We start from the raw sequence: 71,305 nt of genomic DNA, 5'->3' as shown, positions 1-71,305 counted from the left end.
AAGTGAAATACATGTCAGCCAGTCAAGTGTCCTGAGCAGTAGTGCTGGGCTAGCAGGACTCCGGTGAACCGGGCTATAGCGGACTACTATGGCTCATGGAAGCACTAGACTACATTTCCCCATAAGAGAGGCTGCCAAGGATAAACAACTAGATTGTCGGACCCCACACATACCAAGCATTTCAATCATACACACAATATGCTCGATATGTGTAAATACAACATGGCATCACAACATAACTCTACGACTCAAGTATTTATTCATTAGGCTCCGAGGAGCGAGATATTACAAACATGGGTCTCATGACCCAACAATCATAGCATACAAATCAAAGCACATGCGGAAGCTTAACATGTCTGAGTACAGACATCTACAAATGAAAAAGGCTAAGAAGCCTGACTATCTACCAGATCCTGCTGAGGGCACAAGATCGTAGCTGAGGTATCAAGCTAAACGTCGAAGTCCACATGGAACTACTAGCGAGACTGAATTCTCTCTGCAAAACATAAATTAAGCAAACGTGAGTACAAAAGTACTCAGCAAGACTTACATCAGAACTAGCTACATATGCATCGGCATCATCAAAGGGATGGTGGGGTTTAACTGCAGCAAGCCAGCTTTGACTCAGTGGCTAACCTGAACTACGACTGCAAGCAACTCTTTTGAGGTGGCGCACACGAGTCCACATATTCACCATATCAATACACCACTATGGATCCGCTCCCGTCTACCTACGAGAACGCCATCCATAGCACTCACGCTTATCTTGTGCATTTTAGAGTATCCACTCCCACTTGTCTATGAACTGTTATAGGCAACCCAGAAGTCCTTTACCGTGGACGCGGCTATTCGAATAGTTTTATACCCTGCAGGGGTGTACTTCGTCACACATGTTTCCACCACTTAGCGTCTGCACACGACATGTGCTCGGCAGACTTCAAGCGAAAGCCGACGTGGGTGTAGACCATGACCTGACTAACCGCACAAGTCTCTAGTCCAGGTTTATCGCCTATTCGGGTTCCATCCGCAAGGAAATCCGGCCGGGGTGTCCTCAACGGCCCCAAACGATGTGTACAGGTTCCCGAGACGCCAAACGGGCGCCCGGCATACCCGGCCACGGTGTATCTACCGCATCATAGCCCACCCCTAGGGTCAGCGCTACGCACGGCTGCCAACACATAACCTATAAACACCAGAAACTAGTTGCAACTCCTGGACAGAGGACGAGAGGGGTCAGTAAGTCGAGCGGGGTCATATTTCAGGGCCCAATGTGTGGTAGTAGCTATTTCATGGATCATAAACACAGAACTCAGTTCCTAAGGACGGCTTCAATGAAACAACCCACCATGTACTCCTACATGGCCTCTCATCAATACCTTTACCAAATCATGTTCACACACTTAGCTCTCAACAGTAGGACATGTTCAAACACCTCCGATTCATCCCCAATGAATCAGACCTGACACAACTCTATGCAATAGCAGGCATGACAAACAAGCATGAATGAGTAGGCACATCAGGGCTCAAACAACTCCTACTCATGCTAGTGGGTTTCATCTATTTATTGTGGCAATGACAGGTCATGCAGAGGATAAGGGGTTCGACTACCGCAGCAAGTAACAGATGAATCGTTGTTGTCCTAATGCAGTAAAAGAGAGCAGGAGCGAGAGAGTGGGATTGTATCGGAATGAGCAAGGGGGTTTTGCTTGCCTGGCACTTCTGAAGATGATATAGCTCTTCATCGGTGTCATCGATCACATCGTCGAAACCATGTCTACTGAGAGGGGACAAACACCGACAAACGAGAGGGGACACAATAAATGCAATGCACATTATGATGCATGATCATGACATGTCAATATGCTGTGATTTGAGCTAATGTAACTAAAACCAGATTAAATGAAGTTGGTTTGAACCAAAGATTCAAATTCAACTCCATATGTGATTATTTAAATGCCACTTATTTGATTTGACCTGATCAGTAGGCATAAGTTGTTCAAACATGCATGATAATGCCATAATCAGATTCTTTGGATTTTTCTGATCATTTTTCATATATAAATTATTTGATTTGGAGCTACGGTTGTTTTTCTACGATTTTTAGAAGTTTAGGATATTTTCTGAAATAAATAAATCATTTCTGATTTATTTAAAATCCAGAAAACAGATTACTGTGTCAACATGACATCAGGGTGACATCAGCAGGTCAACACACCAGGTCCAGGTCAAACCTGACCCGTGGGACCCGCACGTCAGTGTAATAGGGCAGGGACAGAGGCTGACTGGTGGGTCTGGGTCAACGATGACGTGGCATGGTCAAACTGACATGTGGGGCCGACTATATTAATCTAAACTTAACAGGGAATAAAACCCGGGGTTAATTAAGACATGGGGCCCATAGTCAGTGAGAGAGGGGGTTCGTTAGTGGCGTCATTAGCCACTAATGACGGTGCCACGTCGGCATGGCCGGAGTTAAACTGCCGGCGACCTTCCCGCGCGGTGGAGTCCACACGGGACGGCGCTACAGGAGGCGGCTGAGCGAGAGAAGAGCACAGGGAGGAGTCCCTCGCTCGCGCGCATCCAGCGGAGTAGGTGGGAGGTCGCGGGGTGGTCGGAGCTCGCCGGAAGTGGGCTCGCGGCGGCGTCGGAGTTCGGGTGAGTGCGGGGTTGGCGCTGTGGTGCACGGGAGGGCGAGTTAGCGTGTGAGTTAGGCTCCTGGTGGCTTCCTGAGCGCGGTGACGCGCTCCGAATCGAGCTCAAGCGGCTGCGGTGACGGTGGCGACATGGCCGGCGGCAGGAGTTATCGGCTCCGATGGTCGTGGTGATTAGAGGACGCGGACGGGTGCGGGGAGAGAGGGGAAAGGGGCAGGTGCTCACTGGGAGTCGCAGGAGCTGGTCGTCGGGCTCGGGGGCGACTTGGCGGCGATGGATCGACAATGAAGAACGGCGTCAACCGGGGTTGAAGATGGAGGCGAAGACGGCGTTCGGTGGTGTTTGGAGTCGCGTGAGTCAACAGAGAGGCATCGGCGACGGTGGCGGAGCTCCTGGGCATGTCGGAGAGGCGAGGGGGTGGCTCTGGGCACGGTGGCAGAGAAGGGCGGAGGCGGTCGCTCTCGGGTGAGCTCGGGGAAGAGGCTAGAGGGCGAAGGTGAGAGCAGAGAGTGAGGGGAGAGGCAGAGGGGGCTGCGGGGCATCTCCACACGCGGGATTAGGGAGAAGGACGGGCCTCCAGCGCGAAGCAGGAGGTGGTCGTAGTTGTGCGTGCGTCAACACGCACCTGCTCCTACTGGCAGGAGGAAGACGACGCGGTGAGGGTAGGTGGGCTGGACCAGGTAGGTGGGCCGCCAGGATGGTGCGGGTAAGAGGCACGGTGGCAGAGAACGGCGGCGGCAGTCGCTCTCGGGTGAGCTCGGGGAAGAGGCTAGAGGGCGAAGGAGAGAGCAGAGAGTGAGGGGAGAGGCAGAGGGGGCTGCGGGGCGTCTCCAGACGCGGGGTCAGGGAGAAGGACGGGCCTCCAGCGCGTAGCAGGAGGTGGCTGTAGCTGCGCATGCGTCAACACGCACCTGCTCCTACTGGCAGGAGGAAGACGACGCGGTGAGGGTAGGTGGGCTGGACCAGGTAGGTGGGCCGCCAGGTGGGTGCGGGTAAGAGGCCCGGTGGCCTTTCATTTTTCTTTTGTTTCTGTTTTTCTATTCTGTTTTTCTGTTTTGTTTTGTTTTGCCACTGTTTAAACTCAAAACAAATTCAAATCAGTGCCAAAACTTTCTGTAAATACCTATGTGGCTTATATGGACTTTTCCAAGTGCACACAAATATTTCTGATACATTTGAAAATATATTCTATATATTAGGAATATAAATTCAAATTCAAATACAATATGATTTAATTTCAGTGCCCAAAATGTTCCTTAAAAATGTTCAATATTTTTGGTTTGGATCCAAAGCCTTGCCAAAATTACCAAACATTGATGAAGGGTACTTTGGTTCATTGAAAGCATTTTTTACTAGACCTAATTGAATTTCAAAGTGCTAGGGTTTGATCAATCCCCATTTCAAATTCAAATATAATTTAAACATGATGCAACAAGATGCAAAACACCAGGCAGTACCAGAAGCTAGGGATGTGACAGTACGTTACTTGCCCAAGATTCGATCATCGGTATCCCAATACCTCGTTCAATCTCGTTACCGGCAAGTCACTTTACTCGTACCGTAATGCATGATCCCGTGACCAAACACTTGGTCACATTGAGCTCATTGTGATGATGCATTATCGAGTGGACCCAGAGATACCTCTCCGTCATACGGAGTGACAAATCCCAGTCTCGATCCGTGTCAACCGAACAGATACTTTCGGGGATACCTGTAGTATACCTTTATAGTCACCTAGTTACGTTGTGACGTTTGGTACACCCAAAGCACTCCTACGGCATCCGGGAGTTACACGATCTCATGGTCTAAGGAAATGATAGTTGACATTGGAAAAGCTCTAGCAAACGAACTACACGATCTTGTGCTATGCTTAGGATTGGGTCTTGTCCCTCACATCATTCTCATAATGATGTGATCCCGTTATCAATGACATCCAATGTCCATAGTCAGGAAACCATGACTATCTGTTGATCAACGAGCTAGTTAACTAGAGGCTCACTAGGGACATGTTATGGTCTATGTATTCACACATGTATTATGATTTCCGGATAACACAATTATAGCATGAATAATAGACAATTATCATGAACAAGGAAATATAATAATAATCATTTTATTATTGCCTCTAGGGCATATTTCCAACAGTCTCCCACTTGCACTAGAGTCAATAATCTAGTTACATTGTGATGAATCGAACACCCATAGAGTTCTGGTGTTGATCATGTTTTGCTCGCGGAAGAGGTTTAGTCAACAGATCTGCGACATTCAGATCCGTATGTACTTTGCAAATATCTATGTCTCCATCTTGAACATTTTCACGAATGGAGTTGAAGCGACGCTTGATGTGCCTGGTCTTCTTGTGAAACCTGGGCTCCTTGGCAAGGGCAATAGCTCCAGTGTTGTCACAGAAGAGAGTGATCGGCCCCGGCGCATTGGGTATGACTCCTAGGTCGGTGATGAACTCCTTCATCCAGATTGCTTCATGCGCTGCCTCCGAGGCTGCCATGTACTCCGCTTCACATGTAGATCCCGCCACGATGCTTTGCTTGCAACTGCATCAGCTTACTGCCCCACCATTCAAAATATACACGTATCCGGTTTGTGACTTAGAGTCATTCAAATCTGTGTCGAAGCTAGCATTGACGTAACCCTTTACGACGAGCTCCTCGTCACCTCCATATACGAGAAACATATCCTTAGTCCTTTTCAGGTACTTCAGGATGTTCTTGACCGTTGTCCAGTGTTCCATGCCGGGATTACTTTGGTACCTTCCTACCAAACTTACGGCAAGGTTTACATCTGGTCTGGTACACAGCATGGCATACATGATAGACCCTATGGCTGAGGCATAGGGGACGACACTCATCTTTTCTCTATCTTTGTCGTAGTAATGGGCCACGGGTAGGGCAACCTGAGCCCCACGACCTTTCAAGACATCGGGGCAGGCTGCACCCCTCAAGACCACAGGGCGAAGAGCCGCCTCCTGGGGCGTCTACGGCAAGGCGACCGACTGCCCGCTCACGGCCGAGTCCCAGGGATGACTTCCAGAGAAGCCGGCTTTGGGGAGTCGGCCGGCGACTCCAACAAACCGTGACCTCATCGAGGGGGACGGGGCAGGGGCGTGGCTACAATGAAGCCCACTCCCCGCCCCTTACCAAGGGCAGGCATGGCTATAGCGCGCCGTACTTGGGAAGATCTCCCCGCGGCATGGCACTGTTGCCCAGCCGGCCCTGACATCAGCACCACTGTACCTGGTCCTGTGCCCACGACGGCTTGTCTGTATGGCCTGGAGGCAGCAGGGCCCACCAGCCAGCGAGACCTCGGGAGACGGCGGTAGCACCGCCAGTCGGACCCAACGGGAGTCGGCCCAAGGGAGTCGGCCGAGCCCTTCCCCGGGCCCATGCGCCATTAATCAAGAAGAGATGGGGAGTGGCCACAGTGATCGCCCGCCAGGCGGCGGGTCTGTTTCCACGACCCCATGACCAAGCTTGCATCATCAGGAGCATGGCTACAGTGATCAGCAGCCGGCAAGACCCGCCCACGGCGGACGCGGCCTGTCGGCTTTGTACCAGACCAGTCGGCGGGCCCCAGCAGTCGGCGGAGAAGTCGAAGGTCGGAGACACTGACTGCTAGGCCCGCGCCCAGTCACATTACCATTGTACCCCTGGGGGGTAGGCCTATATAAACCCCCCCCCCCAGGGCACCCATGCAAAGGGTTGGATCCTAGTAGTTCTATACCTCACCAGATAGAGGGAGAGAGCTAGCCTTGCCCTCTCCTACCACCATACACAGCTTAAGGAGCAACCGTGTAAACACTTGACCATAGTGATCATGCGGAGACCCCGCAGAGCAGCAGTAGGGGTATTATCTCCCCGGAGAGCCCCAAAGCTAGGTAAGATTCGCCGGCGTGCATGTCTTTGCCTCATCCCGTTTCCAGGCACCGGCGACGTTCTACTCGCCCCCACCATGATAAGCCATCCGTTGGCATATGTCGCACCAAACCCCCGACATTTGGCGCCCACCGTGGGGCATGGTGCACCGCCGTCCGGAGATCTGTTCTGGACGGGTACCCTTTTCCTCCCTGGCGAGCGCAGCCAGCCAGGCACGCCAGACGAAGTTTGCATCGACGCGCTGCGTGGCGTGGAGATCGCCTGCGCAGGCAGCTCCTTTGCCGAACTTGCCGGTGAGGTCCGCCTCTCCGACGAACCTGCGTCCGACGCAGGCGTAGGTGGCCCCGAAAACCTCCTCACGGGCCTCCTCGATCAACTCCACGTTTCCGGCGAGCCTGCCGTAGACTTGGAGTCCGTAGGCTCCACCGACCCGATGCTGGTCGACTCCGACACCGCGTCGGTCGACGCTTTCCCCTCCAACGTGGTGGTCTACGACGAACCTCTCCCCCACGCGGAGAGCGACGGGAGCACCGTCATTGAGGTGTTGGTCATCAGTCATGACGAGTTCCCTGGTGGAAGGGCGCCTGACTCACTCTGCGCGGCGCTGCAAGACCTAGTTGCGCCCATTCCAGAAGATGCTGACGCAGAGACGTTAGAAGCGCGCTGCCTTCAGCTTGTTGAAGGCGCGAAGAAGCTAGCCAGCATGAGACGCTTGTCAGAAGCTTACCAGCGGGAGATGGATCGCGCTGTTGGCGGCTCGCTGGCTCTGGCAGGGCCCGGCCGCCTTGGCGCGGTTCAGTAGCGCGGTGTAGCCATCGCCAGCCTGTTTAGGGCTAGCCGCCCCGTGTATGCCACGCCAGCGGAGAACATCCAAGCCGCCCAGGCAGCGGCGGATGAGCTGGACAATTTCGAGGGCGAAGAGCGCCGCCTCATGAGGGAGCGAGTCCAGCGGCTCCTCGACGCGGCCGCCGCGCAGAATGAGGTCGGGTGCCGCACGGGGGCACCGCAGCGGCCAAACGACGACCCACACCGAGATCAAGGCGCGACGTCTCGGACGCCGACTGGCAACACCCGAGGAAGGAAGGACAAGGAGCCGGCTGTCAGCCACAGTCGGACTCAGATTACCATAGAGCGCGACCGAGACGGCCGCCCGAGAGCAGTGGAACGACGGGACGACTGTCCGCCTCCCCCTCCCCGCAAGGAGAGGCGAGTCTCCCCGCCGCCTGTTGACCATCCGACTCTCGGTGACCGCCTTGGCCGCCGAGAGGGAGTTGGGGAGAATGACGCCCGCCACCGGATCGACCGACTTCACCGGTCCCTAGCGCTGGAAGAAGAAGACGAGCTGGGTCCGCCTTGTTTCGGGTCCCGCATTCGGGACGAGCCCTTTCCCAGAGGGTTCACGCTCCCAAGAGACACGCCCAACTATACCGGCTCCGTGAAGCCGGAAGACTGGCTAGTCGACTACTCCACGGCTGTCAGCATAGCAAACGGCAACAAGCGTGTCACCGTAAAGTACGTTTCGCTCATGCTCCAGGGCACGGCCCGGACATGGCTGAACAGCCTAAACCCCCGCAGCATCAACAGCTAGGTCGACTTCACCGAAGCATTCGTTCGCAACTTCACCAGCACGTACAAGCGTCCTCCCAAGCCTCGCCAGCTCTCCCTATGCGTGCAAGGTCCTGATGAGTCGACTCGCGACTACCTCACGCGTTGGGCTGAGCTCCGGAACTCCTGCGAGGGCATGCACGAGGTGCAGGCCATCGAGTACTTCACATCCGGGTGCCGAGAAGGCACCCTCCTCAAGCACAAGCTCCTCTGCGACGAGCCAGAAACCCTTGACGAGCTGCTGATCATAGCGGACAAGTACGCTACGGCCGACTCCTCCATGAAGACGGAAATTCAAATCAGCACGACTGGCAAAGTAGCTCCTCAGGCTCCAAGAACTCCGGCAGCAGACGCCGGCCGACGACAACAGCAGGGCGACCACAAGCGCAAGACCCTGCAGCCGGCTTCCAGCAGCCGGCAGGTCACGACCGTCGAAGCCCAGCAGCCAGAAGAGCAGCCTCCGCCCAAGCGACAGAAAGGCGGCAAGCCGAACTGGTTGCCGGCCTTTTCCTACGAGCAGACCTTGGATGGACCTTGCAAGTTCCACAGCGGCGCGAAGCCATCGAATCGCACCACCCGGAAGTGCCACTGGCTCACCAGGATCGCCAAGGGAGACGGCCTCCTGCCACCCCCGCCTGCTGGGCAGCCGCCTCCGCCTCCGCCCCAGCAGCCGGCAGTCAGGTCAGTCAGCGCAGTACAAGACGAGTACCCTGAAGAGCACGGAGCCTACATGGTGTTCACCAGTGTGGCTGACGATCGACGCAGCAGGCGGCTGCAGCGACAAGAGGTGAACGCGGTAGCCTCAGAGAAGCCAGAGTTCATGCACTGGTCAGAGAGGCCAATCAGCTGGAGCAGGGCTGACCACCCAGAAGTGATGCCGAGTCCGGGCTCCTACGCCTTGGTCCTTGACGCCACCTTTGCCACGGACAAACGGGCCGCGCGTTTCTCGTGAGTTCTGATAGATGGGGGTAGCAGCATCAACATCTTGTACAAGGACACCATGGAGAAGTTAGGAATCAAGCAGAGACAGCTTCAGAACAGCCGGACTGTGTTCCACGGCATTGTTCCTGGGCTTTCCTGTTCACCAATCGGCAAGATCCTGATTGACGTCCTCTTTGGGGACAAAGATCACTTTCGAAGAGAGTCTGTTTGGTTTGAGGTGGTAGACCTTGAGAGCCCATACCATGCGCTACTTGGCCGGCCCGCCTTGGCCAAGTTCATAGCGGTCCCCCACTACGCCTACCTCAAGATGAAGATGCCCAGTTCCAGGGGAATTCTGACTGTGGCCGGCGACTACCGGAAGTCGTCCGCTTGCACGGCCGAGAGCAGTCGGCTGGCCGAGTCCCTGGTGATCGCGGCCGAGAAGTGACTCCTTGAGCGAGCTATGGCGATGGCCGGCAAGCAGCCGGAGATATCGCCCGACCCGAAGGAGTCGGAAGCCAAAGGTTCGTTCAAGCCGGCTAAAGAGACAAAGAAGATACCCTTGGATCCGGAACACCCAAAGAGGTACGCCATCATAGGTGCAAACCTCGACAGCAAATAGGAAGGCGATCTCGTCGATTTCCTCTGTGAGAATCGGGACATCTTCGCATGGTCTCCCAAAGACATGCCAGGTGTGCCGACAGAATTCGCCGAGCACAAGTTACACGTCCGATCTGATGCAAAGCCGGTCAGGCAGCCCCTACGCCGCTTATCAGAAGAGAAGAGAAGAGTTGTCGGAGAAGAGATAGCCCAACTCCTAGCAGTCGGCTTCATTATGGAAGTTTTCTTCCCGGAGTGGCTGGCAAATCCGGTCCTGGTGCTAAAGAAGAACAAGCAATGGAGAATGTGTATTGACTACACGAGCCTCAACAAGGCCTGCCCCAAGGACCCATTTGCTCTGCCGAGAATTGATCAGGTGATAGACTCCACAGCCGGATGCGAGTTGTTGAGTTTCTTGGATGCGTACTCAGGATATCACCAGATCAAGCTGAACCCGACTGATAGATTGAAGACCGCCTTCATCACGCCGTTTGGAGCATTCTGCTACCTCACCATGACGTTCGGCTTGAGGAATGCCGGTGCCACCTTTCAGCGTTGCATGCAGAAGTGTCTCCTCAAGCAGCTCGGTAGGAACGCCCATGTTTACGTGGATGACGTGGTGGTGAAGACGGAAAAGCAAGGAACATTGCTGGAAGACCTCAAGGAGACCTTTGAGAACCTGCGCCGGTTCCAGATCAAGGTCAACCCCGAGAAGTGTGTCTTCGGAGTACCAGCCGGCCAGCTGCTAGGTTTCCTGGTCTCTGAACGCGGCATAGAATGCAACCCAGTAAAAATCAAGGCCATCAAGAGAATGGAGGTACCTAACCGACTGATGGATGTGCAGAAGTTCACCGGCTGCTTGGCGTCCATGAGCCGCTTCATCAGTCGGCAAGGCGAGAAAGCTCTCCCCTTATACCAACTCATGAAGAAGACCACTTTTTTCGAGTGGAACCATAAGGCGGACGAAGCTTTCCACCAGTTGAAGAAGATGCTGACTACTCCACCCGTCCTGGCGGCTCCGACTCCCAAGGAACCTATGCTCCTGTACATCGCCGCCACCAGCCGAGTAGTCAGCACAGTCATTGTAGTAGAGCGCAAGGAGGAAGGCAAGGCGCTACCTGTCCAGAGACCAGTATATTACCTGAGCGAGGTACTGTCGACCTTCAAGCAGAACTACCCCCACTACCAGAAGATGTGCTATGGCGTCCACTTTGCTGCCAAGAAATTGAAGCCTTACTTTCAAGAACATCCAATCACGGTGGTCTGCACGGCTCCACTTGCCGAGATCATCGGCAGCCGTGATGCCTCTGGTCGAGTGGCCAAGTGGGCCATAGAGCTGGCTCCTTACACCATCTACTACCAGCCCCGCACCGCTTTCAAATCACAAGCACTGGCCGACTTCCTCGATGACTGGGCCGAGACCCAGTACCTACCTCCAGCACCTGACTCCACCCATTGGAGGATGCACTCCGATGGCTCCAAGATGCGCACCGGCTTGGGAGCCGGCGTCGTCCTCACCTCTCCCAAAGGAGACAAGCTCAAATATGCACTGCAAATCCATTTTGCCGCCTCCAACAACGTGGCCGAGTATGAGGCACTCATTTACGGGCTCCGGCTTGCCAAAGAACTTGGCATCCGCTGGATCTTGTGTTATGGCGACTCGGACTTAGTGGTCCAGCATTCGTCTGGCGACTGGGACGCCAAAGACGCAAACATGGCGAGCTACCGTTTCCTCGTGCAGCAACTCAGCAGGTATTTCGAAGGGTGCGAGTTCCTCCATGTGCCAAGAAACGACAACGACCAAGCAGACGCCTTGGCACGAATCGGCTCTACCCGCCAAGCAATACCATCTGGCGTCGCCCTTCAACGCCTCCTCAAGCCGTCTGTCAAGCCTTCACCAGAATCAGACTCCATCTTTGTGTCGGCTCCTACCGAAGACGGCGGACCCGACTCCGGAGTTCCGGCAGTCGGAACGGGGACTTTGGCGGGCGACTCCAAAGCTACCACAGTCGAGCCTAGCCCGGGGACTGCGGTGACGGACTTGAAGATTCCAGAACTCGGCCCAAGGACCGAGCCAGTCGGCCTGGGGACTTCATCAGCCCAACAAGCGGTTGTTGACTCCAGCCCGCCGCCTCCCAGCCCAGCCGCCCTCGTCCAAGTCGCAGTTCTGATAGTCGACGAAATAGCAGCACCCTCATGGGCCCAGCCCATCCTCAAATTTCTGGTGAACAAAGAGCTACCAAATGATGAGACCTCAGCTCAGCAAGTACAACGCCGGGCAGCAGCCTATACCATAATCAATAGAGAGCTGGTCAGGCGCAGCGTCACTGGTGTCTACCAGCGCTGCGTAGAGCTAGAGCAAGGCCAGGCGATCCTCAAAGACATCCATCCAGGCGAATGTGGCCACCATGCGGCTTCAAGAGCACTCGTCGCCAAAGCTTTTCAGCATGGTTTATTTTGGCCGACTGCCTTGGAAGAGGCCAAGGAGTTGGTCCAAAAATGCAAAGGGTGCCAGAAGTTCAGCTCCAAGCCGCACCAGCCGGCTTCCGCGCTCAAGACCATCCCCATTGCTTGGCCTTTCGTTGTTTGGGCCCTAGACATGGTGGGACCATTCAAAACAGCACGAGGTGGTCTGACTCACCTACTTGTCGCAGTGGACAAGTTCACCAAGTGGGTGGAAGTAAACCAATTAAGAAACTGAACAGTCCGACTGCCGTGACCTTCATCACCAATATCACAATTCGGTACGGCATACCACACAGCATCATCACCGACAATGGCACAAATTTTGCCAAAGGCGCCTTGGCCCGTTTCTGCGCAACACAGGGCATCCGACTGGACCTAGCATCCGTCGCCCACCCGCAGTCAAACGGCCAAGTGGAGCGAGCAAACGGCCTCAACCTGTCCGGCATCAAGCCTCGGTTGATCGAGCCTCTGGAGCACTCCGCTGGCTGCTGGCTCGATGAGCTGCCAGCCGTCCTCTGGAGTCTGCGCACGACTCCAAACAAGTCAACCGGCTTCACGCCCTTCTTCCTCGTCTACGGTGCCGAAGCCTTCATCCCAACGGACATAGAGTTCGACTCCCCACGAGTCGTCATGTACACTGAGGAGGAAGCAGAAGAAGCATGACAAGACGGTGTCGATCTGCTGGAAGAGGGCCGGCTGTTGGCACTCAGCCGGTCCAGCATCTACCAGCAGAGCCTGCGCCGATACCACAACAGGAAGGTCAGGCCAAGATCTTTCCAAAAAGGCGACCTTGTACTCCGGCTGACCCAGCGAACAGCCGGCCAGCACAAGCTGTCGCCGCCTTGGGAAGGCCCTTTCATCATCAGCAAAGTACTAGGCAACGACTCCTACTACCTGATCGACGCTCAGAAGCCCCGAGCACGCAAGAGGGACAACTCCGGCAAGGAGACAGAGCGGCCATGGAATGCAAATCTTCTCCGAAGATTTTACAGTTGATGCAGTATGTACCATGCTACCCTTTGTATTAAAGTACCAAGACTTCGGGCCCCCCGAGACGAGCTCGGGGACTACCCTATTTTGTCTATATGATAAAAATTATGCCTACAAGTATGTTACTCTTTGTCATGCCGCTTGGCACCGGGCTCGACAAGTCGGCCCGGGGACTTGCCGCCTTGCACTATGAAATGCTTCCTACAGCCGGACAAGTATTGTGTAACATCTAAGCCGTCTTCTGTCAGAAGCCGCAGCTCACAGAGCGACTGTACGGTGGGCAGAGGTAAGGTAGAATGGGTGATCGCACAAAAAATGGCTAGGGACTCAAAGCGTAAAACATAGCTCAAGACGGCTTCCAAGCCCTTCTCGCAAACTGACTCTCGGACAGTCGGATTGTCGTTTTCTATCCAACTTGCTCAAACAATCTTAAAATCGGCTAAGTACTTGCTTTCCCAAAGTAGCCTAGCACTTGATCCAGCAACAGTCTGCAGAGCGGCTGTCCGATTGGCAAGGCAGGCAATTAGGAGAAAGCGGCAAAGCAAAAAACAGCCAAAAGAACAATGAGCAAGAAAAGATAGACATATATATAACACAGGCCCTTGGCCGAATTGTCAAGCAGAGGTTCAAAATACACCTCGCGGGTGGAATTGTGCAAATTAACAAGTTCTTCAAAAGACTACTGAAGCAGATAAAACAAAAGACAACAGCGGCAGCTTAGGAGGCGGCAGACGAAGTCAGGGGGTCGGAGGAGGCGCCAACATCAGTCGTCGGGGCGGTCGGCCGGCTAGTCTCAGCTTGATCACCTCCGACAGCAGTCGGATCGGTCGCACGCGGCTCGTTGCTGGAGGCGCGGTCGGGCTGAGGATGGTCGTCTGCTCCGTCTTCTGGTGCCTCCGCCTCGCCATCATCCTCTGCCTCGTCCTTCTCCTCGACGCTGGAGCCGATCACCTCCGCCGAGTCTTCGCCGTAGTCTGGGTTCATCCCAAACCACTCCGGCGGGACCTCCTCGCCGTCTTAAGACCGCTCGGGGATGAAGATGCTCGTGTCGGTGTACTCGGCGATCGCCGCAGCACGCTTGACGAGGGCGTCTTCCGCAGCCGCCAGCTCCGGCTGGGCCTCCAACCGAAGCGTGGCCAACCAGTCTAGATCCAGCCCCGGGTACCACGCCTTGACGAACTCCAAGGCCCGGCGTGCTCCAGCCCGGGCCGAAGAGCCCTTCCAGTCCTCGAGGCGACCAGCCGTGACCTCCAACCAGTTGGCCGTCAGGCTGGGGGTGCGCGGAGCCTGCATATCCGGCCAAAGGGCGGAGATCACCTGGGCGCCGACGCGCTGAAGCCGGCGCAGCATCCGGTGAGCCGGCCGGAGGCGAGCCTCTATTCTCAAGATGTGCTCATCAAGAGTTCGGGGGGCATCAGCGGCGATCTCTGCGCCCTCCTCCCTCCGACTTGCACGATCGGCCTCGATGGCTTGGATAGCGTCCTGAGACTGCCCAGGGAAGCAGTCTGCAAAAGACACGAAGAAACAAAAAAGCGAGTCAAAAACCAGGAGTCGGCACGACCTAGGTTGGTGGCTCAAAGAAAGAAAACAAAGAGACTCACCATCAACGATGTCTTCGATCTCGTGGAAGCCGGAGGACAGCATCGCCTCCTTGTCAGACCAGGAAGAGTGCTCGCTCGCGAACTCGGCCAGGAGGGCGGCCTCCGTCTCCTCCGCCTCCCTCTGCGACTTCGCGAGCAGCCCCTTCTGCTCTACCAACTGAGTGGTCAGCAGATCGCACTCCACGGCGAGCTTGCCGCACTCCTCCCCTTTGGCGAGCAGGGCAGAGTTGGCTTCGCTCAGCTGCTGTTGAAGAGCAGCGTTGGCCCCTGAAGAAAAGAAAGAAAGACAGCAGTCGTCAATAAAGTAGGTCGCCGGGGAGATTCGGCCCGACTGCTCAGCAGTCGGCCCAAATCTCGGGGACTACAGCCCGCGGGTGCGCTAGCGCGCCCCCGTAGAGAAGAGAAAAAGGAGAAGGACTTACTCCGGCTCTCCGCCAAGTCGGCGGTCTGCTTGCCCAACTCTTCAACATTACGGTTGAAGGCGGTGACGCGGAGGTTGTGGTAGTCCTGCAACAAGCATTTCAGACAAAGTTAGTACCCAGAAGTTCATCAAATTGGAGTTCCAGACCGCCTGCTCAGCAGCCGACCCGAAACTCGGGGACTACACCCAGTGGGTGCGCTGGCGCGCCCCCACAGAGAGGAACAAGAAAAATAAAGGCCCAAAGAAAAGACATACCCGGACGGCCGCCCGCGACGCCAGGAACGCCTTGGTGCAGCTCCGGAGGGCGTCGCCCTCAGCGCGGAGCTTCGCCTGGACGTCCAGGAGCGCCCGGTTCAGCGGCCCTGTGCCGCCTCCCCGCACCCACCCAACAGGTGCGGTGCTCGTCGCCTCAGCGTCTGGAGCCGCGGAGCTGGCGGTGCCGGACTCCAGAGGGCGGGGTGCCGAAGTCGCCTTCTCCAGACGACAGCGCGCTGGCGAGCCGACCTGGAGGAGTAGCCTCACCACGGCCTCTTCTTCGGTCGGCGGCACCGGAGGGTCCGCTGGCTGCTCGCCTCGCACGCCTTCAGACGGCGGTGGCGGAACATTCGCGCCCGGAGTAAAGGGCTCGCCGCCTTCCCTCTCCTCGACGAGGTTCTCCTCGCTGGCTCCTCCAGTCTGCCCCGTGAACTCCGGCGGCGACGGCGCAGAGTTCAGCGAGGTAACAAGCAAGGCCGCCTGGCGGCGTGCGGCTTCCTCAGCCTGCTGCCTCGCCGCGCCGGCGGCTTCGGCCTCCGCTAGTTTTTTCTTGGCGGAGGCCTCCGCCCTGTCGGCCTCCGCCTTCTCCAGGCGAAGGGCTTCTTCTTCATTGCGCTTCTCCTGCGCATTCTGCTCTGTCGCCTCCCGGAGGTCGGCAGCGGGGTCTATCCGCCGAGTGGTGGCCGGCGTCCCTGCTGACCCCATGACGGAGGCGGCGGCGACCCGCTCAAGAGAGAGGGGAGCCCTAAATAAAGAAGGGCGAGCAGAGACTCAGACAAAACACGAAGAAAGAATAAACTTTGAAGTCGGAATACTCACGCAGAGACCAACGGCGGCTTCTTCACTTCCTTATGAAAGCGGATGGCCTTCGCGGCTGCCTCGTCCCGACGGGTCACCGCAGCCGAGCCCTTGGGCTTCTTCGGTCGGCTGCCAAACAAAGTCGGCGCAGCCCGGCGCTTCTTCCCACCGCCTGGAGCACCCGACGCGGCAGAAGAGCCCGCGCCCGGCTGGCTGGCTCCTGGCCGATGGTGAGGGGTGACTCCTCCCTCGGTGTCGTCTTCAGGCCAGTCGGCGAAGGTAGCCGAGGGCCTGAAGTCGCCTGTCGTCCCTCCTCCTCCCTCAGCGTCGTCTTCCAGAGCCGCCGCCCCCAGATCGGGGTCGTCGACGTCGCTCTCCGCCCGATCAGCGGCGAACTCACGGGCCGGCCCCGAGGTGCCGGCTGGTGGGTGAAGAAGGGGATTCTAACCAAAAAGCAGACTGATTAGAACAAGACTCGGCAAGAAGAAGACAGTCTAAAGAAAAGAAAGGTGACTCAACACGGGCGGGGGGTTGCCGCGGGAGTATGGCTCCTTGCCGAATCGCCAGTCCTCCGGGAGCCTGTTGTCCGAGAGGTAGTTCACCATCAGGGCCACCTCTTCGTGAGGCATGTCCTTGGTGCACATCCGACTCGGGTCGCGGCCCCCGCTCATCTGGCATATCAGGTGAGGGCGGCCTTGGAGTGGGAGAACTCGGCGCGAGACGAAGGCGGACAGCAGGTCCGGGCCGGTTAGACCCTCCGACTGCGTCAGCACTCGGAGTCGTGTGATGGCGCCGGCTCCCGTAGGCGTCAGCGACCTGGCCCGGTACGACCAGTTGGGCAGTCTGCCAGCCGGCGGGCCGGCTTCGAAAGCCGGCAGATTAACCCAGTCGCCCCTCGTGGCGACGTTCCTGACATAGAAGTAGGACCACTGCCACATCTTCACCGACTTCAGCAGCGAGATGGAGGGGAAGTGGTTGTCGGCTCCTGTCCTTCGCACGGCGATGAAGGCGCCGCACTGAGCCGGCACGCCCGCGGTCTGGGTGCCGAGCTTGGAGAAGAAGAACTCCCCCCCCCCCAGAGCTCGAGGGTGGGGAGGACTCCAAGGAAGCCCTCGCACAGAGCCACGAAGGCGGACAGCAGCACCACTGTGTTGGGGGTGAGGTGGTGCGGCTGGAGTCCATAAAACTCCATGAACGACCGGAAGAAGCTGCTCGCCGGCAGCCCCAGCCCGTGCAGGCAGTGCGAGCGGAAGATGACCCGCTCGCCCTCCCGCGGGGCGAGGGAAATCTCCCCCTCCGGCGCGAGACGCACCTGCACGCGATCCTCGCCGGGAAACCGACGGGTCCGGCGGAGGAACTTGATATGGTCTTCATGGACCTCGGAGCCGTCCCAGGTGCCGGAGCGCACTGGGGGAGGCGCGGCCACGGAGGAAGAGCTCATCGCGAAGCTGTCGCCGCGGCGTTCGCCGGAGCTTGGGCGTGCGGCAAGGCGAAGAAGAGAAGAGGAAGCAGGAGAGCGAGGAGCTGCGAGGAGGAAGAAGCAAGGGGTAGTGGGAAGGAGGGGCGCGCGTGCCCCCCTCTTCCCCCTACTTACAGTCCTATGGGCTGCGAAGCCGAGGGGGCGGACGTGGGGACTTACTGCGCCCGCAGCCCCACGACCCCCACGATCCACATAAAGTTACTGCGCGGAGTAACTTCACGGGAATCCCAACCGCCCGCCAGGGCCGCAGCGGATCCGCTCGGGCGCCGAGGCGCGGTAGTGGCAGGCCCCGCCTATGGGCCTGTCCCGTCGCGCGCGTGGGATGGCAGAACGGCCTGGCCACGTGCCCTCGTGTGACAGGCCAGGAACGGGCGGCGGCCTGGAAGCTTAGCTAGCACGCCACTTGAAATCCCGTCGCGACGTTTGAACTACTAAGCAAGTCAGAATTGAGTGAGTCCGAGTTGGGCGAGTCCGACTCCTTCTAGTCAGCCCGGCGGAAGTCAATCAAGACCATGTGTTGCGCCCGAAAAGAGAAACTGCTGAGGCTTCTCGGCCGATCGTTCGCGGCGCCTCACCAGCTTCGGGGACTACTGTCAGAGTAATGGGCCACGGGTAGGCCAACCCGAGCCCCACGACCTTTCAAGACATCGGGGCAGGCTGCGCCCCTCAAGACCACAGGGCGAAGAGCCGCCTCCTAGGGAGTCTACGGCAAGGCGGCCGACTGCCCGCTCACGGCTGAGTCCCAGGGATGACTTCCAGAGAAGCCGGCTTTGGGGAGTCGGCCGGCGACTCCAACAAACCGTGACCTCATCGAGGGGGACGGGGCAGGGGTGTGGCTACAATGAAGCCCACTCCCCGCCCCTTACCAAGGGCAGGCATGGCTACAGCGCGCCGTACTTGGGAAGATCTCCCCGCGGCATGGCACTGTTGCCCAGCCGGCCCTGACATCAGCACCACTGTACCTGGTCCTGCGCCCACGACGGCTTGTCTGTATGGCCTGGAGGCAGCCGGGCCCACCAGCCAGCAAGACCTCGGGAGACAGCGGGAGCACCGTCAGTCGGACCCAACGGGAGTCGGCCCGGGGGAATCGGCCGAGCCCTCTCCCGGGCCCACGCGCCATTAATCAAGAAGAGATGGGGAGTGGCCACAGTGATCACCCGCCAGGCGGCGGGGCTATTGCCACGACCCCATGACCAAGCTTGCATCATCAGGAGCACGGCTACAGTGATCAGCAGCCGGCAAGACCCGCTCGCGGCGGACGCGGCCTGTCGGCTCCGTACCAGACCAGTCGGCGGGGCCCACCAGTCGGCGGAGAATTCGGAGGTCGGAGACACTGACGGCTGGGCCCGTGCCCAGTCACATTACCATTGTACCCCTGGGGGGGTAGGCCTATATAAACCCCCCAGGGCACCCATGCAAAGGGTTGGATCCCAGTAGTTCTATACCTCACCAGATAGAGGGAGAGAGCTAGCCTTGCCCTCTCCTACCACCATACACAGCTCAAGGAGCAACCGTGTAAACACTTGACCATAGTGATCATGCGGAGACCCCGCAGAGCAGCAGTAGGGGTATTATCTCCCCGGAGAGCCCCGAAGCTAGGTAAGATTCGCCGGCATGCATGTCTTCGCCTCATCCCGTTTCCAGGCACCGGCGACGTTCTACTCGCCCCCACCATGATAGGCCATCCGTTGGCATATGTCGCACCAAACCCCCGACAATCTTCTGTCATGGTCGGACATTGAGCTGAGCACAATTTCACACCTTGCAACACAGGCAAGAACCCCTTCTTGGACTGATCCATATTGAACTTCTTCAATATCTTATCAAGGTATGTTCTTTGTGAAAGACCTATGAGGCGTCTCGATCTATCTCTATAGATCTTGATGCCTAATATGTAAGCAGCTTCTCCAAGGTCCTTCATTGAAAAACACTTATTCAAGTAGGCCTTAATACTGTCCAAAAGTTCTATATGATTTCCCATCAAAAGTATGTCATCCACATATAATATGAGAAATGCTACAGAGCTCCCACTCACTTTCTTGTAAACGCAGGCTTCTCCATAAGTCTGCATAAACCCAAATGCTTTGATCATTTCATTAAAGCGAATGTTCCAACTCCGAGATGCTTGCACCAGCCCATAGATGGAGCGCTGGAGCTTGCTTACCTTGTTAGCATTCTTAGGATCGACAAAACCTTCCGGCCGCATCATATACAATTCTTCCTTAAGAAAGCTGTTAAGGAAAGCCGTTTTGACGTCCATTTGCCATATCTCATAATCATAGTATGCGGCAATTGCTAACATGATTTGGACGGACTTCAGCTTCGCTACGGGTGAGAAGGTCTCATCGTAGTCAACCCCTTGAACTTGTCGATAACCCTTAGCGACAAGTCGAGCCTTATAGATGGTAACATTACCATCCGCGTCCGTCTTCTTCTTAAAGATCCATTTATTCTCTATCGCTCGCCGATCATCGGGCAAGTCTGTCAAAGTCCATACTTTGTTTTCATACATGGATCCTATCTCAGATTGCATGGCTTCAAGCCATTTGTTGGAATCTGGGCCCGCCATTACTTCTTCATAGTTCGAAGGTTCATCATTGTCTAACAACATGATTTCCAGGACAGGGTTGCTATACCATTCTGGTGTGGAACGTGTCCTTGTGGACCTTCGAAGTTCAGTAGCAACTTGATCCGAAGTACCTTGATCATCATCATTAACTTCCTCTCTAGTCGGTGCGGGCACCACAGGAACATCTTCCTGAGCTGCGCTACTTTCCGGTTCAAGAGGTAGTACTTCATCGAGTTCTACTTTCCTCCCACTTACTTCTCTCGAGAGAAACTCTCTCTCCAGAAAGGACCCGTTCTTGGCAACAAAGATCTTGCCATCGAATCTGAGGTAGAAGGTATACCCAATGGTTTCCTTAGGGTATCCTATGAAGACGCATTTTTCCGACTTGGGTTCGAGCTTTTCAGGTTGAAGTTTCTTGACATAAGCATTGCATCCCCAAACTTTTAGAAACGATAGCTTAGGTTTCTTTCCAAACCATAATTCATACGGTGTCGTCTCAACGGATTTAGACGGTGCCCTATTTAAAGTGAATGTAGCTGTATCTAGAGCGTATCCCCAAAATGATAGCGGTAAATCAGTGAGTGACATCATAGATCGCACCATATCCAATAGAGTGCGATTACGACGTTCGGACACACCGTTACACTGAGGTGTTCCAGGCGGCGTGAGTTGTGAAACGATTCCACATTTCCTTAAGTGCGTACCAAATTCTTGACTTAAATATTCTCCCCCACGATCTGATCGTAAGAATTTTATCTTTTGGTCACGTTGATTCTCTACCTCATTCTGAAATTCCTTGAACTTTTCAAAGGTCTCAGACTTGTGTTTCATCAAATAGACATACCCATATCTACTTAAGTCATCAGTGAGAGTGAGAACATAACGATAGCCACCGCGAGCCTCAACGCTCACTGGACCGCACACATCAGTATGTATAATTTCCAATAAGTTGGTTGCTCGCTCCATTGTTCCGGAGAACGGAGTCTTGGTCATTTTACCCATGGGGCATGGTTCGCACGTGTCAAATGATTCAAAATTAAGAGACTCCAAAAGTCCATCTGTATGGAGCTTCTTCATGCGTTTGACACCGATGTGACCAAGGCGGCAGTGGCACAGATATGTGGGACTATCATTATCAATCTTACATCTTTTGGTATTCACACTATGAATATGTGTAACATCATGTTCGAGATTCATTAAGAATAAACCATTGACCAGCGGGGCATGACCATAAAACATATCTCTCATATAAATAGAACAACCATTATTCTCGGATTTAAATGAGTAGCCATCTCGTATTAAACAAGATCCAGATACAATGTTTCATGCTCAAAGCTGGCACTAAATAACAATTATTGAGGTTTAAAACTAATCCCGTAGGTAAATGTAGAGGTAGCGTGCCGACGGCGATCATATCGACCTTGGAACCATTCCCGATGCGCATCATCACCTCGTCCTTCGCCAGTCTCTGTTTATTCCGCAGCTCCTGTTTTGAGTTACAAATATGAGCAACCGCACCGGTATCAAATACCCATGAGCTACTACGAGTACTGGTAAGGTACACATCAATTACATGTATATCACATATACCTTTAGTGTTGCCGGCCTTCTTGTCCGCTAAGTATTTGGGGCAGTTCCGCTTCCAGTGTCCCTTTCCCTTGCAATAAAAGCACTCAGTCTCAGGTTTGGGTCCATTCTTTGGCTTCTTCCTGGCAACTGATTTACCGGGCGCGGCAACTCCCTTGCCGTCCTTCTTGAAGTTCTTCTTACCCTTGACTTTCTTGAAACTAGTGGTTTTATTGACAATCAACACTTGATGTTCCTTTTTGATTTCCACCTCCGCTGATTTCAGCATTGAAAATACTTCAGGAATAGTTTTCACCATCCCCTGCATATTGTAGTTCATCACAAAGCTCTTGTAGCTAGGTGGGAGCGACTGAAGGATTCTGTCAATGACCGCCTCGTACGGGAGGTTAATGTCCAGCTGGGACAAGCGGTTGTGCAACCCAGTGTTGGGGAACGTAGCAGAATTTTAAAATTTTCAACGCATCACCAAGATCAATCTATGGAGTCATCTAGCAACGTGGGAGAGAGGAGTGCATCTACATACCCTTGTAGATCGCGCGCGGAAGCGTTCAAGAGAACGGGGTTGATGGAGTCGTACTCGACGTGATTCAAATCACTGATGACCTAGTGCCGAACGGACGGCACCACTGCGTTCAACACACGTATGGTTAGGAAGACGTCTCCTCCTTCTTGATCCAGCAAGGGGGAAGGACGGGTTGATGAAGATCCAGCAGCACGACGGCGTGGTGGTGGATGCAGCAGGATCCCGGCAGGGCTTCGCCAAGCGCAAGCGGGGAGGAGAGGTGTTACGGAGGGAGAGGGAGGCGCCAAGAGCAAGGGGTGCGGCTGCCCTCCCTCCCACCCTCTTTATATAGGGGCCTTGGGGGCGCCGGCCCTAGGGATATGGATCTCCAAGGGGCGGCGGCCAAGGGTGGCTTCCCCCCCCAAGCCAAGTGGGGGGCGCCCCCACCCCTAGGGTTTCCCAACCCTAGGCACAGAGAAGGCCCAAGGGGGGGCGCACCAGCCCACTAGGGGCTGGTTCCCCTCCCAATTCAGCCCATGGGGCCCTCCGGGATAGGTAGCCCCACCCGGTGAACCCCCGGAACCCTTCCGGTGGTCCCGGTACAATACCGGTAACCCCCGAAACCTTCCCGATGGCCAAAACTTGACTTCCCATATATAAATGTTTACCTCCGGACCATTCCGGAACTCCTCGTGATGTCCGTGATCTCATCCGGGACTCCGAACAACTTTCGGGTTACTGCATACTAATATCTCTACAACCCTAGCGTCACCAAACCTTAAGTGTGTAGACCCTACGGGTTCGGGAGACATGCAGACATGACCGAGACGCCTCTCCGGTCAATAACCAACAGCGGGATCTGGATACCCATGTTGGCTCCCACATGCTCCATGATGATCTCATCGGATGAACCACAATGTCGAGGATTCAATCAATCCGTATACAATTCCCTTTGTCAATCGGTACGTTACTTGCCCGAGACTCGATCGTCGGTATCCCAATACCTCGTTCAATCTCGTTACCGGCAAGTCACTTTACTCGTGCCGTAATGCATGATCCCGTGATCAACCACTTGGTCACATTGAGCTCATTATGATGATGCATTACCGAGTGGGCCCAGAGATACCTCTCCGTCATACGGAGTGACAAATCCCAGTCTCGATTCGTGCCAACCCAATAGATACTTTCGGAGATACCTATAATGTACCTTTATAGTCACCCAGTTATGTTGTGACGTTTGGCACACCCAAGGCACTCCTATGGTATCCGGGAGTTGCACAATCTCATGGTCTAAGGAAATGATACCTGACATTCGGAAAAGCTACAGCAAACGAACTACACGATCTTTGAGCTATGCTTAGGATTGGGTCTTGTCCATCACATCATTCTCCTAATGATGTGATCCCGTTATCAATGACATCCAATGTCCATAGTCAGGAAACCATGACTATCTTTTGATCAACGAGCTAGTCAACTAGAGGCTCACTAGGGATGTGTTGTGGTCTATGTATTCACACATGTATTACGATTTCCGGATAACATAATTATAGCATGAACAATAGACAATTATCATGAACAAAGAAATATAATAATAACCATTTTATTATTGCCTCTAGGGAATATTTCCAACAGTCTCCCACTTGCACTAGAGTCAATATTCTAGTTACATTGTGATGAATCGAACACCCATGCAGTTCTGGTGTTGATCTTGTTTTGCTCTAGGGAGAGGTTTAGTCAACGGATCTGCCACATTCAGGTCCGTATGTACTTTACAAATCTCTATGTCTCCATTTTGAACACTTTCACGAATGGAGTTGAAGCGACGCTTGATATGCCTGGTCTTCCTGTGAAACCTGGGCTCCTTGGCAAGGGCAATAGCTCCAGTGTTGTCACAGAAGAGAGTCATCAGGCCCGACGCATTGGGTATGACTCCTAGGTCGGTAATGAACTCCTTCACCCAGACTGCTTCTTGTGCTGCCTCCGAGGCTGCCATGTACTCCGCTTCACATGTAGATCCCGCCACAACGCTTTGCTTGCAACTGCACCAGCTTACTGCCCCACCATTCAAAATATACACGTATCCGGTTTGTGACTTAGAGTCATCCAAATGTGTGTCGAAGCTAGCATCGACGTAACCCTTTACGACGAGCTCTTCGTCACCTCCATACACTAGAAACATGTCCTTAGTCCTTTTCAGGTACTTCAGGATATTCTTGACCGCTGTCCAGTGTTCCATGTCGGGATTACTTTGGTACCTTCCTACCAAACTTATGGCAAGGTTTACATCAGGTCTGGTACACAGCATAGCATACATGATAGACCCTATGGCCGAGGCATAGGGGACGACACTCATCTTTTCTCTATCTTCTGCCGTGGTCGGGCACTGAGCCGTGCTCAATCTCGTACCTTGTAATATAGGCAAGAACCCCTTCTTTGACTGATCCATTTTGAACTTCTTCAATATCTTGTCAAGGTACGTACTCTGTGAAAGACCAATGAGGCGTCTTGATCTATCTCTATAGATCTTGATGCCTAATATATAAGCAGCTTCTCCAAGGTCCTTCATTGAAAAACACTTGTTCAAGTAGGCCTTTATGCTTTCCAAGAATTCTATATCGTTTCCCATCAACAGTATGTCATCCACATACAATATGAGAAATGCTATAGAGCTCCCACTCACTTTCTTGTAAATGCAGGCTTCTCCATAAGTCTGCGTAAACCCAAACGCTTTGATCATCTCATCAAAACGAATGTTCCAACTCCGAGATGCTTGCACCAGCCCATAAATCGAGCATTGGAGCTTGCACACCTTGTCAGCATTCTTAGGATCGACAAAACCTTTCGGCTGCATCATATACAATTCTTCCTTAAGGAAACCATTAAGGAATGCCGTTTTGACGTCCATTTTCCATATCTCATAATCATAGAATGCGGCAATTGCTAACATGATTCGGACGGACTTCAGCTTCGCTACGGGTGAGAAAGTCTCATCGTAGTCAACCCCTTGAACTTGTCGATAACCCTTAGCGACAAGACAAGCTTTATAGATGGTCACATTACCATCCGCGTCTGTCTTCTTCTTAAAGATCCATTTATTTTCTATGGCTTGCCGATCATCGGGCAAGTCAGTCAAAGTCCATACTTTGTTTTCATACATGGATCCTATCTCGGATTTCATGGCTTCCAGCCATTTGTCGGAATCCAGGCCCGCCATCGCTTCTTCATAGTTCGAAGGTTCACCGTTGTCTAACAACATGATTTCCAAGACAGGGTTGCCATACCACTCTGGTGCGGAATGTGTCCTCGTGGACCTACGAAGTTCAGTAGCAACTTGATCTGAAGTTTCATGATCATCATCATTAACTTCCTCTCTAGTCGGTGCAGGCACCTCAGGAACATTTTCTTGAGCTGCGCCACTTACCGGTTCAAGAGGTAACACTTCATCAAGTTCTACTTTCCTCCCACTTATTTCTTTCGAGAGAAACTCTTTCTCTAGAAAGTACCCATTCTTGGCAACAAAGATCTTGCCTTCGGATCTGAGGTCGAAGGTATACCCAACAATTTCTTTAGGGTATCCTATGAAGACGCATTTTTCCGACTTGGGTTCGAGCTTTTCAGGCTGAAGTTTCTTGACATAAGCATCGCATCCCCAAACTTTTAGAAATGACGGCTTAGGTTTCTTCCCAAACCATAATTCATACGGTGTCGTCTCAACGGATTTCGATGGAGCCCTATTTAAAGTGAATGTGGCAGTCTCTAAAGCATAGCCCCAAAATGACAGCGGTAAATCGGTAAGAGACATCATAGATCGCACCATATCCAATAGAGTGTGATTACGATGTTCGGACACACCATTACGCTGAGGTGTTCAAGGCGGCGTGAGTTGTGAAACTATTCCACATTTTCTTAAGTGTGTGCCAAATTCGTGACTCAAGTATTCTCCCCCATGATCTGATCGCAAGAACTTGATTTTCTTGTCACGTTGATTCTCAACCTCACTCTGAAATTCCTTGAACTTTTCAAAGGTCTCAGACTTGTGTTTCATTAAGTAGACATACCCATATCTACTCAAGTCATCAGTGAGGGTGAGAACATAACGATAGCCACCGCGAGCCTCAACACTCATTGGACCGCACACATCAGTATGTATGATTTCCAATAAGTTGGTTGCTCGCTCCATTGTTCCTGAGCACGGAGTCTTGGTCATTTTCGCACGTGTCAAATGATTCGTAATCAAGAGACTCTAAAAGTCCATCTGCATGGAGCTTCTTCATGCGTTTGACACCTATGTGACCAAGGCGGTAGTGCCACAAGTATGTGGGACTATCATTATCAACCTTACATCTTTTGGTATTCACACTATGAATATGTGTAGCATTACGCTCGAGATTCATTAAGAATAAACCATTCACCATCGGAGCATGACCATAAAACATATCTCTCATATAAATAGAACAACCATTATTCTCGGATTTAAGTGAGTAGCCATCTCGAATTAAATGAGATCCTGATACAATGTTCATGCTCAAAGCTGGCACTAAATAACAATTATTGAGGTTTAAAACTAATCCCGTAGGTAAATGTAGAGGCAGCGTGCCGACGGAGATCACATCGACCTTGGAACCATTCCCGACGCGCATCGTCACCTCGTCCTTCACCAGTCTCCGCTTATTCTGCAGCTCCTACTTTGAGTTACAAATGTGAGCAACTGCACCGGTATCAAATACTCAGGAGCTACTACGAGTACTGGTAAGGTACACATCAATTACATTTATATCACATATACCTTTAGTGTTGCCAGCCTTCTTGTCCGCTAAGTATTTGGGGCAGTTCCGCTTCTAGTGACCACTTCCCTTGCAATAAAAACACTCAGTCTCGGGCTTGGGTCCATTCTTTGGCTTCTTCCCGGTAGCTTGCTTACCGGGCGCGGCAACTCCCTTGCCATCCTTCTTGAAGTTCTTCTTACCCTTGCCTTTCTTGAACTTAGTGGTTTTATTCACCATCAACACTTGATGTTCCTTTTTGATTTCCACCTCTGCTGATTTCAGCATTGAATACACCTCAAGAATGGTCTTTTCCATCCCCTGCATATTGAAGTTCATCACAAAGCTCTTGTAGCTTGGTGGAAGCGACTGAAGGATTCTGTCAATGACCACGTCATCCGGGAGATTAACTCCCAGCTGAGTCAAGCGATTATGCAACCCAGACATTCTGAGTATGTGCTCACTGACAGAACTATTTTCCTCCATCTTACAGCTGAAGAACTTGTCGGAGACTTCATATCTCTCGACCCGGGCATGAGCTTGAAAAACCATTTTCAGCTCTTCGAACATCTCATATGCTCCGTGTCTCTCAAAACGCTTTTGGAGCCCTGGTTCTAAGCTGTAAAGCATGCTGCACTGAACGAGGGAGTAATCATCAGCACGTGACTGCCAAGTGTTCATAACGTCTTGGTTCTATGGGACAGGTGTGTCACCTAGCAGTGCTTCTAGGACATAATCTTTCTTGGCAGCTATGAGGATGATCCTCAGGTTCCGGACCCAGTCCGTATAGTTGCTGCCATCGTCTTTTAGCTTGGTTTTCTCTAGGAACGCTTGAAGTTGAGGACAACATGGGCCATTTGATCTACAAGACATATTGTAAAGATTTTAGACTAAGTTCATGATAATTAAGTTCATCTAATCAAATTACTCAATGAACTCCCACTCAGATAGACATCCCTCCAGTCATCTAAGTGAAACATGATCCGAGTTAACTAGGTCGTGTCCGATCATCACGTGAGACGGACTAGCCAACATCGGTGAACATTTTCATGTTGATTGTATCTTCTATACGACTCATGCTCGACCTTTCGGTCTTCCGTGTTCCAAGGCCATGTCTGTACATGCTAGGCTCGTCAAGTCAACCTAAGTGTATTGCGTGTGTAAATCCGGCTTACACCCGTTGTATTCGAATGTTAGAATCTATCACACCCGATCATCATGTGGTGCTTCGAAACAACGAACCTTCGCAATGGTGCACAGTTAGGGGGAACACTTTCTTGAAATTATTACGAGGGATCATCTTATTTAAGCTATCGTCGTTCTAAGCAAATAAGATGTAAAACATGATAAACATCACATGCAATCAAATAGTGACATGATATGGCCAATATCATTTGCTCCTTTTGATCTCCATCTTCGGGGCTCCATGGTCATCGTTGTCACCGGCATGACACCATGATCTCCATCATCATGATCTCCATCATCGTGTCTTCTTGAAGTTGTCTCGTCATCTATTACTTCTACTACTATGGCTAGCGCTTTAGCAATAAAGTAAAGTAATTACATGACGTTTATGTTGACACGCAGGTCATAAATAAATAAAGACAACTCCTATGGCTCCTGCCGGTTGTCATACTCATCGACATGCAAGTCGTGATTCCTATTACAAGAACATGATCATCTCATACATCACATATATCATTCATCACATCCTTTGGCCATATCACATCACAAAACACTTGCTGCAAAAACAAGTTAGACGTCCTCTAATTGTTGTTGCAAGTTTTTACGTGGCTGCTATAGGTTTCTAGCAAGAGCGTTTCTTACCTACGCCAAAACCACAACGTGAATTGCCAATTTCTATTTACCCTTCATAAGGACCATGTTCATCGAATCCGATCCGACTAAAGTGGGAGAGACAGACACCCGCCAGCCACCTTATGCAACTAGTGCATGTCAGTCGGTGGAACCAGTCTCACGTAAGCGTACGTGTAAGGTAGGTCCGGGCCGCTTCATCCCACGATGCCACCGAATCAAGATAAGACTAGTAACGGCAAGCAAATTGACAATATCGACGCCCACAACTGCTTTGTGTGTCTACTCGTGCATAGTAACTACGCATAGACCTAGCTCTGATACCACTATTGGGGAACGTAGCAGAATTTTAAAATTTTCTATGCATCACCAAGATCAATCTATGGAGTCATCTAGCAACGAGGGAGAGAGGAGTGCATCTACATACCCTTGTAGATCACGCGCGGAAGCGTTCAAGAGAACGGGGTTGATGGAGTCGTACTCGACGTGATTCAAATCACCGATGACCTAGTGCCGAACGGACGGCACCTCCGTGTTCAACACACGTACGGTTAGGAAAACGTCTCCTCCTTCTTGATCCAGCAAGGGGGAATGAGAGGTTGATGAAGATCCAGCAGCACGACGGTGTGGTGGTGGATGCAGCAGGATCCCGGCAGGGCTTCGCCAAGAGCAAGCGGGGAGGAGAGGTGTTACGGAGGGAGAGGGAGGCGCCAAGAGCAAGGGGTGCGGCTGCCCTCCCTCCCCCTCCCCTCTTTATATAGGGGCCTTGGGGGGGCGCCGGCCCTAGGGAGATGGATCTCCAAGGGGGCAGCGGCCAAGGGTGGCTTCCCTCCCAAGCCAAGTGGGGGGCGCCCCCACCCCTAGGGTTTCCCAACCCTAGGAGCAGGGCAGGCCCAAGGGGGGCGCACCAGCCCACTAGGGGCTAGTTCCCCACCCAATTCAGCCCATGGGGCCCTCCGGGATAGGTGGCCCCACCCGGTGGACCCCCGGGACCCTTCCGGTGGTCCCGGTACAATACCGGTAACCCCCGAAACCTTCCCGATGGCCAAAACTTGACTTCCCATATATAAATCTTTATCTCCGGACCATTACGGAACTCCTCGTGACGTCCGTGATCTCATCCGGGACTCCGAACAACTTTCGGGTTACTGCATACTAATATCTCTACAACCCTAGCGTCACCGAACCTTAAGTGTGTAGACCCTACGGGTTCGGGAGACATGCAGACATGACCGAGACGCCTCTCCGGTCAATAACCAACAGCGGGATCTGGATACCCATGTTGGCTCCCACATGCTCCACGATGATCTCATCGGATGAACCACGATGTTGAGGATTCAATCAATCCGTATACAATTCCCTTTGTCAATCGGTACGTTACTTGCCCGAGACTCGGTCGTCGATATCCCAATACCTCGTTCAATCTCGTTACCGGAAAGTCACTTTACTCGTGCCATAATGCATGATCCCGTGATCAACCACTTGGTCACATTGAGCTCATTATGATGATGCATTACCGAGTGGGCCCAGAGATACCTCTCCGTCATACGGAGTGACAAATCCCAGTCTCGATTCGTGCCAACCCAACAGACACTTTCGAAGATACCTGTAATGTGCCTTTATAGTCACCCAGTTACGTTGTGACGTTTGGCACACCCAAGGCACTCATACGGTATCCGGGAGTTGCACAATCTCATGGTCTAAGGAAATGATACCTGACATTCAGAAAAGCTATAGCAAACGAACTACACGATCTTTGAGCTAAGCTTAGGATTGGGTCTTGTCCATCACATCATTCTCCTAATTATGTGATCCCGTTATCAATGACATCCAATGTCCATAGTCAGGAAACCATGACTATCTTTTGATCAACGAGCTAGTCAACTAGAGGCTCACTAGGGACGTGTTGTGGTCTATGTATTCACACATGTATTACGATTTCCGGATAACACAATTATAGCATGAACAATAGACAATTATCATGAATAAAGAAATATAATAATAACCATTTTATTGTTGCCTCTAGGGCATATTTCCAACACCCAGACATTTTGAGTATGTGCTCACTGACAGAACTATTTTCCTCCATCTTACAACTGTAGAACTTGTCGGAGACTTCATATCTCTCGACCCGGGCATGAGCTTGGAAAACCATTTTCAGCTCTTCGAACATCTCATATGCTCCGTGTTGCTCAAAACGCTTTTGGAGCCCTGGTTCTAAGCTGTAAAGCATGCCACACTGAACGAGGGAGTAATCATCGGCACGTGACTGCCAAGCGTTCATAACGTTTTGGTTCTCTGGGATGGGTGCTTGACCTAGCGGTGCTTCTATGACATATGCTTTCTTGGCAGCTATGAGGATGATCCTCAGGTTCCGGACCCAGTCCGTATAGTTGTTGCCATCATCTTTTAGCTTGGTTTTCTCTAGGAACGCGTTGAAGTTGAGGTTGACATGAGCGTTGGCCATTTGATCTACAAGACATTTTGCAAAGGTTTTTAGACTAAGTTCATGATAATTAAGTTCATCTAATCAAATTATTTAATGAACTCCCACTCAGATTAGACATCCCTCTAGTCATCTAAGTGATACATGATCCGACTCAACTAGACCGTGTCCGATCATCACGTGAGACGGACTAGTCATCATCGGTGAACATCTCCATGTTGATCGTATCTTCCATACAACTCATGTTCGACCTTTCGGTCTCTTGTGTTCCGAGGCCATGTCTGTACATGCTAGGCTCGTCAAGTCAACCTAAGTGTTTTGCATGTGTAAATCTGGCTTACACCCGTTGTATGTGAACATTAGAATCTATCACACCCGATCATCGCATGGTGCTTCGAGACAACGAACTTTCGCAACGGCGCACGGTTAGGGGGAACACTTTCTTGAAATTATTGTGAGGGATCATCTTATTTACTACCGTCGTTCTAAGCAAATAAGAAGCAAAAACATGATAAACATCACATGCAATCAAATAGTGACATGATATGGCCATTATCATTTGCTCCTTTTGATCTCCATCTTCGGGGTGCCATGATCATCATCGTCACCGGCATGACACCATGATCTCCATCATCATGATCTCCATCATCGTGTCTTCATGAAGTTGTCTCGTCATCTATTACTTCTACTACTATGGCTAACGGTTTAGCAATAAAGTAAAGTAATTACATGACGTTTATGTTGACAAGCAGGTCATAAATAAATTAAGACAACTCCTATGGCTCCTGCCGGTTGTCATACTCATCGACATGCAAGTCGTGATTCCTATTACAAGAACATGATCAATCTCATATATCATTCATCATATCCTTTTGGCCATATCACATCACACGGCATATGCTGCAAAAACAAGTTAGACGTCCTCTAATTGTTGTTGCAAGTTTTTTACGTGGCTGCTATAGGTTTCTAGCAAGAACGTTTCTTACCTACGCCAAAACCACAACGTGATATGCCAATTTCTATTTACCCTTCATAAGGACCCTTTTCATCGATCCGATCCGACTAAAGTGGGAGAGGCAGACACCCGCTAGCCACCTTATGCAACTAGTGCATGTCAGTCGGTGGAACCAGTCTCACGTAAGCGTACGTGTAAGGTCGGTCCGGGCCGCTTCATCCCACGATGCCGCTGAATCAAGATAAGACTAGTAACGGCAAGTAAATTGACAAAATCAACGCCCACAACAAGTTGTGTTCTACTCGTGCATAGAAACTACGCATAGACCTAGCTCATGATGCCACTGTTGGGAAACGTAGCAGAATTTTAAAATTTTCTACGCATCCCCAAGATAAATCTATGGAGTCATCTAGCAAGGAGGGAGATGGGAGTGCATCTACATACCCTTGTAGATCACGAGCGGAAGCGTTCAAGAGAACGGGGTTGATGGAGTCGTACTCGTCGTGATCCAAATCACCGATGACCTAGCGTCGAACGGACGGCGCCTCCGCGTTCAACACACGTACGGTTGGGGAAGACGTCTCCTCCTTCTTGATCCGGCAAGGGGAAGGAGAGGTTGATGGAGATCCAGCAGCACGACGGCGTGGTGGTGGAAGCAGCGGTGATCTCGGCAAGGCTTCGCCAAGCTCCAACGAGAGAGAGAGAGAGGGGTGTTACGAGGGGAGAGGGAGGCGCCAGGGACTTGGGTGCGGCTACCCTCCCTCCCCCCACTATATATAGGACCCCTAGGGGGCGCCGGCCCTAGGAGATCCAATCTCCAAGGGGGGCAGCGGCCAAAGGGGGGACTTGCCCCCCAAGTCAGGTGGGGCGCCCCCCACCCCTAGGGTTTCCAACCCTAGGCGCAGGGGGAGGCCCATGGGGGGCGCACCAGCCCACTAGGGGCTGGTTCCCCTCCCACTTCAGCCCATGGGGCCCTCCAGGATAAGTGGCCCCACCCGGTGGACCCCCGGGACCCTTTCGGTGGTCCCGGTACAATACCGATTACCCCCGAAACTTTCCCGATGGCCGAAACTGGACTTCCTATATATAAATCTTTGCCTCCGGACCATTTTGGAACTCCTCGTGACGTCCGGGATCTCATCCGGGACTCCAAACAACTTTCGGGTTACCGCATACTAATATCTCTACAACCCTAGCATCACCGAACCTTAAGTGTGTAGACCCTACGAGTTCGGGAGACACGCGGACATGACCGAGACGACTCTCCGGTCAATAACCAACAACGGGATATGGATACCCATGTTGGCTCCCACATGCTCCTCGATGATCTCATCAGATGAACCACGATGTCGAGGATTCAATCAATCCCGTATTCGATTCCCTTTGTCAATCGGTACGTTACTTGCCCGAGATTCGATTGTCGGTATCCCAATACCTCGTTCAATCTCGTTACCGGCAAGTCACTGTACTCATACCGTAATGCATGATCCCGTGACCAAACACTTGGTCACATTGAGCTCATTGTGATGATGCATTACCGAGTGGACCCAGAGATACCTCTCCGTCATACGGAGTGACAAATCCCAGTCTCGATCCGTGTCAACCCAACAGATACTTTCGGGGATACCTGTAGTATACCTTTATAGTCACCCAGTTACGTTGTGACGTTTGGTACACCCAAAGCACTCCTACGGCATCCGAGAGTTACACGATCTCATGGTCTAAGGAAATGATACTTGACATTGGAAAAGCTCTAGCAAATGAACTACACGATCTTGTGCTATGCTTAGGATTGGGTCTTGTCCATCACATCATTCTCCTAATGATGTGATCCCGTTATAAATGACATCCAATGTCCACAGTCAGGAAACCATGACTATCTGTTGATCAACGAGCTAGTTAACTAGAGGCTCACTAGGGACATGTTATGGTCTATGTATTCACACATGTATTATGATTTCCGGATAACACAATTATAGCATGAATAATAGACAATTATCATGAACAAGGAAATATAATAATAATCATTTTATTATTGCCTCTAGGGCATATTTCCAACAGGGACGGCCTCCTAGGTGCGCCTCAAGGGGAGTCCTACTCCCATCGGGAGTAGGACTCCCCCCCCCCTTCCCTAGTTGGATTAGGAGAGAAGGAATGGGGAGGAAGGAGGAAGGAAAGGGGGGCCGGCCCCCTTCCCAATTCGGATTGGGCTTGGGGGCGCGCCCCCTCCTTTGCTCCCTTCTCCTCTCTCCCACTATGGCCCAAAATAAGGCCCATATACCTCCCGGGGGGTTCCGGTAACCTCCCGGTACATCGGTAAATGCCCGATCTCACCCGGAACCATTCCGATGTCCAAATATAGTCATCCAATATATTGATCTTTATGTCTCTACCATTTCGAGACTCCTCGTCATGTCCGTGATCATATCCAGGACTCCAAACTACCTTCGGTACATCAAAACACATAAACTCATAATACGATCGTCACCGAACGTTAAGCGTGCGGACCCTACGGGTTGGAGACTATGTAGACATGACCGAGACACGTCTCCGGTCAATAACCAATAGCGGAACCTGGATGCTCATATTGGTTCCTACATATTCTACGAAGATCTTTATCGGTCAAACCGCATAACGATATACGTTGTTCCCTTTGTCATCGGTATGTTACTTGCCCGAGATTTGATCGTCGGTGTCTCAATACCTAGTTCAATCTCGTTACCGGCAAGTCTCTTTACTCGTTCCGTAATGCTACATCTCGTAACTAACTCATTAGCTACATTGCTTGCAAGGCTTATAGTGATGTACATTACCGAGAGGGCCCAGAGATACCTCTCGACAATCGGAGTGACAAATCCTAATCTCGACCTATGCCAACTCAACAAACACCATCGGAGACACCTGTAGAGCACCTTTATAATCACCCAGTTACGTTGTGACGTTTGGTAGCACACAAAGTGTTCCTCCAGTATTCGGTAGTTGCATGATCTCATAGTCATAGGAACATAACCATCATTGATTCAATGAGTGATCCTGTTAATCAAATGACAACTCATGTCTATGGTTAGAAAACATAACCATCATTGATTCAATGAGCTAGTAAAGTAGAGGCAAACTAGTGGCACTCTGTTTGTCTATGTATTCACACATGTACTAAGTTTCCGGTTAATACAATTCTAGCATGAATAATAAAACATTTATCATGATATAAGGAAATATAAATAACAACTTTATTATTGCCTCTAGGGCATATTTCCTTCAAACTTTTTGTCCCATACCCTTACCCTAATAGGGTTTTTACCTACATGGTACGTGGGTAATGGGTACCCATTGCCATCCCTACTTGTAAGCCTGTATTTGAGCTTGGTTAGCAAGTTTACACACTTTTTGTGACCAGGAAACCAAGGTTCCATGCATTTGTAACAGATGCCCTTAACTATAGCTTGTTGTATGATTGAGGCACTATTAGTTGGGCCAGGCTTTCCAAGATCAAATTGCACCTGCCTTCTAACCTATTCAACAATAGTGCTCTGTACAACTCTTCTATGTGGTTGTGATTGTTCCATCCTCCTTGCAAGCCATATTGCCTTGTGTAAGTCAAGGGGGTCATGACACTGGACATGATGTTGAATGTTGGCATTTAAGCTAGCTATAAACCTTGTCTTGTAGTACGCAATGTTGTATGGCGCTGAGTGTTGGCCGACTAAAAAAGCGACATGTTCAACAGTTAGGTGTGGCGGAGATGCGCATGTTGAGATGGATGTGTGGCCACACAAGGAAGGATCGAGTCCGGAATGATGGTATACAAGATAGTGTTGGGGTAGCACCAATTGAAGATAAGTTTGTCCAACATCGTCTGAGATGGTTTGGGAATATTCAGCGCAGGCTTCGAGAAGCTCTAGTGCATAGTAGACGGCTAAAGCATGCGGATAATGTCAAGAGAGGTCGGGGTAGACCGAATTTGACATGGAAAGAGTCCTAAAGACAGATCTGAAGAATTGAAGTATCACCAAAGAACTAGCCATGAACACGGGTGCGTGGAAGTTGGCTATCCATGTGCCAGAACCATGAGTTGGTCGCCAGATCTTATGGGTTTCACCTCTAGCCAACCCAACTTGTTTGGGACTAAAGACTTTGTTGTTGTTGTTGTTATTGTTGTTGTTTTGTTGTTGTTGTACAAACCTTGTCTTGTAGTAATCTTGAGGGTAGAGCTGGATTATCCATTCTCATTAAATTCATGGACTGCTCAAACTTCAGTACATAGTCATTGACAGTGCTTGTTTGAGTAAGAGCATGGAAAGTTCTCGCAATATCACATACAGAAGTTTCAGAGAATCCATCTCCAAGGTACCTACAAAATTTGTACTAGGGCAGTGTGTTGGCATTATCCCAGTTCCTCTCCACCATTCAATAGCAGGGCCCTTGAGGTATGTAATTGTAACCTCATTTTCCTGTTTAGCTGGTGTTCTTGCAGCTTCAAGTACATTTCAATAGTTTGTATCCAAGAGTCAGTGCCATTGCCATCAAACTCGGGAATGTTGTACTTTGCTGGCTTGACTATGGCAAGAGGTCTTCTGTTGTCTTACACTTGATCTATTGGCATATTTGCTACTCTTCTTTCTTTCTGTTGAGTAGGGTCTTCCGGCTCTTCCTGATCTAGCTGAATAATTTGTTGTGCAGTTACTGGTTGAGGACCTCCAGTGGTAGCTTTTGCTTCAGTACCATTGTTTTTGTTCTGAGCAAAATGAGGGTGTCTATAGGGAATTTTGTTGCTGCCATCCAAATTGAGCTCTTTTCCAGTCTGCTTGTCAACAAGGACTGCAGAGCCAGCCGTTGGTGGAGTATGAAGATCATCTATTAGGTGTTTGAGAGAGCCTTGAGGGGTTTAACGTTGTCCACTGCCTTGACTAGCATCTTGCGTATTGGGTGTGTTATCTCTTGGTTTAGGGAAACCAGAGAGAGATAAACTGATTTAAAGTTCCCTGCGGTTCCCCTAAGGTTTTCTAGAGTGACTGGAAGTTGTTTGTCATATGCTCTCTGAAATCCTCAAAGTCCTGCCTGTCATGCTCTCTATGCTGTTGTAGGGTTTTGACATCCAATTGCAAGGATTGTACTTCCAAGTTATCCATGGAAGAGGAGTCGATTGGGCCATCCATCATGTGATAAGAAGTATAATAGGAAGGGTTTTAGAACTGGCAAGGAGCCAAGTAACCTCACTACTGATGATCTTCGGGCAAAGGAGGGGATTTTACAATAGCAAGAGCTGCAACCGGACCTTAGCCGTTGATCCTGCCACCGCCACCGCCAACGCCACGCCACTGGAAGTACACCGGATCCGGAGGGTGGGATTTTACTGCCGAAGCGGTGCGTTTCTGTAACCACTTCCCAGCTCCAGACCTGTACCGAACTGTCGCCACCGCCACACGTGGCCAGGGAACACACCACGAGTAAAGGATTTTATGGGTCCCCCGACTCCACTTCGGCACCAGATCTTGCGACACCGAGGAGATGAACCAAGCTTCGATTACCACTTGTAAGACTTGAGTCGGTCTGAAGAACTAGATTCAAACAAGTTAACTGAAACACTCAAATCTTAGCAACTTTATTGGATAATTATGAGAGTTTGGATGCAAATCAAGAGGAACCTAAGGCCGGCCAGGAACACTAGAGGCTAAGAGGAGGAAACCCTAATACAAGAGATGGTTCTCCATCGATCCAGAAACGGGGCTTTATAGCCTTACAAAATGAAGGAAAAAGTAAGAAAGTGAAACTGAAGCTGGTAGACATTGTTCTCTTTGCCGGAAAGGTAAACAGCGACGCGCTCAAGATCTACAACCATCCGATGCAGGATGGACGTGATCCAGAGCATCAAGAAACCGTGAAGTGGTACGGGCGCAGGACGAACGTCAGATCGCAGATGGACGGTATTGGGAGCTTCGCCAACAACTGCGAATTCAAACTTAACTAAATCTATGTCTGCATTGTTCTAATTCTTGAGATGCTCGCCGTTAGGTCCTGACACCACTCTCTTTTCTTTTAGGCAAGAACATGACACTCGTAGACATGATGTGCTGATGGGCTGAGGCTTCAGCCTGCTGCCTAAATTACACATGGGCATACGACAAAGACCTGTTTTTTCTTGAAGATACAAAGACCTGTTTTTGTTCACGCTGTAACGCCCAGAGTTCCAGAGCCAACAAACGCCTCGGATCCCTCCGTATCACGGCACTGTTTTTACGCGCAACGCTGGCGCAAGGGGCCGCCGGTCTTAAATCGCCGTGCGCCCCTGTCGCCGTGCCCGTCGAATACCGTCGCTCTCCGGCGGAGGCAGCCGAACAGGACGGTTGGTGGGCACGTACGTTCGCCGCGCGTGGGCAACGGCCAACGGGGTACGGTGGCCTTCTCTGTCGGTTTGCCTGTGAAGTGACATGCCGCCAACCGGCGGACGCGGACGCCGTCCGGGCCTTCCATTATGGTACGTGCCCTACACACCTCAGCAGGATCCAACATCCCGTACCACATTTAACATGCCACACATATCTCACGTTACCATTTCTTCTCAATTACTGCATCAGGATGCAACAACCGCTCAGAGTCAGAGGTCCATGCAACCAGCGTAAGTACCAGAGTTTCGTTACAACAAGCAGAGAGAGCACTTCACGCTTCCAGGATTAACAACGCAGGCACATGCAGCACGAGCAGGTCATGATAAGGGAAAACAAATCTCCGCGTTAATCGGCCATGAAAACGCCTATATCAAACAGACAGTTGTTTCCATTCCCAGAATTACAAACCAGCACTCGAGCACTCAGCACGCACACGACGACAACAAGCAAGCTAAGCTTTCTCATATCTACAGCAAAGCTTATCTTTTGGTCAAACACTAGCTTCTCTCTCTGTATACACCCGCTGCAAACAAACCGCAGGCAAAAGAGGGGGGGGGGGGAGGCCATTCTATGGTGATATGCACTCGAAAAAAATTACATGAATCAGCTACACTCAGCAGGATCGGTCGAGCGGATTAGGGGGGGACACACTTCACACCCAACAAATGGTTACAGCTTTATTACCTGTCGTAGTAGTAGTCTCCAGTGAGGAAAGATGAGGCCGTGTCATGTTAGTAGTGACCACCAACGTGGCGACGATAACTGATCTACCACTGTGTTTGGAGGCTCTGCCTTTGCTTTCGCTGCAGCAAGTGAGTTTTCAAGCTGCACTGTTTGACCTGCGTTGCAATGTATGTAAGGTTAACAAGATTATCTAAACAATGTCCAGAACTGAACCAAAGGTCATAGAAGTGCTCCCTACATGTATCGCTGCCACCGTGGACAAGAGATCCCTTGATTGGTCCAACAGCATTTGCTCTTGTGTTGCAAGCTTCGCAAGCTCATACACCACCGAGCTTGTCCCCTCCACCTGGGTCAATAAAATTTATGACAAGTTAAGAAATGGGAGATTGCCACAAGAAACTCATTGACATGACACGAATGTCTTGACAGTCCGCTTATTGTTCAAGGCCATGTAGACATCAAGTGTAATTACATCCTATTGCCAGGTGTTCACAAAAGAGGCAAGCAGACAACATTCAATATCGACAACAGAACTGTAGGTCTATTACAGAACGCAGGCCTGTTTTTCACGCAGACTGTCAAGTGTAATTACATCCTATCTGTCTATCTTAGATCTGCATTTATGAAGAATCAATATATTAGCAGAGAATAGCTGCCCACTTGTCATTATGTATTTATAACAGGGATCAGAAAGCAATTAGCGCATAGATCCAGATTGGAAATTAGAGCTCATACTCAAGACAAATCAGGAACTAGAAGAACAGACTATGTCATACGACCTTAATAAGCTATATAAAAGAAAGAAAAATATCACTGAAGTGTGTTGGTCTCAACTTATTTTATGAACTGTTCCGGAAAAATATCTGACAGAAGTAGGAATTTTGGTCCGAGGGAACGATAAAATAGGGCAAAAGCTGGTTAAGACGAAAAGGATTATTAAAATCCACCGCAATACCGAACAGAGCCTTAATAAATACTCCCTCCGTAAAGAAATATAAGAGCTATAAGAGCGTTTAGATCACTAAAGTAGTGATCTAAACGCTCTTATATTTCTTTACAGAGGGAGTAATAACTAAGAGGTGCATACTAAGGCATAGTGCCAAAGCTTATCTTATACTCCCACCGTCCCAAAATAAGTGTCTCTTGTACTAAAGTTGAGACACTTATTTTGGGACGGTGGGAATACAACACAATGAGAAATCAAGAATAAATACAATTTTCTGCATTATCAGGGATGGAGCTTATATTTGTGGACTTATTGTAACATAAAAATGATGAGTTCATTCTTGACAATTTGAGATTATATAACAACCGAAACCAAGGAAAAGAAATGTGGATTGAAGCTTTGCAGGATGTTGGAATGCACCTTTGACAACAAATTACACATTGACGATGCCATTGTATGCATTACATCAACCGCTGAGTTAACAGACTCCTTCACACCTTGGGCATCAGCCTGCTCAGAGATAAGCAATTGTTAGCTTGCGGAAAACAAAACGAGTCAGCTAAGGTTTGATGAGAAAATTCCCACCTTTGCACCACCAACAACCGGAAGACGGAGAGTACTGGCCTTTAGTGCTTCAATTGCTGCTGACAAAGAACTTGAATGGTGTTTCTCGACATGAGACCACTCCTCTAGATACGACATCTGAACATGTCAAATGAAAGCTGTCAGATAAATAAGCTATACAAAGTAAATAAAAGGAAAAGAAAATCATATACAAACCATAAAACAGTAAAAGCAATAAGATAAGCTATGTAACTCGTATCACATACCTCTCCCCTAAGAATAGCAAACAGCTTCAGTTTTTGTTTTTGAAGCTGGAGTTTGCACCTTTTCGAACTGACATTGTCACGCAACTTTGATATTTCCTTCCATGCACTGTGTAGGGTTTTCTGATGAAAAAAATGAGATAGGAAACAGTTGTTATAATAAAAACATACTGGGCCTTTTCCGATTCTTTTACGCATAAGCATATAATTATGCTGCAATGTAAGAAGTTTCTAAATACAGTGCAGTTTCATCAAAAGATAGCTTTACAAGTACAAGTGATTAAACATCTCTATATTTGCCAATTTTAGCGTGCATATCCATTTGTTTCAGATAATATAAACTGTATTAACTGCAATTCGTTTGAGATGGATAATCAATCATCATTAGTATCTCCTTGTTCTCATAAAGTCTAATAGCTTAGTCAAGTTATTTATGACAATACATGTTGAGCTGTGATCCATACTTTGAATAGGGCCTAGATGTTAATGAATAACCAATCTTAAATTTATGCTTTCATACACCCACAATTGCATGCCAGTCTACCCGCGCCTTCAACTATGTCCATCAAAGTTCAAAACAACAAGTTTAGCTTGATTCAACAGACCGGCGCAAACTTAAGTGATGATGGATACTTTATACATGTGAAATGCATTGTGTTCAAAGATTCTCCTTATCTCCTCTATCAACAATCAGAGATAGTATAGCTAGGATCGCTACATTTGACCGAAAAGGGTTGGATATGTTCGCTTTACAAATCATCTGCTAATCAATGTAGACTGAAAAACTAACCATTATCCTGAAAAAGGCAGCTAGCAAATACTAAATGTCATAGTGATCAGTAACAAGTCCTAGCATATTATCCCAGAATTACCCCACATTTGCAGTAAAAATATTAAGCAAGCAAGCAACCACGACAGCAAAATTGGTTTTGTTAACTAGTGAAGTGCTACCTATCAGAGGCACAAAGTGAAATCTTAGAGTGAACTTAGGTTTTACAACAAGCTATCAACATTTGAACAAAAAATATATACTAGAAAAGTTCATAGGTTAAGATTTACCTCGGCAGTGAAGCTCTGCACCAGAAGGGTTGCATCTGTCCGAGCATTGATGCACCGCCACTGCAAATGCTGGTTGTCCAGCATTCGCAATCTGTGTGCCTCCTCAATTCTGTTCTCCCCCTTCTTTGCCCTCCTCACCTCTGCAGCAAAGCTGATGATAGATGGCGCATTTGCTGCCGTCTGAACCATGTGCCCATTTGGTGATGCCTCCCCAGCTCGCCCCCTTGATGGGCTCGCCGTCCCCTTGCTTCCTCGGCTTGGAGACGGGGACCGGCCAGGCAGCCTCGGTGACATTTGGCTGTCTGAGAACGATCTCCGTCCAGACGACTGTTGCGGCAGCCCTGCGTCCGGAAGCCTTCGTAGACGGCTGTTGGTTTCCTGCCAGAACCTCGCTGGCACGCTGATGCCACGGCGTGGCGGATCGCCGGCTCCCGAGTTGCTACCGGAGGAGACACTGTCGGTGTCGGAGGCGGAGAGGTCAGGACCAGCGGCGGCGGCATGGTCAGAGGGGGAGAAGGAGGTGGTGGAGTCGAAGGCCATGGATCGGCGGAGGAGCTGGACGGCAGCCAGGATGGAGTCCTTGCGGTCGAGGTTGCAGTCGAGGCTTCGAGCGAGCGGGTCCGACGCCTTGGGCTTGGCCGCGGGCCATCGGTGCTGGGGCCGCGCGTTCTCGGCCTCCGGCACAGAGGACACGCTCTTCCGCCGCTCCGGCGTGGGGCCCCGCCGGCCGGCAGGGGAGGACGGCGACGCGGCCCGCGGCGCGCGCGACGTCTGGTAGAAGAAGGACTCCCCCTGGAACGACACCGAGAGGCTCCGCATCGTGGTCGCCGTCACGGTCGCGGCCGTCGCCGCGGCCACGGGCGTGGGCGACGTGGCGTGCTGCGGCGGGGGAGTCGAGGAGCGGCCGCGCTGCGCCGACAGGGAGCGGCGCGACGAGGCGGACGAGGACGACGAGGACGAGGTCGACGAGGTGGAGGAGGCCGGCGAGGCGGCGGAGGCGAGGTAGCGCGAGGAGACGGGCTTGCTGCCGGAGCGCGCGGGCCGGCGGGGCGCCGCGGCGCCGGAGTTGGGCTTGTCGAGCGCCGGCGTGAGCGGCGGGCGCGACGTGCGGGCCGGATCTGGCGCGGCGGCGGCAGCCACCATGCCGTGCCGCGGCGGCCCGATGGCGCCGGAGATCTGGCCGCCCGCGCCGGCAATGCAGCTCCCCCCGGCCCCAGATTCGGCGCGCCCTCTACCTCTTCCGCCGGCGGGCGGCGCCCCTCCCGGATCGACGTGGCGACGCGCCTCCCTGCCTGAGAGGAGGAGGAAGGATGAGGCGTGGTACGAACTCTCGATGCAGTGTAGTTACAGCATGGGCGGGGGGTTGGGGAGCGCGGACGGACGCAGAGAGAGAGAGGTAGAAGAGAGAGGGGGGACGAGTGAAGTGGGGATTTTCTGCGCCTCCTTTCCTATTTCCTTTTCCTTTGGCCGCTTTGCTCTTGTTTTACTCGTTTTGTATTGCGTCTGGGGGATCTTTGCTTGGGAAGCTCTCTGCCCTGCCGTGTGCGCGCCCGTGTGGCCTTCCCCCACACTCTATCTACTGTGGTGTGCCCATCAAGCCAACCTTTTTCTTCTTCTTTGATTTGATTACAATGCTTTTTGAAATAAGTTTACTTAGTTTTTTTAGTAACAGCTTCTAAGTGGGGTAACTTGGAGAATGGCCTTTGAACTTTCGAGAAATGGGCGTTTGAGTAATAGTTTTTCTTCTGTTTGACAATGTTGAGCAACAGCTTATGTCTGAAACGAATGATAGCTACGGTTTAATAGACTACTAGGAGAGAAAAGAATGAAAATAACAATTGAAAAAGGTGCTTCATCTTGTCAATTTGTTACTTAAGCTGGAAAGTGACGTTCCCGCAGATGCTTGAAGCTAGCTAGCTAACGGATGCAGATTCCTTGTGTTTCGTCTCGTCAAATGCTTTCGTGATTTTCTTTCACTCGTGAAAATAATTCCACAACCAACTTTGATGGCCTTGGTGGGAATGAGGTGCGCAAAAAGAATGAAAATATTACAAGAAATGTTGTAATGTTCGGTAAATCTGGCCAAGAAAAAAACAGAAGAAAAGTTGCACACAATGTTGTGATACTGGCTTCTCCCCAAGCAAAATTGGAAAGCCAAAATGAAGATAAACAAACAGGAGAGAGAGTGAGAGAGGGAGAAAAAGGCCAAATCTATAAAATAATAAATGGAAGCAGACACGAGTGCTGGATATGACCTAGTGGGAGACCGGGAGCCGAAGTGTTTTTGGGTAGGTTAGCTAAACTGCCATTGTCCAACTCCTCTGCTGCTACTAGCTACTAGTACTTCCTCTAGTTTTAATTACATCTTGTGTCCTGGTTACTACTACTACATTGTTTAATTTGGGTGCTTGTTGGTGTATCACGGAGGAACGAGAAGTTCTTACTGGATTTGCTTTTGCCTCTTTCGTTTTCGGCGCAAGATCTTGTCCCTTGTTCGAAACGTCACATGCATGTATGTAGAACAAATCTCTCTTCTGATTAAAGGTGATTGTTTGTTGCACGATAGGTTAAGCAGTACAATCATTTCAGCTTGCCCTCTATTTATGTGAGGTGACTTCATAGATTTTCACAAATGCTGGCTACATTTCATTGGAATTTACTCTACTACAGTGCATTTATGATTGATCAGGGTTTCTTCTCGTATGGACCTTGTCTAAAATGGAAAAAAAAATGTGCTGACCTATAATATACTGATGCTCTAGAGAACCGACATTTTTAAAACATATATGAAATAATTTGAGTCCAGGCTAATATTTATTTTTTCATTGAGTCTTATTTTTCTATGAAATATAGAGGATAGGAAGATTCCGTTCATAGGAATAGGATTCCATTCCTACAAACCAAAAAGCTCTATAGGAAATTTTTCTATGAAAATCCTATCCTATGAAATTCCTATAAAATTCTTCCAAATCAAAGGAGGCCTGATGCTCTAGAGAACTGGCATTTTAAAAGCATATATATGAAATAATTTGAACAATTAAACCTCAAAAGACAGTGGCAACCCACCATGTGAGATGAACCAGCATCATGAGCTAATCAAGTGGCACTTGCGGTGACGATTTGACGGGTGAGATCAATGTCCAGTCGGGTATCCGATTTGACGGCCGAGATGACACGACTCCAGCTCTAGCTAAGGCTCGAACCGCATGCGCCATGCGGTATGGTGGCCGGCCGGTTCAGTGCTGAACCCGTGATGGCTACTTGCCATCTCAATTTATTCCTGAGCTAAGCTACATTTAGGTTCCTTCAATTAAACGTAACAATAATGGAGAGACGTATATGTAGTCACTAATCACAACCACAAACTCAACTTCCTGGGAAAATAATAATGCGTCCATGACCCACCTTAACAACTCCTCACAAAGACCCTCAAAAGAAGAACTCCACACAAAGGTTTGGTGTATGCCGTAAACAATTTTCCCGAAAAGGGACTACGTCCTAAGCAAGACTACTATAAACAGAAACATATGAGATGACAGTGTATAATTCTCAATTCTTCTCTTTTGCCAAATGCAAAAGTAACGGATGGCACGCGAAAAGGCAAGCTAGCATGCATGTGAAGTTGTTGTTTTGCTAAAGAAACGTACCATATGGGTTTTCTTTGTGGACTTTTTGCACCGAAAAATATGCAGATGAAAATTCTTAAATGGGTGCACCAATGGGCACCCCTTTAAATATGGGGCGACGGATACTACTGAAATGACAAATCTTTTGTGATATGATTGCATATATGTGACCCATGAGGAAGATCGTACCACAAAGTCAGCATATTGCACCACTTATTAGTTGTAGTTGGTTGGTTTCTTTATGTCAAAACTGCAAAGTATTATCATGACGCAAGACTCTTGCGTAGTATTGCCTATTGTGCTGTGTATGTACGTAGGTATGAAAAGGAAAGTTGGGCTGTACGTATACATAGGGAAAATAAATAAATAATAGTATTTAATTAGCTGGTTTCTTGCTAGATCAATTCGAATCCACTTTGCTTTTGTTGGTAAAGGATATGTGAAACTTGCGAAAACATTCCAACATACTTTTCTCCGAGTTACAGTTGAAATTATACTACCGTAGGCTAAAAGTTTAGACTATCAATGATGTTTTTCTATTGCGCAATTTTTTCTCTAGTAATACTAATTGCTTAAAGTAACAAATCAAAATAGCATTACACTGCACAAGACACTTTAGCTCCATTGCACACCAGTACTAAAAATCCACATGATACTAATAATCAGTGTCATTTTCCCACCTTTCTTTGGTTGTAGGTAAACAGTAGCTATTTAAACAACAGCACGGAACTGCATCATTAGCTAGGCTGCTCAAATCACTCTGTTATATATATATACGCATCATCTCATGCTAAATATAGCAGTCTCGCTAACGAGTCCTTCTCAGGCTCGGCCTTTTCTTTTTCCTAATCGCGTGGTTGCTTAGCATCTAACCTTCCGATCGAGCCCTTTCTGTGGGTGTGTTGTTTTCCGTCCTGTCAGGGCCAGAAGGCGCCACTACATGCTAGTACATGGCCTAGTGAAACATGTCATTTTTATTCCCTTTTTGACCTGGGTGAAACATATCATTGGGAGATAGTGGAGGCCTCCATATCAAGTAGCAGTGTTTTTTCTAAAGGTAATCATGATTCAAGAGTCACTCTCTCCCCAAAAACACTGATATTACGGCCGAGTGTCCACCCATTACATACATACGTATTACAAAAACAAAGGATACTGTGCTCCCTAATGAATAGAAAAATCAAAAAAAATAGTAAATAAATTTTAAAAATTGTGAATTTTTTTGTAGATGTTCGTATTAGTGTAGCAAGTGTGCTTGACAATTTTATTGTCATATGGGAAAGCAGTGCTTTGTCAGTGAAAAAAAAATAAGTGGAACATTTAAGGTAATATTTGGCGTTTGACTTGGGGGGGGGGGGGGGGGGTTTCACTGGTCAAAATGCTCAAGTTTTTCCCATAAAAATTTACATGTACCATTTGGATGTGACAATGGACATATCTATTTTTTATTTTTATTTTTGACATTTGTAAAATCCATTTTTGACACGTAGGAGCATGTGCTCCCTAGCTAGAGCCAAAATGGATTTCGGTATTACATATTTCATTTAGAAAAGGATGTGAGCTTCTTACGTGGGCAGTAGTCCTAGCGCCGACACGGCACCCTTCTCCTCCGCCATCCACTGTATCTTCATTTTTGTAGTATGTGTTACATTGTGGTGCCAATGTGTGCCGTTACATGAGCTGTCACTATAACTACCGAGTTGATATTTTGTGTCAATAGAGGGATATGATGACATGGCTGTTTGCTTTGAAACCAAACATGCCACATGAGGTTCAAGTGCCAAACTGCCAATCGCATGTCAAATTCTTTCCCCCTTATCTTAAATCGGTAACCATAAACTATGTAGCATGCTCCAATTGGCCTTTAACCGCTCGTAAGTTATTTCACCATTGGCAAACATGAAAATCACACCGGCATTTGTGAACCCAAAATTTTCAAGCCACGTGTGAAATCCATCAATTTAATTTCACCCGGACAAATGTAGCTCACCGGACTCGGCAATGCTTGGTCATACTAATATATATCGGCATGCCTTTTTCGGGGCAATATAAAAGGAAAAAGTATAGTGTACGTGGGCATGCAGAGCTGGGGGAAAGAAAGATACAGCAGTCATGCTCAAGCAACCGGCCGGTCGGTCCAACAAGACCGTACGCAGGCGCGTGCGTACCCTCCGGTGCGCGCCGACACGTCGTATTACCCGCCAAAGGCGGGCACGTCGCCGTCCAACGGAGACGGGGGAGCCGCGCAGACGGCGAGCCGTCGCGCGCGCGCGTACGTACGTACGTACCTGCGCAGGGCGGCAGCCGGAGAATACAGTACGACGTACACAGTAATTAACACAGTTGCATCTCACTTACCCATCACAGATTCACAAACGCGTTGGCACGGAGTACGTTCGTTCCTGCGCGGGACGGCATAGGATCCTCTGCTTCAACCACGTCTTATCTTACTGGAGTATACTCCAGTGCCAGTGCGCGCTACTTTCCTGCGTTAATTACTGTACGTGCTTCAATTAAAAATGCTGTACGTGCTAAGTACCTTCAGACCTGTGCCTTAATCTCCCATTTTTTTTCACGTGATGCGCTCGTGTGTCATATTAAGTCAACCCTACGAAGATGCAACTTACTCCCGGGCTCCCATTTTGCCCGGGCAATCACAACCCTCAAATTCAAAATCTTAATTTCATGCAAAGCCTCGCAATTTTCTTACCGTAATACCATCATATATAGATAAAAAAAGTGATACATTCAGGAAAATGCGTACTATCCTACTCCTACCTCCATGAACCCTTGCCGGAGTTGCCAGCCTCGTGGTCGTCGGCGGTGGAGAAATCGAGAGCATGTCCTCATCGTCGGCATCGTCCGCGAAGAACTCACCCCCGCTCGATGTCGCGGAGGTAGATTTGGCGGCAGTTCGCCACCACCATCCACTCGGACTCGAGAATAGAGGGAGGGGGGGGGGGTGTTCTCCGCGAACATGGGTGTTGTCACAGACGAGCTCGGTGAGTCGGCCTGGAAATGTGCCTCTGCGGCGAGGTGTTTCGGCTCCTCGGCTTGGTCGAGGAGGAACTGCTCATCCGCCTCCTTCATCAAGAGGTGGTAGATGTCAACGCCCCCAGTGGTCGCGGCGTCCGCCGCCGAACCCGGGAATGGGTTAAACATACATCTCATCTTCATCATCACCATCCATGCATGCATCCTCCTCACCTTCCTCTGGTCTCATATCCAAAGAGCTCAGAAGTAGGCTGGCGCCATGCCTCTACGATGTGCATCTCCGCCACAAGCTCTGCCCCGCGCACCGGTGTGGGCATCTTGTAATTAATAATCTTCTCGCATCCCATGGAGAACGACGGGCACGCGAGATCGGAGTAGACGACGGGGGCGTGGTGGCAGCCGGACGGTAGGGGGAAGTTAGGAAATGAGGGCCGCTAGGGTACTGTCCGGCTTTAATATATAGCCCGGGGTTGACCCCTTAGGCGGCACACAGGCGCGGCACCATAATATGAGGCACCAAAACGGTAACCTCCTGGGAGACCGTTGGGTTTTCCGGTGCATCCTACCGGCCAGTCCGGCGTGGCGGAGGTGTCCGTGTGGTCTCAAATCCGTTCCACATATGAGCTGAAAAATGGGGTTGCCGCATAGTCTAAGCATGTGAGTTAGGTTGGGTGGCATTTTGGGGTTTGGGTTGTCCCTCCCGAATATATCAGTGGGCTCGTAGGGGTCCGGCTGGAGATGCCCTAATTGGCATGGTCCTGCTTGTCCGCCTCCACCCTCAGTCACTTTTGAACCTTATCTCAGTAGATGCAAGGTCTTTAGTGAGTTCTGCTCGGTTCCTCTACTCGGTCCTTGTCGTGATTCAAATGTCTTCAAGTATATTGCTAGTCTTTTTTTTTGACAATTGTTTTCTTATAAATTGGTTGACGCGTGCAATTTATTATTGTATATTGCTACCTAGTCCTTCTACACCTTAGTTGTGACATCATGACAAATTTTACCACATTTAGGAATACTTACCGATTTTACCTTGAATTGTGATCATGTGATAGCTTTTACCCTATCTTACCATCGTTCCCAGTTTGAAAAGCTAGATCAACTGTTAGAAGAACATCAGACATGATTGAGAAGACAACTCAACTGCATGCATACTCGTTATAAGCATACCAAATTATGTCAAATTGGTTTGAAATCATTCAATTCAGTCAAATTATATTAAATTCTGTCAATCTTGCCGGAAATGTGTAGTTAGTTGCACTAAACTACCATCAGCGAATACAGACACAAGTTGGCTGCCTAGTCAATTGCCACATCATCCTAACCCATTGATCCACCTTATCAATTTTCCATCTAAAAAAAACTAGGTGAAAACTATCAAAGGGCCATAACTAAAGGATCTGTCAATATAATTTAAATTCTTTGAGGCCGAGAGTGGCTGGCCTTCTTCCTTCTTTCTTCTTCTGGTACGATGTCTAATTTATTTTCTTCAATAAAAGATGTATTTTATTATTTTCTCCGTCCCATAATGCAAGACGTTATTTGATATTAGCATCAAAAGAAAGATGACCTAAAATCCCGTCGAAGTGAACTACAAGATGCAGCACTAACTATCAACATCAACCACCACTAATGACAGCATGCTGTATTATCTAAAGTCAAAAGGAGAGAAAATAGGTTTTGTATTTGACAAGAAAGAAGCAGTATTTTGCGTTGTACGCTAGCTATCGGTGGCGATAACAATCTTTACTCTGTACACGCACACACACACACACAAGCACAATTAATATACGTGCGGTTGCTTGAACGAACAACTAAAGCAGTATGGTGTGCACCGAGAAGCAGCCATAAACAATCCCATGGCCACCGGAAAGTTTAGCTGGGATGTACTACAATACTACGTGCGTCTCATTAGTTGGCACGGTGGCACCCACTGCACCTACGCACGCAGGCGTGTCACGTCCAACGGAGTCTTACGTTACCGATCTGCTAAACCTTTCCTAATTCATCGACGGGGGACGTCGACGGTCGCAATTAATCTCACCCCGAGTTTTTTTTTTCTTTTGAGGATTGACCCCGAGTGCTTGTCTCTAGCCAGACCAGGAAAGGGCAGTGGTTGGGTTCGGGCCGACCCAGTGGGCTTTGCCTGTCTGAGCCTAACCAATCCGAGAGAGAGGCAGCTCTCTCTAAAAAAAACTTGGCATTCATGCTTTTTTTTTTTGCGGGTAACATTCATGCTAGTTATTCCTAGGTCAACCATACTTGGCTACACCCAGTAGTCAGTACGTGAAGTAAGTTAGTTACAGTGGGTACAGTAAGACAGCAGTGCAAGTGCACCTACCTTTGGCCGGAAGCTGTACCAACGGGAAAACGCCATGGCACGGCATCCCCACAGGCCACGGAGACGAACGTAGCGTTGGGGTGGGTTGGATGGGTGCGCGCGCCCGTGGCCGTGGCCGTGGCGGAGCGGAGGCTGTAAAGCGGAGCGATCCAGCCGGAGCCTCCCGGGGTTTGTCAGTTGTCACGCACTCGGCACAAAGCGCTCGTCTTTCGGCCGCCTTATCGCGACCGGCACCGGCATCCGTCGCCTCCTCCGCGTCCGTCCGTCGGGCACGTTCTCGCTGGTCCCCCTCGGGCCGGTCTTCCTCCTCCGCACCTGCCCGCTCGCCTCGCCGGACAAAAAGGCCGCTCGCTCCTCTGTAAAGGTGGCGTTAAGAATTCTCTCTCTCTTCTTTCGAGGAGCGCAGCTGCCGCCGGCCATTGCCGTTGCCCGGGCCTCCGGCTCCACGGATCAGGGGACCCGACCAGACCAGCTTTGCACTGTAGTAGTCCTGCAGTGGAAGCAGCTACGTATAGTACTTCTTCGATAGCTGAGCTAGCGCGGCGGCGGTAATAAAGACCGGCTGTCCTGTCACGGTCGCGAGTGGCATGTCGGCTCGCAGGGCCGACCGCGGCGCAGCCGAGCGGGAGATCCGTCCACGGATTGGCATATCCATGGGCCATGGCAAGGCATCAACGGGCGAGAGAGCGACGGGGAGGAGTGAGGGAGGAAGAGAGCGTCGTGGCCTTCCATGCCGGTAGAACCTGGCCCCGGTCTGCGCCGTAAGCGGAAAGGATTGGGGCAATGGCCAATGGGGGCTCTAGTGCTCTCCAGCCATACAGACTACTCGACTACTGCGTCGGCGGGGGACCAACGGGGCCGGCGCACATGCACGTAGAGGTAGAGAGCCATGGCATGGAGGCAATCGAGATTACTGGACGGAAGACGGAGCCAGAGACAAGACACGCATGCTTTCTTTCTCGAGTACTGGTACTGGATTGAGTACATGTCTGGACCACCGGCCACCGCGCTCGCTAGGCTGCGCTACGCAGCTCCCTTTAAATGGCCGGGAGCCTCCTTGCCGTTTTCGCCTCTCTGTCCGCATCTGCTGCCGCCGGGTGTGCCGGCCGGTCCTTGCACCAGAGCGGTACTGCATCGGCATCGGCATCGGCATCGACACTGCTCTCCGCTTGTTCTGAATGCTGGGTTTGTCTAGTGATGTGACGGTACGAGAGTAACGGAGTACGTGCGTGTTACTCGATCACGAAAATGACCATGGCAATTCTGAATTACGGCACGGCAAATCCGCAGCCGACGCACGGAAACGCCATGGGAAACCACGTGCAAGAACCGTATCGGTTTCTGTACACCTAAGCACGTGGGCGGGGCTTTGGATTTTGGTCCGAGAACGGCGAACCGGATCACCGATAGTGTACAGAGACAAACGAGCCGGCGATATTATTATTATTATTTTAAAAAAAATTACAGGCAGAAGAGTACAAGAGAGACTCCGTTTCTTTTCTCTCCCACGGAGCCATGCATGGACAGCGGTAACGACATGAACACAGTACACGCTCCTAGATCTGGGACAAGATGAAGAAATCCACCCCCAATGATCACGGCGATCATCTCGCCGGCCGGGCAGCACTGTACCTCCATCCTGAATCCTGATTGGAGTTCAGTTTGACCATAGCTTAGGGCCTGTTTGGTTTCAATAAATCACCTGACTTATAAATCAGGTGACTTAAAACCAGTGACTTATAAGTCATGTCTGTTTGGTTGTCACCTGACTTATAAGTCATCTGAGCACACCTTCTCATCTTGTTTTTTAATGTAAAGATGATGAGACCCATGCAAAAGGGGGTGACTTATAAGTTTTAAGTTGAGATGGAGCAACTTATGACTTATAAGTTAGGATGACTTATAAGTTAGGTCTGTTTGACAAAACAAGTTATTTTTTGCACTTTTCGACTTATAAATTGATGACTTATTTGAAATCAAACAGATCCTTAGCTTAGCTTGTGTCCGGCGATGATGGACATGGGACGGGGCAGAGGGGAAGCATCATGTGCCCATGATTGTGCCTGTCCATGGCGGAGCGCTCTGATCCCAGCGCGCACACGTGAATCGTGTGCGCATACATTTGAAATACACACGCACAGTCTGTGCTGTAGCGGCCTAAAGACTCTGAATTTTGATTGACGCGTGTGCTATTAATGGTACTGTAGTTAGTCATCATACACTAACACGGTTTATTGTACAACATGGGCTCGGGCGCGGCACATTATTATTCACCAAAAACGTGGAGGAAACATGGTAATGGATCGGTTAAGGTGTGTCGTCGATGGTGATTTATTACAGGGTCTCGTCAGGGTCGTCGATGGATGACGACATGAACTACGTATGTTATACGTGGTTCATCCCCGGACGGTGACAAGGATATGCGACAACAATTGGACAAGTCGTGGAGTATTTTCTCTGGCCTTTTGTGGTAACTTCTTCACACACCCAAAATGAGATTTGCGTATGTGGCATCCGTGAGCTGCTACGACGCCGACGCTGTCCCGAAAGATCCAAAAATAACAGTTCGATAAGATTACCACTAGCAGACCACGTGTTCATCACGACGCGGTTCTGACTTGTGAGGCAGCCAGCTACTTTTGCCAAGAAAGTGTGCTATGTTTGCCGAAAGCTAGGAGGATTTCATCGCCTTTTTACTTTAACAAATGGCCTTGTTGTTAATCACGCCCCACAAGTTCAGTAGCTGAAGATTAACCTCAGCTTTGATCGTCGTATCTGGCTAAAGAAGGATCGAGGAATTGCAGACAGCGTGTAACTGAAGTTGTGAAATGCAGTGCATGACTCCATTTCACAAGCTAAGCTACGACCCAACTTCGATCAGAGAAAAAGTAACAGCAGATGCAGCAATGGCGAACGGTATGCAACATAAGAGAAAAAGAACGTGATGGAAAATTTCAAGATTCCAAACAAAACCGATCGAAAACGAGACTAAGCAAAACTGCCATTACAGTAAGGAAGAACGAGCCTGAATTTCAAAAGGTTGCATGGGTTTCAGTGGTACCTGAGTTGGAAGCGCAATGCGGACGAGAAGCTTAATATTCTTCAGACGAAATCCGGCCTGCCTGCCTGCCTGATGCCTCCCTCTCAGAGACGAGCAGAAGCTCTTGGGCTCATCCTAACAAGATACTAGGCTCCAAAACCCAGCGAGCAGGCAGGTCGAGGGCCCTTAAAAGCGGCTGTTATTTGCCTGCAAATTAAGCTTCGTCAGGCCCCCACTGAGGCACTCAGTTCCCTCCCCCCTCTGCAAGTCTGCATACATAACATACCTTTCCTTGCCCTCCTCCCCCCTTTGCTTCTAAGGAGGATCTGCTCCCATATTATTTTTTCCTCATATACATGTGCTTTTTAATCAGTCAGTCATGGCTCAGCCTCATGGGGCACACTGCTGTGCCGTGTCTTCTTTAATTTACAGATTGGAACAGTGCATCGGCTTTCCCAAAGACATATGTTCTCGCCCTCATCAGCGCCGATTAATCATTGGTTAGTCTGTGTATCTGTGGGTGAATATATCACGTTAGCATTTTGGCCATGTGCTGATGTGCTGATGCATGTGCACATGTGTGTACAAAGGTGCCCGGTATCTGACCGCTGCTCCACTTCGACACAGTATAAAGCGGCAGAATCTTAGTAGAGCTGGACGCTTTTGTACTGGCCACTGGCTACTGGCTAGCTGGTGAAGAAGGTTCCTAGTAGTGGTACACATTGCTGTTTTCTGATGCAGTGAGTATTGATTAGAGGACTGGAAATGGAGGTGCTATCAAGTCACGGCAGTGTTACTGTTCAGTGGCTTTTAACTAACTGCGGCAGCGTTACTGTTCAGTGGCTTTTAACTAACTAGTGCAGGTTCAGCATAGTGGAACAGTGGATGCCGAAGAAAGCAGCCAAATGTAGCTACAGGACCATGCATTACGGCATTGATTAGCATTTGGCGTTTACACATCTCGTGCAGCACTGGCTAGCTAGTGGTTAAGTGGCAGTAGCCCGTAAGTTAAGTTTGATCGTACCGCACTAACCAGTTGCTGCTTACTGCACCAAAATGGTACAATCGCACTGTATAAGTACCTTCAGAGAGAAAATCGGGAAGGGACATGTAAGTCTGATGCAGGAGTACTAGCACTGATGAGTGAGCGGTTAGGCAAAAATCAGAGCTCACAGGATTGTTCTTCATCAGAGAGAAAAAACAGAAAAGAGCTCACAGGTTCGCGCCATCAAAGCAGAGGAAGCATCCAGGGAAAGCAGAGAGGGGGAAGGCATGAGTATCGCTCAAGAGCACATGACTTAGCACTGACTACTGCCAAAAGAATAGGGGCTCAACTGGGCTAAACCCGGGGCATGGCAGGCATAATTGTCTATCATGCCTATGCCTTTGCAGCAACGCAGCGTGACTCGGACGGTTGCTCCCCGGCTTTCAGATAAGGAGCGAGCATCACACGGCGTGCAATGAGACAGCTAAGCGTGCGCCGAGAGCTCGACCGCTTAATCCGCTTACGTCTCCGTATATAATTTGAATGGTCCCAAAATTGTTTGAATTCAGCCAAATTGTCTTTGTCCATGAGTTGTGGCAGGTCATCATTCTTGCTCTGAGTGGCCAGTTGTCCTTGCTTGCACTTGTCATGTTCCATGCTTGGTGCAGAGGATATGGGCGTAAGTGCCATTTGAATGTAACATCAGAGTGAGGTTTCAGTTTCACAAGCTTGGGATTCAGTGCTGCAATTTATTTTGATCGGCTGATTCAGTTCCTGGAAAGGAAGTTTCCGTTCTTTAGGCTTCAGCATAACTTTGCTTGGATCGGGGAATGAAACACTCAGAGAATGCTAAGATGCAGTTGCTTCAAATAAGGCTCAGGAAAAGCAGCATTTTGGCTTGTTTTAGAATCTATTCTCGTTCGAGACTTGAGAATTTGTCAAAGTGGAATCACACTTTCCTCTTTTAAAGCTCTCATAAACGGGGCGGGGCAATGCAACCCTTACCTTCCATGAGACAGATGCTTCTTGTTGGGCCAAGAAAACAAAATAAGCATCCTTGTCATCTGTAATAAGCTTACCGGAAATATATTTGGTACTATTAGTTTCGAGAGTAGCATATACACCATGGAGATCATCCACATATTCAGCAAGACGATGGTACTGATATTGGAATTATCGGCCATGAAGGATATGGATGGGTACATGTACATATTAAGATATAGTACAAAATAAGAAGAAAAAAAGGGAAACATAACGGTTTCGAAAATAAACGTGATTTGACTTCAGTTGCAGCACAATGTCATGTATTTGGAAGAATGATTCAGGAAAGGTTGTGTCAGATGACAGAAGGGGATAGGCGCATGACTATTTCCCAAAGGTAAATTCAGATATACGCCGCTTTGAAATGTCCGTTTCCGATTACGATATTTGTACCGCTGCGAACCGATGGTTTGGAAAAATGTCATCGCAAACTCAACATCTTCTGAACAACTTCTGTCACTGTATCTGTTGGGTCAGGAATACTGTTGAAAGAAACAACACCATCGGTTTTCGCTCCAAGTCTCACAATGCGTCACCATTAGCAGCTAAGGTGTCAGCAAAGGGCGATTTTTGTGATTGCTGAGTCTTAACACCGGTACTCAACCACAATTATTGTCCACTACAAAAGCTTGTTAGCTAGGCTGTTTGCAGTAATAGGCCTATCACTGAAAGTAGGTGTCACCTAATGGGCATAATTTGGTCACTCAGACTCAAAGTGATAATAGTTGAAGGCTGCCAGTGGAGAGGTAATTGAAGCTCACTGCCTATGTAGATAAAAAGGATGCATGCATGAGTAGTTTCTTGTAAAAAGATCCCTAGTGGTGGATACATTGTGTATGTGGACTTTAACTAGAACTCTGTGATGGGATTATACCTTGAAGCAGAAGGAACATGCATGTCATGACTCATGAAGTCATGATAGTAATCAAGGTTGTTGCTAGTGTTGCTTGGTGATTAGGTCTCATTCACTCTAGCTTATCCAAGTTGCTGATGACATATTGATTCTTTTCTCTGCGTGTGAATCAACATTGGTATTTTTTTAATAAGATTATGAACAGGATGTGCCCTGGCAGGTAATGTGCATGTTTAGTTCTTCTTGCTTTTGATCTAGAGCACGCATTCTTAATGTAACAGAACATGTGCCTTTGGCAACCAAGTTAATTTCAAGAAGATTTTTGTGGTCAAATTTACTTTTGACAAATATTAGACCGCGAGACAAAAACAGTGACATGTATCATATAATAGATCATATGATATTGCGACATCTCTTTGTGTCAGTGGGACAGATGAACAAAGCTTGAAAGGAAGAGACCGGTATAAGGGGAACCATCAGTCAATCACCATTAGTTTGTTCTGCTTGTCTGAACTTAAGTTGAAAGCAATCCTGGAAATCCCAACAACCAGCTCTGCAGAATTGATAGATAACATCAATAGATAATCTAACATTATATGTCAGCATTATATCATCTTTTACTAAAGAAGAAACCATGCTATATTCCTCCTTCTCCGATGTCGGCAAAATGACACTGTAAGGAATTGACAGGTGTAAATTTGATTTGACAAACTAAGTTTTGTTGCCAATTTTGCAGCTGCATACTCACAATAACTAAACTGCAGCTTAACTGTACCATCACCAAGTCAAATATGCTATACAATTGAACACACGCTTGCAGGAAGTTGCCAAGACAGTACAGATAGGTGGCATGCTTTGTTTGCCGATTAACACATGATCCTTAGTTTCTAAGGAAAATCAAGAATAAAAGAATCAGCATGTGCTCAATAGGATGTCACAGAATACATACAAGGGGTATGGTAAAGGTAGGTGATTGTGCAAAATGTAACCAGTACATGTTTGTATATTTTTGACTATTGTATTCAGAAAAGTGTCTTTGGAAATGACATGGACTAACTAGCCATCCTCTAACTAGCCATCCTTCTCATCATACCGACCAAAACTAGAGGGTTCCATACTTAGAAAACCTTTATTGCATGATTCTCAAATGTGAGAATACCCATACGAGAAACACTTAGAGCTTAAGTATCAACTTTTATTAATTGTGGAACCTGGTTTGACAATACCACCTTCAGTAGGTTGTCAAATCCACCATCATTACAGGTGGCTGACGGAAGAAGTGGATGAATAAATTTTTGGGGGAATGTTTGGGACAACATAATTTCATAGGAAATAGTTCAATCTGGAACCCAGAAAATTTCTTGCGTTCCAAACCGGACCTTCTAAGAGGCTTAGATTAGTGAATTACTCCTGCTCAATGATTCACACTGGAAATAGGTATTCCAATACTGATAGTTTTCTGAAAATTGGATAATTGCTTCAACCAAGCACAAAGGTTACACAAGAATTCAGTAAACAGTTCTGACTAATACCATAGTTATGCTATATAACATAACAATAACATTTACATATGACAATAGTAGTGCAGCTTACCTGGGTGCCCCAGAATAATGCCGGCACCTTATCTAATCTAGAAACATGCCGTCAAGATTTGAGCAGTTGACTAATTGACCACCCACAGATACAGCTAACACTGTCCATCACCAAGTGATTCCAAACACTGAGACATCAAAGGACATGCACCATTCAAGTACTTAGTGTAAACACACATACGCCACATAACATAACATCAGAGAAGCCTTTGGACATAAGGTGGTTCTCTAATTTTTCAAGTACCGCCTCTGGAGCATTTCAGTTCTCAGCTAAGCGACAGGAGCGGCAGCAGACTGAGCAGAATGCGCATCCTTAGGCTGACCAGGAGGCGGCGGGTACCGTGGCACATAAGGAAGAAGAGGAGTGCCATGCTCGATTGGAGCTGGCCTGATACTTGCCTTCGAGCTTGGACTTGGGTCAATAGGTTGGTAGTCATCAGCCTTTACATCTTGTAAGTCCCTAGTCTTCCTGTTAGTAACATCTTGTCCACTTTCCTGGAAAAGGTATACAAGGAACATGACTTAGGTAATCTTCCTTCGGAGTTTATAGAAGCTATACTGAACAAAAACAAATTTTCATTAGGAAAATTATGTGAAGTAGAGGGTATATGTGGTGTTTGTATATTATGCTGCTCTGTGAAATGTATAACACTTTTACAGGTTATGTCTGAGAATGCACACCTTTAGTCTCTTGCCGTTTAGCTCAGCAGTTCCATAGTCCGGGTCTGCATTGATTGCAGTTAAGATGTCAAGCCATAGGCCATATATTCCCTACTGAAACTAAGTAGCTGCTGAACCTACATGGTGAGAACTGAAGAAACCAGCACCAACCCATGCAAACGTAACGGAATCTAACAGTCTATTGGAGCTATGCAGATAACTTTGGGAACCTCGCTTAGTTTCCTACCAAACATTTCCTTCAAGTTGTACGCAGTTGCAGAGAAGAGGACCCACTCGTCAGAAAGAGAGCGAAAGAAGACCCAAAGTAAAAAGATATACTAATAACTATCAGATTTGCTTTATCATGTCGGACCGGCAGTTTCTTTCACCACCTCGCATCCACAATCTTTTTAAAGATCGAACCAAGCGCCAACACTGGACACTAGCTGCTAAAGCTATCTACGCTTTTCTCTCTAAACCAAACGGGGCAGAGGAAACGGAACAGGATTCACCTGAACAACTATAAGTGACAAGAGGGCAAGAGGGCAAGAGAGAGAAGAGCAAACAGAGGCAGTTTTCATTGCGTGCGTACCTGAGGCTGAGGACTTCACCGTGCTTCTGGCGCTAAACGAGGCCCCGAGGAGCAGGTTCCCTCCGACGAAGGCGACGACGAGCAAAGCCAGCACGGAGCGGCGCTTCATCGCCATCGCTCTCTCCACCGCTTGCAAGGTCCCCTGAGAAGCTCACAAGGTGAGACGCTTGAGCTTCAGGCTTCAGCACCGGCGTTGGTTCTTCTGGTTTGCTTCCTTGAGACCGTCTCCTGGCTGCAAGATAAAGACAGGCAGTGCATGCAGTGCAACGGGTGATGCAACCTCCGCATGTGCATCGCTCGTAGGTGTCAGCATGGGATTAAAGAAATGGCGCGATAACACGGCAGAATTTATGTCTCGGCAACACCGAGGAGGCAGGCGGTGCAGGAAAAATGGCCGGCAAAGCGAGGAAGGTGGCCTCCATGCATTCCTCCGCCGGGCCTGCTTTGTCATTGACTGCCAAGCTCTTGCAGGTCTTGCTGCCTCTGAATATACTACTACTATATCAGTAGCGATCCACGCATTTGCCGCCTCTTTTTCCCACAAATTATCCTATGCAATCTCATGAACAGAACGTGTCCCATTTCCAGGGTTTTCGGTGATGGAGGGTGCACAGAAACCTGTAACGTTTGAAAGATAGGGGAGTTGAAAAAAGCATCAGAGTTCAGACTTCAGAGAGCAGTAAATCGGTGCAACTGATACAACTTCACCCCCAAAACCTTTACAGATCATAGGATGTTTCATCACCGTAAAGATGTCGAAACTGTACTGTACAGGACCGCAGCATCAAGGGGCAGGTTCGGATGACATATACTAGTATTACATTTGCCAGGGATAGAGGATGGAGGAGGTAAACAATAATAATACACCGGTATTGCCCTGAATTATCTTCCCTTATCCTCCTGGTATTGCCCATCCAATGGTGGTTCAAATTTGTTACTGGCGCGGAGATTTTATAAGGTTTCTGGGCAGTGTCATCGGTTCGGCATGATGTCGTTGGAGCCTTCTAGGTCGCACGCGCGATCCGGGCAATCCAGCTTGCCCCACCGTGCATTTACTCTCTGGCAGGGAAATATTGTTTTTCCAAGGCTGCAAAACACAACCACAATACGCTCAGGTGAGCAGCTCACAAGAATGGTCCCGTCGGTGGACGGCTTCATATTCTGTAAAATCATGATATGATGTGATGAATGAGAACATCTGTTTATCGTAATAAAAGGGAACCAAAACGATACACTGCTTCAGTTTTCCTCTTTTTGGCCTGGAGACCATATCTTTCTAGTGACAACGGAAACACATTTATAACTACAATTACCTTGATGGTTTTCCAAGGGACCACCGAGTAAACATTACAAAGTTGCTCGTATGGACTTACCTTCGATTAACCACATTGTGCACATAGCATAACCACTGAGAGAATTCAGCCTGGGATCCTGCCTGCACAGGATTTGCTCTGAAAATAAGATCACAATGAAGTCAGTTTAACATTGTTCCAAGAGAACAGCCTATTTGCCATTATGTTGACATAACACAAAAAGGTGATCGAGTAACAACAACTGGACAACCTGATCACATGGTTTGAACATATTACACCACAACGATGAAGTGTTCTAATCTAAGCAAGCTTTCAAGAACCCAAATGGCCAGCAATTCACCTGAGCCACATATTAGCAATTGGTACACATAAATAGCCATTGAATCATCATGCTCAATTGTTATATCTATATGACCCTTGTCAGTTATCACTTGGTTTCTGTGAAGAACCGAGCAGATGTGGAAAGTTTAATCATAAAATGTTGCAGATTGTGCCAGACAAGTGCATGTATATAAATTTGGTAATCTGACACTATACGCATAGGTTCATGTTGCAAAAGTAATAACTAATCATATATAGAAGTAAAAGGTCAAAGAACGATTCCTTGATAACTATCAAATACCAACATTTCAGCAAGATATAAGCCTGTAGCGTTCAAAGGCATCTCAAGTATCAAACCACTTAAAAGGAAATAATAATTTATACAAGAGGACAGAGAGCATTGCTTACTTCAAAACTTCCTTGAAGTGATCAGCGCACTCTTTGCAAGGATAAATTCTAGAAAGTAAAGCCATCTGAATATGAAAACAGGCAGAAATGTTATCTTTGTACATGGACCCAAAAGACAAGCAAAAGTTAAAATGAGATGCTGACAGGGAAATCTTCAGGAAGAGAGAAAACAAGAAATTGAACAAACTAATTTCTACTGATATTCCAGATAGATTAAGTGGCAGTCAATAGTCACTCGTATAACATGATAATAATTCAGAGTAATGATAAACCCAGTGGAAGACTTACTTACAAAAAAATTGTAAGCTCAGAACTTATTAGAAATGAACAGAAAAGTTATCGGTAAGTCTATAATATAGCATGTCCCAGTAGTTTTGTCATAGCAATACTCAATCTGTGAAACTCGTTGTGCCTGAATTTTATCAAGTAACAGTCTCACATCTATTTTAGTAAATATAAGAATAAAACAAGCATTGCTTTCGATGAATCCGTTACAGGTTATCTAATCAAAGCATGGGCGGATCTAAGCTAAGCCTATGTATATAAAAAAAGCATCGATGTCTGAATTGGAATGTTCTTCTTAGCCATAGACAGTAAATAACTAGTGCCTGCAAAGTGCTCATGCATCTTCCAAGACCGCAATTCCGCAAGATATGCACATTATGCCATACAATACACCTATGCATCACCCCCAAATGTAAAGAAATGTAGTCGAATTCCCTGTCCTGCTTACCAGCTCTTTCGCATCGCGTTTCTGCTGCCTGGTTGGTTCATCAGGAAACTGAAGCATGGGTAAACAAAACACAGTAAGCTGGCAGCAAATGGATTTAAAGCATCGATGCTTCGAACAAGTCGTTGCCTTATCCACAAGTAAATTGATCAATAAACGCAAAATGCATAATAATCCATGGACCATCCACATTGAAGGCCCATGATATGCTGCTAAATGAACAAGACTAGTAGCTTCGGGCAATTGCTGAACATTGGTGTGCTACTGACAGAGCCAGTGAAGACGGAGCACCTGCGCGGCGATGGTGTGGAGCAGCATCCACGTGGCCCGGCCGACCTCCTCCTTCGTCAGGGGCGCCACCTTCGCATCCTTCTGCTGCGCATTCACCCGAACACCTTAGGAGTAGCCCCTCCATGCGGAGAAACGGGGAGGAAGCGGCGAGAGAGAGCTTGCCTTGAGGACCTCCGGCGGCGGGGGCGGGGCCGGGGGCGGGGGCGCGGGCGGGGAGAGGGAGAGGGAGAGGAGGGGGCGGAGGCGGTGGTCGTCGGGTGCGGTGTCGGGGGCGATGAGGAGGCGGCGGGAGAAGGCGGCGACGGTCTGGAAGACGGGCTCCAGCGGGTTCGAGCCCGACGGCGCCATCGCGGCCTGAGGAGGGAGAGAGAGGGGGGGAAGACGCGAAAACGGTGGGGCGTGGCGAAACCGATGGTCTGGTTATCGTTAATTCCAGACTTCTGGTTTTGCCGAGTTTTTTTCTTCCTATAAACCACGTGTCATTCATACATGACTCGTAAGCAGAATTACATTCCCACATGTACCACGATTAAAGAGGTATCCAGAATACAGACGGTACAATACTTTGCATGAAGAAACCATAAAATGTAAAGAAACTCTTATAAGATCCTAAAAACAAAACAACCAACCATCGCCGCCATGGTTGTTAAAACTTCGCCAGACAGAGAAGAGACGCCAACTTATCCGGAATATAAGTAGCGCCATATGAGACAAAGCTGCATTGTGAGCCAATGAAGCAGAGTGCTATGGGGCCGAGACCTTGTGGCTCGTCGGTCGGGATCAAGCGGGTTCGAAGCCCGACGGTGCCCTCATGGCTGAAAGTTGTCTATCATAGTGGGCTCAAATTGCCTAACGTTGTCCTACGTTGCCTACCATGATTGGCAAGTTTTCTGATGTTGTCCTAAGTTACCAACTATGACTAATGAGTATCAACATTATTTCAAGTTGTCTTACAATACTTTATAGTATCGTAGGCAAGTTGAGAACCATTATAGACAATTTTTGATAATACAACAGACAATTGAGCACCACTGGTAGGCAACTTTATAGTGTTATAGACAACTTTGCTTTCAAGGCAACTTTGGAACCACGATAGATAACTTCTGTAGTAGCCGTAGGCAACAATATTTTAGACAACTCATTAGCAAACGGTAAGCAACTTAGAAGTTTAGTAGGCAATTTCATAGTGTTTATAGGCAACTTAGGAAAACAATGATAGATGTTTTCACAATATTTATAGGCAACTAACTAGAAATGTTGGGCAACTGAGCATCAATAGTAGGCAACTAACTAGCAATAACAGACAACTGAGCATCAACGGTAGGCAATTGAGCAGTCATAATAAGCAAGTTGAGACAAATGTTAGCCAAATTCACTAGTACACACAGTGTGTGAAGTTGCTTATTTTCTTAGCTAGAAAGTACCCTTTATTGATTAACATGAAAGTTTAACGAAATACACAAGGGATGTAGCGTAACTCATGGATTTCGAGTGGAGCTTACGATAGGCCATGGGCCTGGTTATCGTCAATTCCAGGGTCCCGGTGTTGAGTTGATTTTTCTTTTCTTTTTTACTCAAAAAAGTGTAGATTCTTTTTTTTGTCTATATGTGAAATCATCAGTTAAGGGATATCTTGTGGAGGTCAGTTCACATAGAGTCTCAGCGCAACAAGTGTCGCGTCATCGTGAGATGAGGGATTTTTTCGCCGCCTCCGCATTCGACATGTGGTGTAAGGAGAGGCAACTGTGCATGTTTCCCGGTTTTCGGTTACTATTTTTTATTTTTTATTTTAGTCCTTAAATATTTAGGTTTCTTAATCTACCTTTTCGTCTGTTCCTCCATGTGTCTCTCTCCCCGCGTCGTCGCCGCCGCCTGGCTTGTTTTCTGCCAGCCTTGTTCATACCCCCACGTTGTTGTTGCCTCCTCCTATTATTGTTACTCTACCGCCGCTCCTCGGCGACCGCCACCTTCTCCCTTCCTTCTGGGCGACCGTCTTCTATGTTGGTTCCCATCACGTGTTTTGGTTAGTTTGTCGCCTCCTCAATTTCACCATTCCACTTTCAGTTTTCCATTATATTTCCAGGATAAGGAGTTTTATGAGGTTATATGGGTGGGGCTTTCAAGTTCCAACTTTATCAAATGATAGATTTCAGGTTGATCATACACCATTACGTGTCACATGCCATTTTTTTTGCATTTTTGGGTTTGTTTGCTATATTGAAGCCACTAAGTGCATTTCTAGGCATTTAATGAAATAACTCAAATTTGTACTACAAGTGTGTGAAATAATTGCTAGGAATAGGTTAAAAATTCATATTCATGGTCTTAAGTCTATGTTTAGGCCTTATCCAACAGAGAAAAAGCAATGCGAAATACCAGGCTGCCAAGACCCGACCACCAACATGGAGCTTGTTGGGGCTTTAATTCTAAAAATTCAAATAGAGATAGAAAATAATGAAACTTGATATGGTGTCATGATGACCCCTATGTTGGGGAACGTAGTAATTTTAAAAATTTCCTACTCACACGCAGGATCATGGTGATGCATAGCAACGAGAGGGGAGAGTGTTGTCTACGTACCCTCGTAGACCGTTCGCGGAAGCGTTATATCAACGCGGTTGATGTAGTCGTACGTCTTCACGATCCGACCGATCCAAGTATCGAAAGCACGGCACCTCCGAGTTCTACACACGTTCGGCTCGGTGACGTCCTCGCTTTCCCGATCCAGCAAGAGGGGCGAAGTAGTAGATGAGTTCCGGCAGCACGACAGCGTGGTGACGGTGTTGGTGAAGAACAATCTCCGTAGGGCTTCGCCTAAGCACTATGAAAACTATGACGGAGGATAAACTAGAGGGGACGGGGTTACCGGCACACGGCTTAGTGTTTTTTGATGTGTCTTTGGTGCTAGCCCTGCCCCTCTATTTATATGTTGAGCCCTGGGGTCGAAACTTGGAGCAAAAGCCTCCTCAAAGTCGGTTTTGCCCGAAAGGCAAGAGTCCCACTCGGACTTCAGGACCAAACGCCACAATCCTTGGCGTCTGGCCCAGACGCCATGGGCCTCGCCAGGGTCTCCGGTGTTTGGCCCCCTGGCCTCCGCAAAACTCCTTTTGCACCGACTTATAGCCCCATGGGTCCGACCCCTTGGCCAAACCATATCATCCAATATATGAATCTTTACCTCCGGACCATTTCGGAGCTCCTCGTCATGTCCGTGATCTCATCCGGGACTCTGAACAACATTCGGTCACCAACATACATAACTCATATAATACTATATCGTCAACGAACGTTAAGCGTGCGGACTCTACGGGTTCAAGAACTATGTAGACATGAGCGAGACACCTCTCTGGTCAATAACCAATAGCGGGACCTGGATGCCCATATTGGCTCCTACATATTCTACGAAGATCTTTATCGGTCAAACCGCATAACAACATACGTTTGTTCCCTTTGTCATCGGTATGTTACTTACCCGAGATTCGATCGTCAGTATCTCAATACCTAGTTCAATCTCGTTACCGGCAAGTCTCTTTACTCGTTCCGTAATACATCATCCCGCAACTAACTCATTAGTTACAATGCTTGCAAGGCTTATAGTGATGTGCATTACCGAGTGGGCCCAGAGATACCTCTCCGATAATCGGAGTGACAAATCCTAATCTCGAAATACGCCAACCCAACAAGTACCTTCGGAGACACCTGTAGAGCACCTTTATAATCACCCAGTTACGTTGTGACGTTTGGTGGCACACAAAGTGTTCCTCCGGTAAACGAGAGTTGCATAATCTCATAGTCATAGGAACATGTATAAGTCATGAAGAAAGCAATAGCAACAAACTAAACGATCAAGTGCTAAGCTAACGAAATGGGTCAAGTCAATCACATCATTCTCCTAATGATGTGATCTCGTTAATCAAATGACAACTCATGTCTATGGTTAGGAAACATAACCATCTTTGATCAACGAGCTAGTCAAGTAGAGGCATACTAGTGACATACTGTTTGTCTATGTATTCACACATGTATTATGTTTCCGGTTAATACAATTCTAGCATGAATAATAAACATTTATCATGATATAAGGAAATAAATAATAACTTTATTATTGCCTCTAGGGCATATTTCCTTCAGTCTCCCACTTGCACTAGAGTCAATAATCTAGTTCGCGTCGCCATGTGATTTAACATCAATAGTTCACATCATCATGTAATTAACACCCATAGTTCACATCGTCATGTGACCAACACCCAAAGGGTTTACTAGAGTCAATAATCTAGTTCACATCGCTATGTGATTAATACCCAAAGTGTACTAAGGCGTGATCATGTTTTGCTTGTGAGGAAAGTTTAGTCAACAGGTCTGCTACATTTAGATCCGTATGTATTTTGCAAATTTCTATGTCAACAATGCTCTGCACGGAGCTACTCTAGCTAATTGCTCCCACTTTCAATATGTATCCAGATTGAGACTTTGAGTCATCTGGATCAGTGTCAAAACTTGCATCGACGTAACCATTCACGACAAACCTTTTTGTCACCTCCATAATCGAGAAACATACCCTTATTCCACTAAGGATAATTTTGACCGCTGTCCAGTGATCTACTCCTAGATCACTATTGTACTCCCTTGCCAAACTCAGGGCAGGGTATACAATAGGTTTGGTACACAGCATGGCATACTTTATAGAACCTATGGCTGAGGCATAGGGAATGACTTTCATTCTCTCTCTATCTTCTGCCATGGTCGGGTTTTGAGTCTTACTCAACTTCACACCTTGTAACACAGGCAAGAACTCCTTCTTTGACTTTTTCATTTTGAACTACTTCAAAATCTTATCAAGGTATGTACTCATTGAAAAACTTATCAAGCGTCTTGATCTATCTCTATAGATCTTGATGCTCAATATGTAAGCAGCTTCACTGAGGTCTTTCTTTGAAAAACTCCTTTCAAACATTCCTTTATGCTTTGCAGAATAATTCTACATTATCTCCGATCAACAATATGGCATTGACATATACTTATCAGAAATGCTGTAATGCTCCTACTCACTTTCTTGTAAATACAGACTTCACCGCAAGTCTGTATAAAACTATATGCTTTGATCAACTTATCAAAGCGTATATTCCAATTCCGAGATGCTTGCACCAGTCCATAGATGGATCGCTGGAGCTTGCATATTTTGTTAGTACCTTTAGGATTGACAAAACCTTCTGGTTGCATCATATACAACTCTTCTTTAATAAATCCATTAAGGAATGTAGTTTTGTTTATCCATTTGCCAGATTTCATAAAATGCGGCAATTGCTAACATGATTCGGACAGATTTAAGCATAGACACGAGTGAGAAACTCTCATCGTAGTCAACACCTTGAACTTGTCGAAAACCTTTTTGCGACAATTCTAGCTTTGTAGATAGTAACACTACTATCAACGTCCGTCTTCCTCTTGAAGATCCATTTAATCTCAATGGCTCGCCGATCAATGGGCAAGTCAATCAAAGTCCATACTTTGTTCTCATACATGGATCTCATCTCAGATTTCATGGCCTCAAGCCATTTCGCGGAATCTGGGCTCATCATTGCTTCCTCATAGTTCGTAGGCTCGTCATGGTCAAGTAACATGACCTCCAAAACAGGATTACCGTACCACTCTGGTGCGGATCTCACTCTGGTTTACCTACGAGGTTCAGTAGTAACTTGATCTGAAGTTACATGATCATCATCATTAGCTTCCTCACTAATTGGTGTAGTAGTCACAGGAACAGATTTCTGTGATGAACTACTTTCCAATAAGGGAGCAGGTACAGTTACCTCATCAAGTTCTACTTTCCTTCCACTCACTTCTTTCGAGAGAAACTCCTTCTCTAGAAAGGATCCATTCTCAGCAACGAATATCTTGCCTTCGGATCTGTGATAGAAGGTGTACCCAACATTTTCTTTTGGGTATCCTATGAAGACGCACTTCTTCGATTTGGGTTTGAGCTTATCAGGTTGAAACTTTTTCACATAAGCATTGCAACCTCAAACTTTAAGAAACGACAGCTTAGGTTTCTTGCCAAACCATAGTTCATACGGTGTCGTCTCAACGGATTTAGATGGTGCCCTATTTAACGTGAATGTAGCTGTCTTTAATGCATAACCCCAAAACGATAGTGGTAAATTGGTAAGAGACATCATAGATCGCACCATATCTAATAAAGTACGGTTACGATGTTCGGACACACCATTACACTATGGTGTTCCAGGTGGCGTGAGTAGTGAAACTATTTCACATTGTTTTAACTGAAGGCCAAACTCTTAACTCAAATATTTTACCTCTGCGATCATATCGTAGAAACTTCTATTTTCTTGTTACGATGATTCTCCACTTCACTCTGAAATTCTTTGAACTTTTCAAATGTTTCAGACTTGTGTTTCATCAAGTAGATATACTCATATCTGCTCAAATCATCTGTGAAGATCAGAAAATAATGATACCTGCCGCGAGCCTTGTCGAGGGTTGGGTGCGACATATGCCAAAGGATGGCTTATCATGGTGGGGGCGAGTAGAACATCGCCGGTGCATGGAAACGGGATAAGGTGAAGACATGCACGCCGGCGAATCTTACCCAGCTTCAGGGCTCTCCGGGGAGATAATACCCCTACTGCTGCTCTACGGGGTCTCCGCATGATCACTATGGCAAAGTGTTTACATGATTGCTCCTCGAGCTGTTTCCTGGAGGTAGAAGAAGGCTAGGCTAGCTCTCTCCTTCCTATACGATCTGGTCTAGTGCTAATGGATTCCAACCCTTTGCATGGATGCCCTGGGGGGTTTATATAGGCCTAGCCCCCAGGGGTACAATGGTAATCCGGCTGGGCGCGGGCCCAGCCATCAGTCTCTCTGGCCGCCGTCTTATCCGCCGACTCCTGGGGCCCGCCGACTGGCTCGGTGTGGAGCCGACAAGCCGCGTCCGCCGCGGGCGGGTCTTGCCGGCTGCAAATTACTGTAGCCGTGCCTCTAATGACGCAGGCTCGGTCATGAGGTCATGGCGACAGCCCCGCCGTCTGGCGGGCGATCACTGTGGCCACTACTTGTCATGTCTGATTAATGGCGCGTGGGGCCCGTGGGAGGGGCCGGCCGACTTCTGGTGGCCGACTCCCATCCGGCCCGACTAGTGGTGCTTTCGCCGTCTTTCGTACGCCCGCCGATTGGTGGGACCCATCATCCCTGGGTCGTACCAGCAGGCCGTCGTGGGCACAGGGCTCCGCCCCCTGGGGCTGACGTCAGGGCCGGCATGGCAATAGCGTCGCGCCGCGCGGAGATCTCCGCGGGTACGGCGTACTGTAGCCACACCTGCCCTTGGAAAAGGGGTGGGAGTGGACCTTACTGTGGCCACTCCCCGTCCCGTCCCTCTTTATGAGGGCATGGGGGTTGTTGGCGTCGCGGGCCGACTCCCCAAGGCCGGCTTCTCTGGAAGTCACCAGTCAGGAGTCGGCTCATCCTGAAGTCGTCCCTAGGACTCGACCGTGAGTGGGCAGCCGGCCGCCTCGCCGCCGACTCTCAGAAGGCGGCTTTTCGTCCTGGGGTCTCAAGGGGCGCAGTCTGCCTCAATGTCTTGAAAGGTTCTGGGCCTGGGTTAGCCTACCCGTGGCCCATTACTCCGACAGTAGTCCCCGAAGCTGGCGAGGCTCCAAGGGCGACATGTCGTGGAGCCTCAACAGTTTCTTCTCTCTGGCGGTTGGATCTGGGCTTCGCTAGCCGTCTTCTGTCAAGCCGATTAGTTGGAGTCGGACTTGCTCAAGGCCGACTTGCCCCTAAAAAAGTTTGAACATTGCGGCGGAGTTCAGGCGGCGTGCCTGATAAGCTTCCGGGTTGCCGCCCGTGGTTGATCCGTCATGAGGCGCCACGTGGCGGAGCTAGTCTGATCACCCACGTGCGCGACAGGCCAGGCCTACAGGCGGGGCCCGCCACTACCGCGCCTCGGCATGCGAACGGATCCATTGCGGCCGCGTGGACGGTTGGGGTTCCCGCACGGTTATTGCACGTGGTAACTTCGTGTGGTAAATCGTGGGGGTCGTGGGGTCCCGGGCGCAGTTAATCCCATGACCGCCCCCTCGACTTCTCAGCCCACGAGCCTACAAGTAGGCGGGGGGAGGGGGGCGGCGAAGCACGCGCGCCCATTCTCCCCACTTCCTTTCGCTCCTTCTTACTTCTTTTTCTTCTTGCCGCTACTGCTCCGAACCACGCCGTGCCCGCAGCGATGAGCTCCTCCTCCACCGCCGCGCCTCCTGCTGTTCGCTCCGGAGTGTGGGATGGCTCCGAGG

The 71,305-nt window shown here is 49.1% G+C and overlaps 3 protein-coding genes across 5 annotated transcripts; all 3 read right to left on the bottom strand.

Moving 5' to 3' along the window:
• Positions 1 to 39,025: 39,025 nt before the first annotated feature.
• On the bottom strand, positions 39,026 to 54,421 carry LOC125552564 (QWRF motif-containing protein 2). Of its 2 annotated transcripts, XM_048716165.2 has the most exons (7): positions 54,238 to 54,421; positions 42,219 to 43,510; positions 41,163 to 41,282; positions 40,918 to 41,034; positions 40,753 to 40,842; positions 39,625 to 39,732; positions 39,026 to 39,541 (listed from the first exon to the last, which is right to left on the bottom strand). In XM_048716165.2, exons 2-7 carry the CDS (start codon positions 43,359 to 43,361, stop codon positions 39,470 to 39,472), a joined length of 1,650 nt encoding a protein of 549 aa, XP_048572122.2. In that variant the 5' UTR covers positions 43,362 to 43,510; positions 54,238 to 54,421; the 3' UTR covers positions 39,026 to 39,469. The 2 variants fall into 2 exon arrangements, with proteins under 2 accessions (XP_048572122.2, XP_048572121.2); XM_048716164.2 differs by lacking the exon at positions 54,238 to 54,421 and having other exon boundaries at positions 42,219 to 44,408.
• Positions 54,422 to 58,607: 4,186 nt separating this feature from the next.
• LOC125552566 (Glycosyl hydrolase family 35 protein) lies at positions 58,608 to 60,318 on the bottom strand. The gene is made up of 3 exons (XM_048716168.2): positions 59,940 to 60,318; positions 59,369 to 59,412; positions 58,608 to 59,182 (listed from the first exon to the last, which is right to left on the bottom strand). Exons 1-3 carry the CDS (start codon positions 60,052 to 60,054, stop codon positions 58,958 to 58,960), a joined length of 384 nt encoding a protein of 127 aa, XP_048572125.2. The 5' UTR covers positions 60,055 to 60,318; the 3' UTR covers positions 58,608 to 58,957.
• Positions 60,319 to 60,588: 270 nt separating this feature from the next.
• ERV1 (Erv1/Alr family protein) lies at positions 60,589 to 63,422 on the bottom strand. Of its 2 annotated transcripts, none has more exons than XM_048716166.2 (6): positions 63,165 to 63,422; positions 63,003 to 63,086; positions 62,715 to 62,762; positions 61,982 to 62,046; positions 61,313 to 61,390; positions 60,589 to 61,026 (listed from the first exon to the last, which is right to left on the bottom strand). In XM_048716166.2, the coding sequence occupies exons 1-6, from the start codon at positions 63,348 to 63,350 to the stop codon at positions 60,912 to 60,914; spliced, it is 576 nt and encodes a 191-aa protein (XP_048572123.1). In that variant the 5' UTR covers positions 63,351 to 63,422; the 3' UTR covers positions 60,589 to 60,911. The 2 variants fall into 2 exon arrangements, with proteins under 2 accessions (XP_048572123.1, XP_048572124.1); XM_048716167.2 differs by having other exon boundaries at positions 63,003 to 63,083.
• Positions 63,423 to 71,305: the final 7,883 nt, after the last annotated feature.

The sequence above is a fragment of the Triticum urartu genome, chromosome 4A (genome assembly GCF_056163025.1).
Source record: "Triticum urartu cultivar PI428250 chromosome 4A, HENAU_Tu73, whole genome shotgun sequence".
Lineage (NCBI taxonomy): Eukaryota > Viridiplantae > Streptophyta > Magnoliopsida > Poales > Poaceae > Triticum > Triticum urartu.
This window is presented reverse-complemented; position numbering and strand designations above follow the sequence as displayed.

Bases quoted from the DNA above. Each gene is read 5' to 3' on its own strand.
- LOC125552564 (XM_048716165.2), bottom strand. From the start codon at position 43,361: ATGGTGGCTGCCGCCGCCGCGCCAGATCCGGCCCGCACGTCGCGCCCG. The intron at 40,843-40,917 runs GTGGGAATTTTC...ATCTCTGAGCAG, and splicing joins CGGTTGTTGGTGGTGCAAAG to GCTGATGCCCAAGGTGTGAA. The intron at 39,542-39,624 runs GTAGGGAGCACT...ATTGCAACGCAG, and splicing joins CCACGGTGGCAGCGATACAT to GTCAAACAGTGCAGCTTGAA.
- LOC125552566 (XM_048716168.2), bottom strand. From the start codon at position 60,054: ATGGCGATGAAGCGCCGCTCCGTGCTGGCTTTGCTCGTCGTCGCCTTC. The intron at 59,413-59,939 runs GTACGCACGCAA...CAATCAATGCAG, and splicing joins GGTGAAGTCCTCAGCCTCAG to ACCCGGACTATGGAACTGCT. The intron at 59,183-59,368 runs GTGTGCATTCTC...TACCTTTTCCAG, and splicing joins TAAACGGCAAGAGACTAAAG to GAAAGTGGACAAGATGTTAC.
- ERV1 (XM_048716166.2), bottom strand. From the start codon at position 63,350: ATGGCGCCGTCGGGCTCGAACCCGCTGGAGCCCGTCTTCCAGACCGTC. The intron at 62,763-63,002 runs GTGCTCCGTCTT...CCCATGCTTCAG, and splicing joins TCCACACCATCGCCGCGCAG to TTTCCTGATGAACCAACCAG. The intron at 61,391-61,981 runs GTAAGCAATGCT...TCTTATTTTCAG, and splicing joins CACTTCAAGGAAGTTTTGAA to AGCAAATCCTGTGCAGGCAG.